The 72,089-nt window shown below is 39.4% G+C and overlaps 1 protein-coding gene across 1 annotated transcript; it reads right to left on the minus strand.

Moving 5' to 3' along the window:
* Positions 1-1,183: 1,183 nt before the first annotated feature.
* CDC40 (cell division cycle 40) lies at positions 1,184-43,317 on the minus strand. The gene is made up of 15 exons (XM_086461303.1): positions 43,126-43,317; positions 32,361-32,447; positions 30,660-30,789; positions 20,473-20,556; positions 18,332-18,471; positions 17,439-17,535; positions 15,626-15,765; positions 13,980-14,054; positions 13,266-13,311; positions 11,761-11,862; positions 10,341-10,456; positions 10,132-10,265; positions 5,426-5,502; positions 3,157-3,301; positions 1,184-2,244 (listed from the first exon to the last, which is right to left on the minus strand). The coding sequence occupies exons 1-15, from the start codon at positions 43,315-43,317 to the stop codon at positions 2,067-2,069; spliced, it is 1,743 nt and encodes a 580-aa protein (XP_086317429.1). The 3' UTR covers positions 1,184-2,066.
* Between the last annotated feature and the right edge of the window lie 28,772 nt (positions 43,318-72,089).

Below are 72,089 nucleotides of genomic sequence, written 5' to 3' on the forward strand. Positions count from 1 at the left end.
TATATATATTTCTGCCTGGTAGGTGACACAGAAAAATGCAGTACCAACTACAGAGCCAAACATTTTGTGTATTAGGATTGAAAGGCTTTTAAGCATGTTTCTGACATGGAAGATAATACACTTTCCTGTGAGAAGTTTTTATATCTGCTCTATTCCTCTTCTCCTCCCCAATTCCCTGTACTTATAAGCTGCTAATGGTCAGGGCACACTGCCACATGGCCATTTAGGAAGTTTATTTGGAGGAAGAAAACTGTTCTAAATGCTTTCAACCCCCCCCTTCTCCTGAAGCAGCCCCCGGGGCACAGCACACACAACAGAGCTCAACTGTCAGCTCAGGAGCCGAGTCTTTGCTGTGGAAAGAACCACGTCAGAAACTCGCCCTCCGCAGCAGCCCGCTCCCACCCGCGGCCTGAAGAGCTGAGAAACAGGAACAGCCTCTTCTCTCCCTGTGGAGGGGACGGTCCTCAGGACATGCCAGCCCAGCGCCTTCGTCTCTCTGCGGGCTCAGGACTCACCTCCGTGCTTGCAGGGCTGCGAGGCAACACCCGGTTACCACCAGTACCCTGCCTGGGAAAACAGCGCCTGGTTTTCAGGTACGCAAGAGGGGACAGTGAACAGAAACGTGTGAGCTTGGCACAGGGATGCAATGGCACGAATCAGCAGCTCCATGTTCACTCACGAGGCAAGTACTCTTTGAAAGAGCAGAATGGCCTCATTAATCAGTCAAAAAAACCCCAAACCAACAAAAAACCCCCACAAAACAACTAACTCATTTCCTTCCCCCTGAACAATTTGAAGTTCTTCGCATCTCATCTATGGAAGTGCCTTATCTTCTACCCTGCTGCCACTTAAGGCAATTACTCCTGTGCTACTGTTTATAATTGAAGAGCAGCGATTGGATATATAGTAAACAACACATTGTCATTAAAAAAATCTAATTAAAGACTGATCAATGGGATAAATTCGTTACACATTTTTATTTCCACTATGTGCTCAAAAACAGAGGGGATAGGGAGTTAAAAGGGTTTTTTTTTTCTTGCTTCCAACTTGCATTAGGACTGTATGAACAGTGCAAGAGGACTAGTTTATCTGAATGCTGGTACAACTGCAAATTAAAATACCCAATGGTAAGAAATATTTTGTATGGACACTGCTAGACAGAAGAATTAGAAGAAGATAAGCAGACTTTTTATAAAAAGATTTATTAAAAATAAGTTCTTTAAAGAGGAAAAAGTGTGACATGTATATACATTAAATCATCAAAAACTTTATGGGGCTTATAATACAGTGTATTCCAAACTGAACCAGAGCCATTCACTTCTTTTTAGCATGTCATGCTTATTGGAACATAAAAGCATACGGGAAGAGGAAAAAATAACACTTCACACACAACCATTGCAAGCAAAATCTTGAAACTGAGGAGTACTTGTACAGATGAAACTCAGTGATCAGCATGATGCTATTGTTAAACACAGACAGAAACCCAGAGTTTATGAATAGTCTTCAGCTGATACAGTTTGTCTGACGACTTCCAGCTTCCGATTAGCTCTTCATTTCTACTGTGAATTAACAGATCTTAGCAAGGGAGGTTGTGGGCTATAGACAAAAGTATTTTGGGGATTAAAAAAATACCACCCCACACCAGGTAAACAAACGTGCCTTTTCCAGCTCTGTCACAGTAGATTATCAAAGACTTCTGAGGGAAAGTTACACAGTTGCTAGTTTTCTCCTTTAACTACCCACATCGCTGACAGCCAGAACCACAAAAATAGTTTTTCTTAAAATTTTATTTTACAAGAGTGTTCTGCACAGACAGTGGTATGACAAACTAACACTTGATTCTGCATGCTTCAGATGACCTCAGCTTCTCACACTCAGAGGTCATATTTAGAACTACACCTACTCAACTACAGTTGAGTCTTCCGAAGATTTCCCATTTTTTAGTGCATATGTACAGCTAGCTGAGAAGTGCAGTATTACCAATGTCTACCCACCCTTACAGAAGACTTCTCTCTAACCTCATATGTATGCAGGACTTGCACCTTCAGATCTTCGTAGCATCCTCTTTAGTCCCACAGTTTAATAAGACCATCCCAGCCACACGTAATGACTTTAGATGTTTCATGTGGATGCCACACGGCACCGATACAGACTTTATCATGTGCTTTTAGTCTGCTGTAGAGTTTTGTTGTCTTCCAGTCCCAGATGTTAAGTTTTCCATCTGCATCTCCAGATATCACATAGCTGTATTAACAGGATTAAATAAAAGCTGTATCATGTGTGAAGACTGCTTGTATTATAATACTTTTACACTGAGCAGTGGAAATGAGCTTCAGCCAGCGAGTTCCCTGTCTGACAGTCTGCAAACATCCCTACCAAAGAATTAGCATTCATGCTGTGCTCTAGAGCGCCCAAGTCCTGCAGAAGGTGATTCATCAACTGCGAGGTAAATGTGCTAAGCAACGCGATTATACCATACACTGTGTTACTGGAACTAAAGAGAATACATCAGCAAAAGAAAAAGTGCCAGAAGTTCTTTAAAATTTATAGACACTTCTCTCCACTTTTTCTTCCAGTTTTGCTGAGGTTGTTCTCCAGTTTTTGTAGTAATGAATATCTTACGTACACACTGTGGAAAATGCATGGGCATATTACTAAGCAAATAGGATGAAAAAGATGGTTGTCTGAACAATAAATAAGGATACCCACAGCAGACCTGCAAACTGGGAAAACTGGGCAGGTCTGAGTCCCAGGTATGCTAGACAAGGGCAGATGGCGGGCAGGGACCCTGTGCTGCAGACCACGTGCAAAAAGAGCCAGGTGCAGGTCAGAAGTGGAACCCTCCCGTGCTGCACCAGGGCTCGTCAAAGCAAGGGGAGTCTCTGGACAGTTTAACAGCAGCATAAACCATCTTTGCAGAACAGCAAATCTGGACTACGTGGGCTCTTTTCTAATCGTTGCTCAGACCAAGCACTGAGTATAACAGTCCTATCAAATGACAAGAGTAAACCTTCCGTTCTGCTGCTTGGCTAGAGAACTCTGGCGCTGAGTTAATAGGACGGTTGTGCATCAACGGAAGTTGCAGAGGACTCAAAAAGAAATTTAGTGTCTGTGCCAGCAACTTCTAAGGTGAAGCTGATTCCCACAAAAACTTACCTCATGTCAGGTGAAAAATCCACTTGACAAGCATAGCCAGCTACCATGTGACCTTTGAAAATTTTCTTTTTGTTTAATCTGAATCTGTTCTGAGCTCCAAAAATCAGGATTTGGTTATCCATCGACTGGCAAGCCAACCATTTCCCTAGAAATGCAATAAACAAAGGTGGTATGAGAGTGCTGCGTCTGAAGAGACAGACTTAACTGGAACATTTTAAGAGATTTTTATAACTTCTCTTGCACTTTCTTAATCCAGATTTTCATTATGTATCAGAGTTCTAGGTAGCAGCTGATACTGCTCCTGCCTGGTATAACTGCCAAGAGGCAAAACCTTGTGTTTGACAGGATTTGGGATGCCTGTTCCTACAAAACCCACTCTGGACTCTAGTAAAGCTCTGGCTGTTACAACAGCATGCTGCATCAACCTCACTGACTTACCGGTAAGTTTTTGAACCGAGTAAGCTTACTGGGGCACATAATCAAGTAGTTCAGATGAGGGGAAAAATACCATCCAGCTGCAATCTACTTGATTACCTGTTCTGTGGGTACTGTGGGAAAAACAGGTCTAAGGTAGACTCAGGAGTTTGAAAATCTTTACATTTTTGCAACTATTTAGTATTCTCTGCCCTAATGGAATGCAATTTAATGAAGATACTTTAGTGAAACAAAAAACCCCAGGCTTTTCTAACCCTAACTCTATCTCATTTTGCGTCTTGGCAGTACATTAACTCCTGCCTGAGAATCCAGTGAAGATGATGTGCTACAGAACACCAGTCCTGAACACCGCCTTTACCGTGTTTTACACAGTGATAACATAAAATGCACTGATTTGACTGTCAATCTGATCATGCTTCCAGCTTCTAGCTTGGAATTGGAGGATCATCTTCAGCCTCCCAAAGAAAGAAATCAAGCGTGTACCCCAAGCATGTTGTTCTCCTCTTCTACTTTTTAAAAGGTCTGTTTCCTGTATCGCTCAGGAGGAAAAATCTAATTGAAAAGATTCATTTGCCCCCAAGCAAAAAAGTTCCATGTCTGTAAAATTTTCAATTTACTTTTCTTTAAAGTAGTCATTTAACTCCAAAATGATGCATGATGTGTCTGGCATGACCTGTAGCATAACTATTCCGAAAGAACTTGTTTTATGTGATATTGGACTATCGTAGGTCAAGATAATGTTAGTTAAGGTGACAGGTAACATCTTGAGCTGAAAAGATGACCACTTCATTCCTAACACCATTCACTGTCCCATCTCAGAAACCAAGTGCTCAAATGCTGGCCAGCCAGAACTGGAAAAAGAATGAGAAATCCAGTCTTTATATGTGGAAGAATGAGATGAACTGAAAAACCGGGTCAGAATACAGCAAGCTGCGCAACTTCAGAAACAGGGGTTGAAAAAGGCCAGCTTGGGAAGCTAACATTTTTAATTGCAGCTATGGCATTCTCCAGAATCTTCCATTTTATATTAGAAACCCACTTCTGTTGTTAAGAACAAAATATTTACACTGCAAAGCAAATACAATTTGATGCTGATAGCTGGCTGAAAACATTAGCTGTGCAACCAGTTGATAGCTACTACTCAGCATAATGGGACTGTTAACTGTAAATCTGGCAACACTTCAATAATGTTGACACCAAAGCTATTTAATTTTGGCCAAAATGATACCAGAGATTTTGTCCTGTTAGAAGGATTTTCAGTGATTACTGGAGGCACTAAACCTTTATCCTCCTTCAGTTTGATTCTAATTGAAGAACATAAACACCAGTGAAACATTAACATACAGAAACACTGAGATAATCTGGGATTTCTCTTATGCAAGAGTTATTTGAGCCTTATTCAGAACAGAAAGGAACAGCACTGACAGGATCACGTACCACATCAGTTTGTGCTTTAACAGTGGCACCACAAGGACTGCTGAACTTGCTTAGTACTTTGCAGCCATTGTCAGTTCCCACCATTGTTTCTCTTCATGTTTTAAATACAGCAAAGAGCACATTGTCAGTCTATGAAAAGAGAGAGTCCTTTTGCCCTGTCTGGATGAAGGTCTAAATTTAAATTGATACAGTTACCCTGACATAACCCCCTCATTTTGACATACTTATTCTGAAGACTTTTAAATCAAAACCAGATCCAGTCCAATCCTGACACACTGATTTGGGGCAGGTAGTGCAGGGCGACAGCAGGATGCAACACAGCAACGTTACAGAGATATAATCAGTAAGACACGCCTACGTAAACTAGGTCTAAGAAGGCAGCAAAGTGTTAACTTACCATTTGGAGACAAAGTCACGGCTGGCATCGAATGCATACTTGGCTCAGCTATGTACTTGAAGTCTACAGGAATGTCCCTGCAAAAGGAAGAAGTATGTGTTTTATGAAGACGTGGAGATGTTCCAGAGGGCTGCCTCCAGTCAGCTGATTTATTCAGCCCCTGAACCATGGAGAGCGTATGGTGGTGTCCAAAGGAAGAATATGCAAAAGCTCAAAATATTATGAATGCCCATCTAGAGAGCTCTGGCTGTGGAGCCATCCACAGGATAACCTCTGATAGACTGAATTTATGACCAATCAAATGACCCACAGCCTAAAGCAGAACCATAATTCCAATTGTTAAAACTCTAACACAAACATACTCTATTGCTTCCAGTTTAACTGCAGCTCTTACAAAATTCTTATATAGGTAGCAAGAATAGACTGATATATGCATGTATCTTATTGGTATGTCTTACTGACTTGAGTTTTGTTTTAACTAGAATATTTCTGCCTTTTTTTTTTTTTTTCCCTTTTTAAGGGAAAAGAAGACAGAAGTCTCTCTGACAATGCCCTTTTCCTCCTGATCTCCCCAAACACGATGCCAACCAATTCCAAACGTTCACAGCTGAACTGAACTGTGAACTCCCCAGTCTCAACTGCATACAGGGCTGTGCCAGTGTACGTTAAGAACATTCACTGTCCTCTACAAAGGCCTAGGGAAAACCCAAGTACAATCTCATACTTAGTCCGCAGGACTGTCACTTGGTTTTGACTATATAAATTGAATTACTAACGGTCTGTGCATATTCACAGTATTCCTCATACCCTACACTAGAAGACTGGTAAAAAGGGAAGGCATGCACATCTTTTTCTCATTAAGCAAAAGAAATCTCCGGCAGAAAATGGATTTGATTAACGTATTCAGCAGAAAATACATGCAAAATGTTCTGTAGCAACATTAATTAATTCAAGGGGGATGGTTATGACTTCATTGTCTAATTCACACAGCAGAAGGGCTGCTGGGGCACTATCGGAGCAGAGAGCGTGGGTGGCTGCCTTGTACTAGCTGACCGAGCCTTGCTGGATGGCAAGACGGCCAACATTAGCCAGGTAATTACCGTTCTGTTTTATCATGGAGTGAGTTATTTCCCATCATCTTGTGTTAAGCAACGTGCACACGGGCAGCAGGGTGAAAAGCTGCTCAAATGTCAGGAAGGAACACAAATGCTCCTGTGAGTTAAATGTTAAAATCATTCACTCCTCAGTATAAGAAGGGCAACCCCCTTAATACACTCTGTGGATAAGAGCATGCGCGAGAATAACTGGCTTCGAAACAGGCAGAGCTAAGACGACTGTTGGACAAAATCTCGAAGGGAACAACAAAAAGTCCATGTAATTTCTGAGGGTGACCAACAGGACAGCAAAGGAAGTGCAGCCCCCTGTACCCCATCCTACCCTCAGGCATCAATACCCAAACAACTTCAAACCCCACCTGCAACAGGACATGAAGTCATTGCTGCAGTAAGGCCAGATCCTGATCAGCTTCCACCATCCAACGGTCCCTCAGCCCACCAGTAACCTGGAGTCCTCAACGCCAGGTACGAGCAATCCCGCCGGAAGCCCCATTAAAAAAAGTCTCATCACAGAAGATGCGTCTCCAGTGCTGAATTGTACTGCAGTGAGAAATACAAATGCAGCACAGGTTGTCCTGCCTTCTCTCCCTTCACAAATGAAGACAGGCTCATCTACTGGAATTTATTCAAGACAGCTCTGCTTTATGTTGAAACCTACTAGATGCACTTAAGACAGCTGCATTAAACTATTAGGCAGAATAAAGAGATACGGTTATGTCTCACATTTGCTTCCAGTCAAATTGCTAAATAAGTACTATCAGCCTGCTCCCTTAAAAAAAAACTTCAAAAAAAAAATTACAAAGAAAGATGCTGTCATGGTTGCCTGACCTCAAAACTCATGTGATAGATTGTTTGTTCAAATTTTTAAATTTAAAGATCTTCAAGTTCTTTCCCCACTTCACAGCATTTCAAAGGCCAAAAAAGATTTAAATATCAGAAGTAGTATCTGCTAGCCAAGACTTAGAAACGTGGTACTCTGGGGTTCTCATACAACTTCTTCCCCAAGCAGGAGAGAAAAAAATCCTTTTAAAGAACGAAGGGGAAAAAAAAAACCCAACCCCAACCCAATCCAATTTTGGGATCTACACATTATGAAGAGTGCTCTCAGGAGACTACAATGTCTTTACCAGGAAAAGGCCTGCTGAGAAGTATGGCTTTACAGAGATGACAAGCCTCCTAAACATGTCAGGATAATAACTAAGCTACCACTGTACAGTTCTTGCTTTGCTAGCTGACTTGAAGGTAAAAGGAAATAAAAGCCTCCAAAGTCAATTGCCCAAATAATTTCACTGTTTATCCAAGCAGAATCAGATACATATGAAACAGAAAAAGACAAAATAACATTTTGCATTTCTAGAAGAACGAACACAGAACAGGATACCCAAGCCATCTTTACTATCCCAGCTGTAACAATGAAATGCTAAAGCAGACAAGTTTTAAAGTACTCCCATTAAGATTCCTAAAGACACCATTTAATCTGCAAAAGTCTGTGCTATACTTGCAGTCTGAACTTTCAGCAACCAACCAACTGCAATTCAGTGTACAGCACAGAGAAATCTATGCAAGGGATGAACTCTTGGGGAAAGGAGATTTAAATTCTCAGTGGAGAAGTTCCTCACTGTGATGAAGTCCGACATGGCATCCCATTACCAGCTCCGGCCAAGTCACAGTGTTTACAAAACATACTACAAAATTCCTCTAGACAATTGAAACTGAGCAATTAGACCAGCTTTAATTACTGGCATTTAAGGCCATACTCAGGTCACAATTAATTCTCCTTTGTTTCTGTAGGATACTGAAAAAATACTGTGCTGAAGAGCTTATGAAGCAACATGCCAAAAGGTGCGGTAACCAAATCACCCTAAGTTGCAAATAATTTCCCTTGTGAACTTCAGAAAAAAAGGATTTGAGATGCAGCATGAAATAATTTGCTGTGGAAGCTTTCAAGCTCCAAAAGCTTCTGCAGTGAATATATTAACTTAGTTTTAACGCATTGTAAAAATCTGGATCTTGAAATTATAGAAATATGCCTACAGACCAATCAACCTATATCATGGCAGGTTGTGGAGAAAGGTTTTCACATCATGCCTTGGAAGACAGCATTACATTTGCTTTTTATAAAACCAAAAAAATCCCCAACAACTGTTATTACAGAATATTGCCTACAGTTGAGTTCCCTACTAATCTGAATAAGGGAGCTCATTCTTCAGCTTACAGCAAGCTCAGTACCTATTTTTTTTTTTTCTTCAGAAGGAAAAAACTTCTGCTACTGGAACAATCAGGTTGCAATGTTCCCGTGCCAGAACCTTTTTGCCTTTCCTTTCCTCTTCCCTGCAGAGTGACTAAATCCACCCACTTCTCTATTTATTTCAGCCATCAACACAAAGCTCACATAACGAGGGCAATCCAATCTCAAGGAAATAACAGATTTGTGCAAGTGAGATCATCCTCCCACTTGCCAGAGAGGAGACACTCCTTAGCAGATATGATATTGTAGATTTTTCTTTAAGGAGCTCAGTAAATGCATGGGTCTAATTATGAAGTACTGAACAGAGGCTCTCTTGGAGTGACATATGGTGGCAGCATTACATGTCTAGCCTAAGCCGGGGTTCCCAGACTTTGGTCATTACCACTGCTGCTACTGGCAATGACAGCAGCCCATCACAGACATGCTGAGGGTTCTGCTGGCTGCCTCAGTCACATTCAAATACCACAGACTAGAGTCTCCTGTCTAGGTTTCCTAAAAAAAAAAACAAACAAAAAAACCAAACCCAAACAAAAAAACCCCACCAAAAATGGCGCAAAAGCTAGGAATAAACTGATTAGTCACAGAGCTGCCGAACTAGCATCCGTATTGTGCAACAAATTTGCAGGTGTGAACAGCAAAAGGACAAGGCTACCTAAAGATATGGGAGTGATTATTTCGGAAAGAAATCTGAAATCCTAGAGTAATCTTAAAAGTCCTAAGCTGAAAATCTTAGTACCTAGAACCTTGTGGAGATAGGAGAGATTTGTTTTCTCCCCAGACACATTAAAAATTGGAAGCCAATTAAAATGACGTTTCTTATGAGTTTTTCTTGGATAGACTTTCACTTTTCTGCCATCTATTGTGCTCATACTGTAGGTATCAGTGATCGCCAAAAAAACCCAAGACTACCAGAAAACTAGAAATGGAGCTACACTAAACTAGTTATATCATACATGGGCCAAATATTATATAATACTGTGCATATCCAATTTTAAAGCATTCAAAATTGACACACAGTAATGTAACAGAGCAGACCTTTCTTTAAAAGGTTAATTTAAGGGCTAATACACCCTTGGGGAAAGGAGAGAGAACAGAGATCACTAATAGAGTGCAGCATGCTTCAGGCTGACAGGGCTGCCTTGTGCTTCGTTTGGCAGAAGAGGAAATCTATCATGTGTCTCAAGTGTTAAGCCAGAATAGGGTTTTAAAGCTAGCTCTTCCTCAGCTAGCTAGAACTCCGTACACTCCAGTGTCCTGTGTGCTATGTATACTTTTAAAAATAAACTCTCGTCTCTGTTTGCTCATAATATACTTTAAGTTAAAATTCAGGTTTTTAAACTTACCATTCCCAGACTCTTAAACTCTTGTCATCAGATGTACTCACAAACCTTCTATTTTCATCTACAAACACGATGGTGTTGACAGCTCCCAAATGCCTATCGTATTCCTGCACAATCTCACCACTTCGAATGTCCCACTACAAATAAAAAAGTCAGAATAAGACCTTGACTTTTTACTAATTTTTAGAGGAAGAGATATTAAGTAGACATACCTGCACAATTTTCTTATCTGACATTCCTGCAACAAAGAGATTTTGTTTATCTTCATCAGGATTGAACTTGACACAATAAGGAACCTTCCTGTTTGTGAATCTTGAAATACATTGCCCTGCAACAGAAAAGCCATTCACAGCACATCAGGTTTGAAGCTCTATGGGCTGATTAGTTCTTTGCAGATACTGATAATAACCATTAATTTTACTTTTACTTTACCAACAGCAGATAATACTTGTTTTAAAGCCCTTGAGAGATTAGAGGGTAGAATTTACCCTGCTCTTTGATTAGACCTTCTTTCACATGTTTCTATGTACACACCTGTATAAACACATACACACACAAACTGTTCTGTACCTTTACTACAGCTTTCCAAACAATACAACTGCTCAGCGTCCTGTATGTCATCAGGACACATCAAAGACATCAGGACTGGTCAGGATGTCACAAGCTGACCACTGTCCTTGCAAAGCATCACCTCCTTAGGGACAGAGGTCTTCTTGACAAGAAATCTAAACTCAGGCAAGAATTCCTCAATCCTAAGCCTAGAAAAGGATAACAGGAATCCAACTGCAAAACGAACCAGACCTCCTCTTACAGCCTCAGCCATAAATACCCTGATTACATATTATCCATAACTTACAGGAGCCTGTTTTAATCCAAAAGCTCAATACATTTTTCAGGTGTCTAAATAACCAAGTTCAGACTCAAGACTCGAGAATCTGACTTAAACCTTCCGGGCCGTCACCTGTAGAAGACTAGTGGCACTGCTAATCAGGAAAGCCAACGTCTTTTTCAAACATGGAAACTTCCTGTCTTGGGAACAGACTTAAGTTTAAAAGAATAGTGACAAAATCTATCCTGTGTCTTTTTAGCTTAAGAAACTACTTGTAGCAGAACGTTACATAGCATCTCCCAGGCAGTTCTGTGACAGCACCAGACCTACCCTCCAGCTCCCTATACCAGCAGTTCAGTTTCCACCACCTTTTCTTATTTAGAGTGCTCTTCATGTTAACCAAAAGATCAAGTGAAAGAATTCTTCTAAATTAAGCATATTTAGTCCTAAAGTGTGATTTCATTACTTAATTTTATGCCTGTAAATGCAAACATGCAATTAACTGATTTGGTGAAATTTTGTCTTTCTGCTGAAAATTGTTCTAGTGTTACAAACAACTATCGAACTTCTCAAATAAAAAGGTATATGAAATGCAGGTATATAGATAGTTTCAACTGCACCATTACAGGTAACAACAAAACATTTCGTCAAAAAAGACTATTCATCCTGTAATGAAAGCCTAAATACTGAACTACAAGACGATATTAAGGATAACTGGAAACAACCTGACTGATAATGTATCTTTAAATTTACTATTAATTAAACACAGTGCCAAATAACAGCATCTACAAATACAAGCCTACCTGTTTCAGTGTCCCAGAGTTTAAGATAGCGGTCATATGCAGCACTAAGAAACCGAGTGCCAGCATTATTAAAACAGATATCTCGAACAGCTTTACTATGTCCTACAGGATAGAAAAAATGTGATCAAAAACTTTTATCCATTCATGCTTAGAATTAATGTTGTGGAGTTTTTTAAAACATTATTCAAGTTAAACGCTGCAGTCTTTAACAATGCAAAGACAAGAAGGAAATCACTTATTGAAGTTCTTCATGAGCACTAGCAAAGAATGATTCAAGTCAGAAAGAAAAAGTAACTCCTAAAGAATGATGAGAATAAAACCCAAAAACCCCCACACCTCTAAAGCACTGGAGAGAAAAACAACAGCATTGCACAGAAACAACCACTGTGCATCATTCACAAACTGATATACAAACAGAACTTTAAGTACTGTTGGCTTCAAAGATTGTGCTGGTCACAGTTAAGAGCTTCAAGAGAAGTTTAAAATAGTGTAATAAATGCCAGCATCTAATGAAAAAGGAGGAGAGATAAACACTACAGGAGACAATTTAAAGCAGAAACATTTATAATTAGAAAAAAAGGTATAAAATATGGGAAATATTGGATCAGAAAATTAAGAATGTTTTCATCTGGTGTTAACCTTACTACCCCTCAACGCCAATGCTTTCATCTGACCACTGCACCACACTTGTAGGAGATCTCTGTAGTTCAAATATTGTCACAGTAACTTAAATATAGCAAAATAGCAGATGAATCCAGTTGATAATAAGGACCTTTTGAGAAAAACAGTTAAATTGTTCAGAAAGAGCAGTCTATTGAGAGAGAACCTTTTCTGAGCCATCATCTTCACCACACTGCTGTCATCAGAAATATTAGGTGAAAAAAGACTTGTTGTTACTCAACATATATTCACTCAGTGTTCTAAAAATGTTCCCATTTCAAAAGGGGAATCAGCTGCTTTTGTTCTGCATTCAAGGCTTCTAAGAGGTATGTATTTCTCTCTCAGCTATCTGCTTTAAAAAGCACCTGTTACAGAACAAAGACAGCACCTGAACCTAAAAAAAAAGTTTCCCATGCTTCTGCATTGGGAGCTCAGCATAGAAGAGACCACCTGTTTAAGGTGGGATCATCAGACTATGAGATGCCCTCTCTGCATAAATACAAAGGGCTGCTGTTCTCAATATGAAGATGGGGCAATTTCATTTCACAATTTTGCCTTTGGAAAGGAGTCTTGCATAAAGTAGTGATGACTGCAGTACACATATGGTTTGTTTTAAGGGTCATAAGGTGTTATATATCAACATTAAATTGCTTGGAAAAATGACAAAGGTTCACCAAAAACCTGCACACTTTTCAATTCTTATTGCCAAGATCATATTGAATACCATTTGCCGTGGATGCCTACAAGTCCTCCGTATGATAAATAAACACGCTAACCTAAACCATATCCTTCCATTAAGCTGTTCTAAATATACATCATTTAAAAAAAAAAAGAAAGACTATTACCAATAAATGTTCGTAGACATCTTCGATCACCATATACTTCCCATAACTTGGAAAAAACAAAGAGATGAGGAGAAAAGCTGTCAATTGTTACACAATAATATGTTTGCTCTTAATTTCATCATATGGCAACATTTTTTAAGACATCAATTACATAATTAATAATATCACATCTACTGATTAATCACAACTATCTACCCAGAAATTCACAAGAATGCTCTGTCACCTTCTTGTTAGCAAAACCCCCTTAAAATAACTAAAAACCCCACACCATATTCAAACTTTGAAGCCCAAAGATTTTGCTTGTAAAAAAATTTAAGAAAATCATTGGCTTTCTAATATGATGTATGCTGGATTAAAATGAGATTAGTTCAAGACCACAAATGCTTCAGTAAAACTCTTCAGCAGAAACCTATTGCTAGCTGTAAAACTAGGCTTCACAGAAAATGAATTATTATAACAACAAAAGCAATAACCTGAGGAACTTGTGACCTTCTAAATGCTATTACTAAATGATTAACACTATTCTAACACCCACAGTCTTGTGTATTATTTCTATCTTTGTTCCAATGAATTTGTAATTTAAAAATCAAGCAACAAAAATAAAAGTAACACGGACAAAAGGTATTTGTACCAAATGTTTAAGTAGTCTAAAATCCATTGTCTGTATTCAATGATGGTATAAAATATATACATGAACACAGAACAATAACTCACCTTAATTTTGCAATCCATAGAGCAAGACAACAGTATGTGCCCGGAGAGAGGAAACAATCTAACTGCACTGACACCCTGTAAATAAGGACATAGTTAAACAGTAAGTGGAGCATCTAGGTATTTCCTCAGTTCACTTGCCCTCTTTTCTAGGCAAAATCTAAAGCTTATCTTCATAAAATATACAGATACTGTATGTTGAAACGAAATAACCTACCCACATTTCATTTTAGAAACAGCAATGTGTTTTGAACAATTGTTACTGGCAACAAATTGATTTACTTCAACAGCTGTATATATACCCTCCTTCAACATTCACACCATTACTGCAGTAAATACAGCAAAGAAATACAAACTGTGGATCTGGGCGACTGTTTCTGTATAACAAGCCTTTTCAGGTGGGGTAGGTGAGGAATTTTTCCATCAAATGTTTCTGGCCAGCTCCATTTCTTACATATACTTCCAGTGGCTTCTACTCACTGCACTCAGATTCCCTGAGCACAGCATCTTCCCACCTATCTATTTCTCCTTCAGGTACTCCTTCAGGAGGAAGCCCAAAGAACCACCACCAAGTACTCATGGCTTGCTGTCCCTTCCTTCCATTTCATGCCTATTACTCTACTCATATTCCACCCAGTTCCTCCCACCCCTGGTTGGAGTTGGGTGCTTTATCCTCCCTATTAGTGTCTACTTACATCCCCCAGCTTTGCTAGATTTGTCAGCCCATCTTTCTTTTGCTTCTCTCACCGATATTGTTATTCATCTCATTTGAAGGAAAAAGCTATTTTGCACATGAGTGTGTTCTAATAGGATAATAGGCAGAGGAGTGACTAGAACTTTGGGGAGATGTTATTCTGGAAAGCACTGATAGTTACAGATACAAACTCTTTGATGCAGCAATCATTAAAGAAGAGTTCAGAGCTATGACAACTAAAAAAGGGTAAAAGCTAAAAGTGTTCCCTGCATCCTCCTTTCTTTGTCTTTCAGACATCTTTAAGGTGCTGTCCATTGCAGCACAACAAATTCCCTCAAACAATACTGAAAATTAGACGAAGGAAGTAGCAAACTATATGTAAGCTTTACAAACCTGATCAGTGAAACACTTTAATACCAAAAGTATGTCTATAGTTAAGGGCTCTGGCACAAGAAGAATCTGTAGATGTTGAGTAGCATAATCAAAGAAAACTCTCAGAGATAATAGCTGTATTTGGGAAACCTGTAATGCCGATGCATCATAATCACAAAACCTATGCAACTTTTCGTAAGTTTGAGATTAAATGGCCCTTAAGTACTTTTACTGTTAAAACCCCTCGCATTTTCAGGGATCTCTAGAATTAGCCTTACTCTTATTCACATGGCAGTTTAGGAAATAACTCCAAATGCCACAGAAGTCACTGAATAATACTTGTCTCTTTAAGGAAGGTCAGGAAGTCACTATGTTAATGAATAAGTATATACAGGTAAACAACTGCCTTTGGGCAGGCAAACACCTTGTGTGAGCACGTAATGCAACCAATTACATGCATGATGTGGTAAAGACAAAAACACTCCTTCCTTTTACTGATACTTCAGTTCTATAGCAGTTACTAGCTTCAGACACAAAGTGAAGTGGGTTTTTATGATGCATGCTCACAAACATGACCTCCTACCTTTGTATGTCCAGACCACACATGGATTTGTTTCTTTGGAAGATAGCACTTCTCAGGTGGCACTGTAGAACGGAGATTAACTCCAACATCTTGAGGAACATGAAGATAAGATCTCCCCTGATAGTCATACATTTCCTTAACTGAAAAGGTAAACACAGAATTCTGAGAATCCAAGAGCCTGTGTTTTAAGAGGTTATAATCTTCGAAAGGCTCAACAGACACACACACTTAAAGTTTTTCTCAACACAGCTGCTCTACTGTGAAGTGGAGGGAAAAAACCCCACCAACCCACTTCACAGAAAACAGCTATGGAATCTTATTTGCCATTAGTTAAGCTCAAATTAAGTCATTTCAGCAAAGTCTGCTTGGAATCTGATAATCTGAACATTAAGACAATCTCCCCTCTACACATCTTATTCCTCATCAAACAGCAAGAGAGCTCCTCTGACCAACAAGGATTTGCTTACACTGACTCTACACGAATTATAACGTGCAACTCTAACCCTGGCATTTGCTTGCAATTCACATTCTAGCCAGCTCTGTGTCGTGTCAGTCATGTCAACAGAATTATAAATCAGAGGGAAAAAGATCCATTTGGCCAATGTGAACAAATACTGGTCAGCGGTAGCCAAGAGCTACTCTTTAACTAGATTTAAGAACTGATTGGACCAGTTGCATCAGCCATGCAGGGGTACATTATGCATGGAAATGGCTATTTCAGAACAGACTTGTCTTGGATAGCCATGACATTAAGCTGTGCACCACTTAAACTACTTTCTTCATTTCTAGGATACTGTTAACGGTAGTTTTGGTTGTTCAAGTGATCTCTTGCATAGTATTAATGTTTACACATGTCTACAAAATGGCATACTTCTGGAATGTTTGTGTTTGAGAAGGTTAAACTTTCTCTTGTAAGGTCTTTCACTGTGAAACTTCAGGTAGAAACCATGAAAAGTTGGATACAAAAAACCTATTCTATAGGAGGCTCAATGGCTAAAATTTCAGGTTTGTTATGCTCATCACTATTCAATAAATATTGTCATGATCTACTACACATAAACAGAATGAAGTACTAATGTCAGCAACACATATGTCACAGCCACTTCTTTAACGCATGTTAGAAAGCCTGCCCCAGCTTGTGCACGTAAGCCTGGCTATGGACAGTGCTAAACAATGAGAGACTCAGTTTACCTGTGCCAAGCAACATAAAGCAGGACTGTTTTGGATGCAGAGAGTTAAAGTAACAGTTTCCAAAAAATCACTTAATTCTACTTACTTACCAAACCATTTTCTTTGAAGGTACCACGTGCTATAGGCTTCCATAGAGTAATTATTTGATACACAATTATTCATAGTATGACAGCAAGAACTTTTACATTAAGAATTGAGGAAGTATAAAGTCCAAGTGATTTTCTAAATTGTACGTAAGCCATAACTCAAAGCACTACCTGCTGATGAAAGTTCTGACACGTAAAGCTGCAGTAATTTTGAAGCTGAAACTAAGCCAAACTCATAACTTTAAAATGTTTGCTCTGTAAAATAGGAAAGGGATACGTGCATCCAGTAACACTAAAAATAAATAAATAAAGCCAGTTTCCACACTGCTCTTCACAGTATGAAGTGGAATTAGTCCAAGTTTATCTCTTTGCCTGTCCTTTATGCTTATGCCTGTGAGCGCTATTATCTCCAATACAAAAACACCAAGGTGCCTCAGCAAAACTGCTCAGGCTGTCTGCCATCCTTACTAATTAACACAGCAGGCAAGAAAACACAGTGAGCAAGAAAATGAGAACAGGCAGGAAGATGCCATTACCATGTAATATAGTCTTCTCCTCTCCAGGTTTATCATCTTCTAGTTTTCCTCTCTTCTGCCTCTTAGCTGTTATTTCGTCCAACTCTTTCTGTTCTTCCTGGAAATACAAAACATGATCTTTTAAAAATGCAGCATTCAGAATCACGTAACAAAATCCAGAACCACACTACCGTTTACTTACTATTAAGAATACATTTGCTTACTAAATGAGATTAGAAATTGTTCTAATCATCAATAAAAAGAATACTTTTATCAAAACCAGAATACTTTGAAAAGCTATGTACACTGAAAGGAATTAAATATTATCTTTTTATTCCTATACTACAGAATCATAGAATCGTTAAGGTGGGAAAAGACCTCTAAGATCATCAAGTCCAACCGTCAACCCAACACCACCAGGCCCACTAAACCATGTCCCTAAGCACCACATCTACGTGTCTTCTGAACACCTCCAGAGATGGTGACTCCACCACTTCCCTGGGCAGCCTGTGCCAATATTTGACCATTCTTTCAGTAAAGAAATTTTTCCTAATGTCCAATCTAAACCTCCTCTGGTGCAACTTGAGGACGTTTCCTCTCGTCCTATCACTTCTTACTTGGGAGAAGCGACCAACCCCCACCTCGCTACAACCTCCTTTCAGGTAGCTGTAGAGAGTGATAAGGTCTCCCCTCAGCCTCCTCCAGACTAAACAACCCTGTTTCCTCAGCCGTTCCTCATAAGACTTGTGCTCTAGGTCCTTCATCAGCTTCGTTGCCCTTCTCTGGACACGCTCCAGAGCCTAAAGCATAGCATGGGTCTTCTGCTTGGACAAACTACTGGTGCAGCTGGATCTCTGTTAAAACCACCGCAATGTACTAATAATTTGTATCTATTGTGTTAAAGTAGTACTTACTTCTGATGGTTTGGCTACTTCTTTTTCATCAACATACTTTGCCCATGGTCCCAGAAAACCATCAATATTAGATGCATCATTCTCCTTGAATTTCTTCCTTTTTTCAATTTTCCTTTGTCCTGTTTCAAACACTGTTAAACCTGAAGAAAGAAACAATACACTGCCTAGCTGCTAACACAGAATACATCATAGGTCACACCACAGTCAGTTTAAAAGAAAAAAAACCACCGCCACCACTCCTTCCAATACACACAACAAAATGGAAAAAGTATTTGAGCAAAACTGGCCAAAGCAGTGCTAACTTTTCTATGAACACTGGTAACTACGTACAGTAACAGAGGAACCACCGAAACTGTGTGTCATGGTTTGTTAGAGTATTTAACCATGCATGTACCCATGCATTTTTAACACCAAGTCTGCAGACTGTACAAATAAAATTTTCATATTTTAAATAGTACAGTGTTTGAAAGTAGAGTCCTAACAGTTGGCTTCTGATCCCACTCACCTCTCTGAGTTTCCAAACAAAACCCCAAAACCCAAAGTAAGACAAGTGTCCCAAAACCTCAACCACAACTGTGTATTTTAATTTAGTAAAAAATCATAGAATCATAGAATGGTTTGGGCTGGAAGGGACCTTTAAAGGTCATCTAGTCTAACCCCCTGCAGTGAGCAGGGACATCTTTAGCTGGATCAGGTTGCTCAGAGCCCCGTCCAACCTGACCTCAAACATTTCCAGGGATGGGGCTTCTACCGCCTCTCTGGGCAACCCGTTTCAGTGTCTCACCACTCTCATTGTAAAAATGTCTGTCTGACATCTAGTCTGAATTTACACTCCTTTAGCTTAAAACCATTACCCCTTGTCCTATTGCTACAGGCCCTATTAAAAAGTCTGTTCTCATTGACAGGGTCATCCACCTCCAACCACTATCTTGTTCTTTCATATAAATGCTAGCTTTTCACAAATATTGTGCCCTCAAAACTTCACTTGTCAAAACCATTAAACAATATAGATATTGGAAGAAAAAAAAAAAAAAAAGGTAAAAGATGGTAAAGTAATGACTGAAGTTGTATATACAATTACGTGCAATTTTCAAACCATGTTTTTCTACAGCATCAGTAATGCTCACCCAGTGCCAAAAGAGCCCAAAAGAACTTTGTATAAACAAGGGGAAACAGGCAATGTAAAAACTGAAGTAATGACCACATGAAAGAATTGCACATTAATCACGAGTTTTCTTAAAATAAATTACTGAAATTCCACTATGAAAATGTTATTGCTTTATTTTTGAAATTATTTACTCTTAGCCATTTCTGTCTAATAACTGCTATACCAAAATACGTCTATTTTCTTTATCTTACTCTGGAAGGAAAGAGTGAAATAACCTTGGATATATCCCATGGAAAACGACACAGAAATAAATAACCTTTGTATACACATGTGAACAAGATGTTAGGAAAAGACATGCAAGCAGAAGCACAGCCATAAAGTTTACACAGGTACAATTTTCCAATGCAAACAAGTCACTTTGAGTGTTAAATATCTTGTATCAGAGTATTAATTACAAACCCAATGACTCTGGTAGCCAGCCCCCCCAATGACAGGCTATGCCTTTACCATTTGACATCCCTCCAATTGTTTTTCTTTTCCAAATAACCCAAACAGCTTAACTCTGCTAAGCAGAGATAACAGGCAACACCCAACAGGATTGTTCAAGGTTGCATACAGAGTGATCAGTTTGCTACTGAGTAGCAGTTACAGTGATTAGCCCAACATACAGTTAATCCCAATGCAGACATATGACAATTTTAGCTAACACAGAATTCAAGGGGACCAAAAAGCTGTTTCAAATATACAGATCAATTCTGTTCATGCAACGGCCCATGATAGGCTCCAACTGCAAATCTTAATTTGAAATTTGACATGATGCCTGAAATATTTGCTACTTCAAGAAAACAAAGTACCCCAATATTTCACTTCCCTCTTCACGTCACAACTGCAACACATCCATCTTTATTGTGTCTTTGGACATGGGGAAGTCTCTCATAATTCCTTTCCCAATACCTATGACATTTCTTAGTAAAGAAGAAATGGAAACAGTCATCACTTGCAAGTCATTTATACGATATTCTGAATTAATTACCTTGATTTTTTTCAGCTTCTTCTACGGAACCAATATATTTGGTAGCAACTTCAGGGTTATCTATAGAGGGATCTAATGCATAACCTAGAACAAGAGGAGAAATAAAATACTGTTATTTCAAGCTTTTTAGTTTTGTACAGCTTTTATTACTCTGCCCTGCCCCTCCCCGAGTTTTTTTTTCCCATTGGCTCTCAAGGAGCTAGGGATGAGGAAGGGTTGATACTTTGAAATCCCATCCACTTTTCACTTGGCCTGAGTACTAAGATTACTACAAAGCATTACCACGATGCCCTTGAGTATGCCTTGCTGCCACAATGCTTAAATTTTCACAAGATAGAGAAGCAAATAAATGTAATAGGCAACAGTTAACATAAGACACAAAGGGAGGGTAGTCACAGGAAGCGAAGTCACAGAATCTTTCTGGTGGGAAGGGACCTCAGGAGGCCTCTGTCCCAACACCCTGCGCTCCAAGTGAGGTCAACACTGAATTCAGACCAGTTTGCTGTAATACAAACATTAGATTTTTAAATGTCACAGCAACCTCTTCTTGTTGTAACATGGCACGAGGAAAAGGCTAGCTCAAAATCTTATGTTAGTGACACATGATTTTAAACCGATGCTGCTTTAGCTCAGGGCACTGTTCCTTGGTTTCCAGTAAGTCACACTGAAACCAACCCGTCGCTGCTGCACACAGAGAGCCCCCAGCTTCAGCAGCAGCCTCTGGCCCCACAGCCCCCTGCCCACTACACTCGCTGGGTCAAGGAGAGTGCGACCGATGTCTGGCAGCCCTGGGGATGGCGGCCGCTGGAAGCAAGAAGACAGAGATGGGGAAAAAAATGAAAGCAAATGAAGATTTCTAGGGTTTTGTGCATATTCTGTCTCCCCCAGCAGAAATGATTCCATCCTCCTCCTGCCAGTGTTTGAAAGCTTGTTCCTTCAACTTGAAAGTAGTTGCTTTAACTAACATGGATGGTATCAGAAGCAGCAGCAATGGCCTTTGATTTTTAAAATAATTAAGTACTCACATCTTCATTTCCTGATTACAGCTATTGAGTTTCATTAAAAAAACACCACCAAAACCTGCTGCATTTACTCTTATAAATAATTTATAAAATGTAACAGCATTTCTTAGATATTCAGGGTATTTACAGTTTTTGCTACTGAGGTTCTCATTTTAATACACACATCTTACAGTTTTTCTCAATTTCTCCTGAAGTGGATAGAATGATCTTATGAGAATAAGACAGACAAATAAATTAATCTAGTTTCCAAGGAACAGGTGCACTGAACAGTTACTGACCACCATGGCTTTTTTTTGGGAAAGACTGCACCCTGGTGGACATACCACCATTTATTAAATATTATTCAAGTGACAAAATGTCCCTTGAGGCCCCAGTGAGAATTCTCCATATCAGGAAGGAAAAAAAAAAAAAAAAAGGCAATGAAGATGTTAAACCACCAGTAAAAGTAATCACACACACAAAATCAAAGAAATCCTACAGCATACAAAGTAATCCTTATATTTTTGTTGATTCAGAGAATATAATGAGCAGTGGGAGATTACCCAATCCACTCCAGAGATCAATGGCCCATAAAAGCACTTGAGTGCAAACAAGCTGAGAACCTATCACCACCATCCCAACAGCCAAAGCAGATCATCTCCCCAAACATTTCTCACAAAGACTACTGGCCCAGTTCGTTTCTTTTTAGATGCCGGAAAAAAAACATTATTGAAATTAGTAGAAAAGCCTTTCCAAGAACACAGCAAGTGTGCCATACAAATGGAGCAATCCACCTGCTGACCAGCTCTGGAGCGTCAAGCCTGGTAAGACCCAGTCATGGAACAACATATGCCCAGATGCTCCATGAATATGATATAGGGAGAGAAATATATACCAATGTGCTCTTACGAAACAAATTCCCACTATACCTAAACCACCACCGCCAAAGTTATTCTAGACTACTGTTAGGATTTACTTCCACGTATAACCAAACTGAGCAGACACTGCAATTAGACTTTCACTAATTTAACGGCCTGCTTTTACTAAGCCACTATTTCAATGAGTTCTCTTCCAAGCTATAAGGTTTCTGTTAACAGCAGAAAGATATTACTTTGGATTTATGTCAAAATCAATACAGTGGTTTACTTGTCCTCCAACTGTATTGACAGTCTCTGGGACTCTGTTTGCTTGATACTTGTTAAAGAGGGACAGTATTCTAATGAATAGAGCCCCTGGGCCAAGCACAGCTTCCCGTGGAAGCGGAGACTTCTTATAGCTGGGTTGAATTTGGTCCAGCATCAGAGAAAAGCTCTGAACAATTTCTACTTTCTAGTGGATAAGTGAATCTCTTTTTTTCTGGCTGGGACTCCTAAACGCAGCTGCAAAAGACAGCTTGCTTTTATCCTGGTCAGCTGGTATGCCACACAATGTGCCCTGACTTCTCTGTCTCCTTCAGTTTTATTTAGGAGGTAGATATTTCATGCCACGTTTTAGCAAGGAAAGGTACAATTCCACCTACACCCATAATTTCAGAACACCTGAAAATGGTTGGGTAAATAATCAGACTTTGATGTACATTCCAGAAAGACAGTTAATTAAAGTATGTTTATACTGTACTGTGCAATGCAGCATACAAAGACCCAAGACAGCTCAGGTATGTGGAAAAATACATCTGGACTAACCCATTCTGACTGCACTGGCCTCTCTGCAGAATCAAAGTAATCAGAGAATAAAGTGCCTACAATTGTAAGAGGTAATAGTGACTGTAGGTGTTGGATGTCACATGAGTAGATGAAAAAAGTGTTATTTCCAAGTCAGAGTAATTTTAAGCTCTTAAAATATCAGTCTTACCACTAAAGTAATCCTATTATAGCAAAGTCACTGAATACTCATAGAGAGCTTTGAGATTCATGGACAGAAGACTGTCTCTTATTAAAAAGGATGTGAATATCTTGTGAAGGAGAGATTTTAAAATACTCAACGTGGCAGGAACGAAGCAGTCCACTTCTAGGATGAGTACTCATGCTGAAACAGCTATGAAATTATTTTTCCACCATATTGATAAACAGTTTGTGTGCAGCACGTAAAAAACAATCTGTAATTCTGCTTCACACTGAAAATTTATATATGCCCACACAATTATGGAGAGTATACTGTCTTTTAAAAAAAACCAAACAAACCAACACCTCAAAAGGGAATTTTCAAGAAAAGAGACTGCTTCTGCTGAGGGTACAGATACAAGAATAAACAAGGGCTTCCTAGTCTTTTTAGCCATGCTTCAAGGACTACAACGTTGGAAAAATAATGCTAGTTAAGCTTTTGGACATTTACATCATAATGGCCTTTGAAGAGAAATTTGTTTTTCTACAGAGAAAGCCTTCTCTAATAGCTGAAATTATGTAAGAAGATTGCTTTACATCAATGGATTCAAAATAGGGTAGATTACCTATGACCATAGATGCAAAACTTGTTACCAATTAAAAAAAGGTCAGACCCTCACAGTAATTATTAATGGCTTTCCAAACTGGGAGAGGATCTTATACAAGTTTATACAATGTCCTGTCTGGACTATTTTATTCAGTATTTTTATGGATTATGCCATCAGCAAAGGATCACATACCTGTAAAACCTGCAGCTGAGACCAAAACCAAGTGTGAAATATTTCACTTCAGCAAAAACATGCTGAATGACAAATGTCAAATAAAGAAATAAATTTATTAAAGGGGAAAATAAATACAGGCTGCAAAGGTAGTGGTGTTGATATACTTAACAAGTCTGTTTGACACCAATGAGGGAAAAAAAGAAAAAAGAAATCTGAGCTTTATTGCAAAGAAAAAATGTAAAACATGGAACAGCACTGGCAAGGCCTAATCTAGATTGGCTTGCTCAGTCTTAAGCAATGTATTTTAAGGAAAAATTTAGATAAAAATTGAGAGTAACAAGAATGATAACATTTTTTTGGGGCGTCAGGAAGGCCTAGAAAAGATTGAAGAAGTATCCTTGTCAGTCTAAAGAGAGATGAAGGACAGAAGGTGAAAAACTGATGGACCCAAAGGTAGCTTCAATATGCGAAACATTAGAGACAACAATGACCCACAGCTTGATAGGGCTGCTGAGGGGAATATGAGAAATAGTTTAAATTTGCAGCACAGAAAGTTCAGGGTGGTATCAATAAATTCTCAACCATTATACTAATGAAAAAACTGCATCTACAATATTTATGTAGATTTTAAAACCATGCAAAATAGTATAAAAATAAGAAGGACCTTGAAGTAATTCTAACTCAAGAGATCTGACTAGATCACTGGTTTCAAGCTGTTGTCTGTGGACACAGGACCTGAATATCCCCTGACTCCTTCTGGGGAGTCTGATAGGCAAGAGAATCAGGTTTCCATTCACAGAAACAAGAGTTCACAGCCTCCTGGGGGTCAGGGATGAAATGACAGCTTAAGAATCCAGTGTCGGGGGTGGGTGGGGTGGGAAGGAGAACGACTATAGCAGTCTAAGATTTGGTTTTTCTCTTTATGTGTTGTATGCCTGAACTACCTTTTTGTATCTTAAAGAATAAAGACAGCAGCAGATACCTGACTGCTTCCACATGCTGGTATCACAAGAGACATTCCTGATAAAGAAGCTGAGGTCTCGTTGATCTGCCACAGATCTGAGGTTTGCATTTGTCATGCTCTTCCTCAGTTTTCCAATGACTAAGGGACAGTACAAAAGTGACTCAAGTTACGGTATTTTTGAATTTGTATAACATCCATTCCGGAAGGGCAGCTCAGAGAAGCTGCAGATCTTAACCCTAATATGGAAAACACCTCCAGTGCCTGCGCCAACTTTACCTTTCCAAACTCCTGGAATGAAGGGAACCTTACTAAGATGGGTAGGTCTCATCTAGATTTAAAAGGCTGTTAATACTGAGAAGGTTCAAAGAGTGCTTTTTGATGAAATAGTTGGGGATAGGCAATAGCGAAAGAAAAATAAGCCACTGGAATGACACACAATCTTAAAAAAGCCACATCCTTAAGCAAAATGTAGCATAGAAATCTGAAACCTCAGATAACAGGGAGGGCAATAAGCACAGAATCCTATTTAAACTGAGGGCAGGGAAATGGAAAACCCAAGCATGCATACAAAATGGCAGAAGCTAAAAATAATACATAGTGAAACTGAGTATCTCGTTTTAAACTCATAAACTAAAGTAATTGGTATGACAATACTGACATAATTGGATAGAATACACTCTTTACCAGGTAGCAAGAATACAAAAATAAGACGGTCATACCGGTGGGGAAAAACATGCTATATGCTACAGAAAGCTTAAAGACAAATCAGATTAACAAGTTAATAGCGTAACAAGCATTAAAGGATCCTTCGGACTGAAACGCCAGGTTTAAGAAGTGGTGAGTTCAGTTGCCAGGACTCCCTTACTGACCATTCAGTCAGAAGATGCAATAATCATGAAATGGTAATGGAGATTAAATGGGAGCTAGGGAAAGCAGCACAGTAATAATGACATTTTTTAGCCACCTCCTTACAGCAGACTGTGCAAATCTCACACCAAGACGTGATGAAAACAGCATTTCTACACAATGTACTTGTACCATGAAGCAGTCATGTTAGAGATTCACATGGAAAACAGCCAACTGAGCAGTGCAGGAAATTTCATTTTAAGACTTCTTCTAAGGATACACATTTTAACAATGACCATAATGCAGTATAAATCAATATCGTTGAGGAAGCAAAGAAAGCTGTAAAAACATTTACCACAATTACCTCAATCTCAAAATAGAACTATCTTAAGTAAAGATTTTAAAAAGGAACAGAGTGAGCACCAAAGGATAAAGCCCTCTCCAAATCCAGAGACACTTCAAAGACATCGTGTACGAGAAAAAGAACTAATGCCTGCCAGCTATTAAAAGACGACTTTAAAGAGACCAGAAGGAAGTGAACACAGCTGAACAGTGTGTAAAGAGAAACTATTAGAAATAAGGAACTATTCTTCAAAGAGCTGAAGTTGCATCCAAATGTGAAAAATACAAAGAACCAACCTCCAGCAGACAAAGTAAACACTACAGTAAGGCAGCCTCCCCCCCAAAAGCGAGGAGCAAACCACGTTAAGGTATAAAAACTAACACTTGCCCTTTGTCAAAAACAGCAGGGGCAGAAAGTGCACCAGACAGTATGTAGGCCAACAGACAACCAAGGTATGAAAAGAGAGTATCAATGAGGTTTTTTTAAAACACACGTTAATTACGGAGGGGCTTGGGTAAGCTCCTGTGCCAGAACCTTTCTTTCTGGGTAACGTGACAAAATATCTACCTCAAAGCGAAATGTCAGGAGACTAAGAGTCAATAAATGTAACAAAACACTGGGCCCAGATGGTAGTCATCCAAGAGATCTAAAGCTGAACCACAGTGCAAAAGCTCTTGCCTAGTATCGCCTCAATATGACAAAAATGGAATGTATCAAATGCGATGCCAACTTCCAAAAGATGCTTCAGAGGAGATCTGGGGAACTCCAGGTCAACCAGCCAGCCAGAAGTTTCAAGCAGTAGAAACTATCATAAAGTAAACAACAACTAGGCACTTGGATGAGTATTACATATTGCAGCAGAGCAGACAACAGAGGTAATTTACAATAACAAAACTTCCAGAATATTTCTGAGGTGACAATCATGTGAATGAGTAAAGCTTGATTAATGTTGGGTACCTTCATGAAACTGAGTTAGTCTGATTACAGGCTGCCTCAAACACACTTTAAAAACCCCACAGGTCTTTACACAGTCAATTGATTAGAAGTTATTAAAACACTGGCAAGAATAAATGGTCAGTTTCCACAGCACACGAAAGTTGCTGGCAGATCCATGCTCAGGCCCATGCTGTTCAACATACTGAGAAACAATCTGGAAAAAGGGACCAAGCAGCCTTTACAAAGTTACTCAAAGTCATAGAGACAAGTGCAATGTTAAGAATCCTTAGAAACTGAAGGGAAAAAGCCTCTCACTTTATTAAGCCACAGAATAAACTCATGGTGAGATTATGTGTTAAAAGCTGTTACAGCTTTGCTGTTCATCTCAGGAATGATACAGTTGAATTAGCAGAGATAGAGAAGAGAAAAAAGCACAGCCATAGACATTGAAAGGCTACAACAGAGGAACAAGATTGACCAAATTTTTTCAAATGGAAAAAAAGCAGACTGAAACGAATTTATGGCCAAGATTATAAAATAACGAACACCACAGAAATGACTGCTTATTGTGTCTTCCAACACAAGAGCTGAGGGGATATCAAGTCAAACTAGAAGGCTATCATGTTCCACAAGTTCAAAACAGAGTTACTTCCTCATACAAGGTGCTGGTAAGCTGCAGAGCGGCCTGCAATAGGTTATTATGTACACAGAAAAAAAGGGTTCAAGAAGCAGCTGGACAAGTTTGTCAAAACCAAAGCCAACAAGTTCACTGAAAATTAATAAATACAGAGACGTTGCCCTTGGCTGAGACTGCTTATTGAAAAAAAGTATTCAGACATATTGCTTGCTTCTTTCTTCAGTTCCTTATTAGGCACCCATTGCTGCCCACCTGTCTAATAGGATAAAGGGCTGGAAGGACCCTCAGACAATGACAGCATGGATGTTCTGAGCTATCCAAGCATCACAAGGAAGAAGTACTTTCAACAGTCAATATTTACTGCAAGAGAAGTAGGTGAGAAATACTGTTTGCAAAAAAAATACTTGGGTTTTGTTTGTGATTAATATATAGGTTTCTCGCTGACTATGTACTAACTTTCAAGATTATATATAAAGCTGCCTTTTTTTTTTTTTTTTAGAGACTCTGCAGCAGTTGAGCTGTTTTGGATACATGATCTTATTTACTGCCCTCTCTGTCTTCTACCACACTTATCCTTCATTTACAGTCACTGCTTATCTACATGCGCTAGCCATTGCAGATCTGTTTGAGACATCCAGCCTTAGCACAATGGTGCTAAACTGCCTAACAGAGGCCAGAGGTCTCAAGATCTGCAGCTTTTAATTAAGAGGTTTACTCTCTGTTCTTCCAATATGTTATGACTTAGTCATTAAAAACACGTATGACTTAGATCTATGCCTAGCAATTATACTTGCAATTTATACTTGGTCTTTTCCAAGAAGATATTTATTACCTCCTTCCAAACGGAAAAGAGAATATTGAATTTTTTAATAGACAACTCTGACAACTTAAAAGAGTGCTGTTTCTAACAGACCTTCTAGTGAGCCAGGGTGCCATGCTCATTTACTGCATCTTCTAGCTTGAACTTCAGCTTCTCGATGCTTGTTCTTGCAGCTTAAATTGCCTGTCTCAGCCTTTTCACAGCTTCATTTTCACTGTACCCAGATCATCATCTATTGAAAATTTCTAGAAAGCTGAATATGATAGTTGCACAGTTGCCAATGTTATCAGTCTTTAAAATATATTTTTACACTCTCTTGTAATACAGCTTTCAAGGCAGTTGCTGTACACTGATGATACAAACCAATAGCAGGAGCTTTGAGTAGACATACTAGTTCAATCTTCTCCCAAACTAAACTTCATGAACAAAAAAAACCCAAACCAAACACCCTATGCCTACAGACCCTTTTTTTCCAATATCCATTTTACACACACAGAGAAATTCACAACCCACACAACGCAACATTTAATTTCACAGAACAAAATGTAATTTGTCTATTCAGATCCTGAACAGGCTCCTACCTGTATTGTCTGTCAAGTTCTAGTATCAAAATTGCAGTCAAGTAAGTTAAAGCTATGCTATGGAACTAGACATCCATTTCTTAATATTGGCATTTTGCTTATATTCCACATTCTAGTGGAATAAGTGAAACGTACCTATTAGCTAAAACTATGTGAAAGAAAAAACCCTGTCTTAAATACATTTCCATTTCTAACATTTACAAGAAAACCTCTAATAAAACTCAAATACAAAGAGAAACTGAGGAGTCTCTGATGTTAGGTAATTATTTCTTCAAGGTTTCATGTAATACATGTATCCCACAGATGTTAGCAATGAAGTTCCAATCTTGTCTACCACAGAATGCGGTGAATTAATGCACGCCTAAAGCTTTAATAAATTTAAGGGGACTTGTGTGTAGGGGAGTGATTTTTGAGGCATGACAGTTTGCAGGAAGTAGTATCTTGAATATAAATACAAATAAAAATACAAGTCTGTTGTGCAATGAGTGTTTTGACGCTAAATTTACACAGGAAGTATCAGAACTTGCCTTATTAGGCTTATTAGTCTGAATATTAGAATATTAGACTGAATTATTGCCTTATTAGACTGAATTTGAAGAATATAAAGTGATACTTCATCTGAAAACAATGATTCGTATTTGCAAGACAAGCACTTGCAGTCAAGTTCAAAACAGAAATGAAAGCTTACAATGAATCACAGAAGAAAAATTAACCACTGTTACATGCAAATACATGGAAGTTTTGTTCTTTAAAATGTGTCCAAAAGAACACTTAGAATCCATAGACTTTCCACGTTTTCCCTATTTAGAAAAAATAATTTTTCTTACAATCCATACAAAGTCTATTTGAAATTCAAGCCTCTGCAAAATTCAAATGTTTCATTTTTCAAATGCAACTATTTACAAGTGAAAAGGTTCTTCAAGACAAGAAAGCAACAACCATAATGACCACCAATACAGAGTTCTTTGGGTCTGTCTTTGCCAAGAATCTGTTAGTAATGTATTCCCACTTACTTCGATTCCTCTTCATTCAGCTTGTATCTAGAGGTAACCACTCTGAACCTGACAACTCAGTAGGGCTCCCTTTCGGTTTTGAGAGAGCTGCCTTCACTTGAAAAAAATCTATTTGCATAACAGATCGACAGTTACTTGTCATACTAAAAGTGTGAAATTTTGATTTGCGATTTATACACATCTACACACCATCTACACTGATGCAACTAATGGAAAGATTAATTAAGAGGGGTTTGGTAGGAGGTCATACACTTGATTACAGTTCCAAACAGAATTACAAAATGAGATTTCCCAAATAAATACTATGATCTCCAGCCGTATGGATTCTTATTCAAAAACCTTTCCCCATTTTAGTAAGTTCGTTAAAAAACAATTTACAGAACTGTATTTTGTCCAACCTGGGCTTAATAAAGGTGGAGGTGAATTCCACTGTTAAGGACTTACCATATGTTGCAAATGTTCTTCTTTGTTGTTCAAACATGAAATCATTGATGTGAGCTGGTTCTGCATATCCAGAAAGCATATTTCTAGGTGCAGCCATTTGTTGAGTCCTAAATGGGTTTTCTGGTCCAAACTACATTAGCAATGTTCAAAGAAAGCATATCAGAATTACTAATTTATTATTTATGTGTGTGTACTTTTTCAAGAAAAACCACCAGGGGAAAAAAAAAAAGACTTTCAAAAACGGTAATGCAAAATCACTTCAACTTTGTATTTCTTTATGACTACCGAATAAGCTTCTTAGTCTGTTATTTTACACAGTAATTTCTTACGCAGTTGCTTTGAACAGCTCATTTCACGACTGAACTTTCTAGGCTATATTTCTGATGGAGAGGACAAATCAGTATCGACTACTTGATACAAAATACTGCCATTCAGTATGTGATCGGTACAAGCATTCAGAAGACAAAACCACAGCATACTGTCCCTTGTAAGGGGGAGATATCAAGAAAGAAAAATAAGGTCCTACTAAACTCATGTACTTAATATGGAAATTACACTGCCAACAATACTTGTGTGTATTTAAAAAGCAACTGGGGACTTGTTGTAATATTCCAGGAAATACATTTATGAAACTGTGCCTTGCTTTTCTTGCGAGATGCCAAATGCCAGTCTTCCTGACCATACCATGGTTAGGGAAAAGAACAATGAATACAAACAAATGCAATACACTGAGACTAATATCAAACTAAATTTAATTGTAACAGCTATGTTTGTCAGCCATATTTGCAGACACCTGAGACTGTCCCACATCAGGCTTCCCTAACTAAAACACTCACACAAGGTAACACTGTAGTAAGTTTAAATCAGTATTTTTGCTGACACACTTCATGGCTTTGGTATGTTACAAAATGCAAGCTTGCTATGAAAAGGCCAATTTATATGGTTCCACAAAAGGTTTTCTAAATATAAAGCACAACTAATGTAGAACTTTCAGATTGACGCAGCTTTTGTCTCCCTAGAATGCTAACCCTTGGTCTAACAGAAGACGAACTGTACAAAAAGTTAAATAAAGAAAAAAGTTAAACGCTTGAACAGCTATTTTTATCTTTCAAATAGCCTGTCAGTTATAATAAAATAGAAAGTGGTTCACATGGCACCAGGTAGTCCAAATTCAGCCTAAAATGGTTTTTCACTATAAACATTTAGCACAGCTTAAGTTACTAAAATACTTAACACTGATGTGAATAGTTATACTGAAAGTACTTGGATTTTAATTTTAAATCCTCCTCTTAAAAGCCATATATCCACAAGACTTTCAACCATTCCTTTTGCTCTGAGTAGCATGATGAGTAAATACGATAAATGTGAAAATACTAAGAGACTACTTCAATGCAGTTCATGTTTTACTCAACATCTTTATAATGCTATTTTCCTAGCTTGATTTTTAATTTCCGTAGCTATACTTCCAATAAATAAGATTCTTCTTAGAATTGCTTTATGCAGAATATTAGAATTCAAGCATTAAAACCACCAACACATCTGTGTAGGGTTTTTTTTTTCCCAATTTGCCAAAACTAGATTCCAAAATACAGCAAGCATCCAAAGAAGATACGTCCTGCATTAATTTCACATGAGATTTATAGAACCTCTGCTCTTTAAGCCAAAGGCATTTCTGCTACAAAGATCAATACTGTTTCTTACCTCAGGTGCAAACATAGTATCATAAGTGGGATTGTATTGAACTTCCTTGATAGCGGGATCAAGGTGGACTCCTGTTTCCACATCTTCCTGAAATAAAACAGCCATATTAATAAACCATTTTTCACATACACACTTTTAAGTACACGACACTACGCCATCTCAGAACAAATTAGGGCTGTAGTTCAAGTTGACAGTTTCAGCACTATGAAAGGTAAAAGAGTAGCTCGGCCAAAGTTTCTATTTTTAAAAAATATTGATTGCAAAACCAATGTCCAGCCCTCACTGAGAAATTAATCTAACATACATGTAGAATTTTGCATGTGTATTATTACTTTTCTTAAAGACTTCATGCACATTTTAAAAACAGTAGCAAGATTGGTGCCAAGTTTGTGGGTTTTTTTTTTTTTAGGATGTTTGAAAACAAGACCTTGTAAAGAGGAACCAATTGAAATGGTCACCAATTTAATATAAAAGTGTGAAAACTAGAGTTCTACAAAAGGTAGAAGGCAGAAGCCACAAGTAACTGTTGTGAAGGATAGCTGTGGACATCAGCACAAACATATGTATGACAACAAGTTCCAGAGAATCCAATGATCTCTTATCTCCAAGTTTTTACCAAAAGGTATAAATGTAATTCAGCTTCAGTATTCAAACACATTTCCAAGCCTGTTGTGACAAAATTTTAACTCGATAGATGAAGGGACAAGAAAGAAGGGCTAACCAAAAGCGCAACTTCTCAAGCAACTCAAAGGAAAAAAAAACTCAGAAGGGCACATGCAGCTGAAGTAGAAGACAGAGAAGATGGGAAAGAAAACGGCTGATTAGATGGCAGTGCTGAGAGACATGGTTTCAGAGAGGTCTAAAAAGGCTCATTTGCATAGATCCTACATTGACACTACCTCCCATCCTGCCCCCCTCAAGGGCTCAGTGAATAACAATGTGATTTTGTAGTATTATTACTGGTATTGCTTCCTGCATCTTTATTCTAGAATAAATGAATTTGAAAGGGATTTACAATGTGCTAGGATATTGACAATATCACCAGTAATTATACTGAAAAAGCTATCTTAGCATCAGTGTTTAATCAGTGCTCACCTACAACAGGATCCAAAAGCATTTGCAACTCAGAAGGAACTGGCACTATAGAGGATCGAATTCTAGCAGTCATTTCACTAACAGAAAATTACCTCAAACAAACTCAATCTTGCTTTGTGTTATAGTATCTTGAAAGAGCAAAATGGCATGTTCTCTATTTATTTAATATTGTTAGCTATGCCCTGACACACCGTGCCTAGAAGCCTTTTTTCTCCCCAATTCAACAGCAGGTCAATTACAAACAAATTTGCTTAGGCGTGCAAGACTTAAAAGGCTTTAAAACCTGGTTTTCTAGGCCAGAGAAAAGAAAAACAGTACCTAAAGATCTTTGGCTTGTTACCAGATTATATTTGGTTAAAACGGCTCAAAAAAAAAAAGAAAAAAAAAAGTACATTTAAAAAAAAAGGAGAATGACATCAACAATCCCATTGATTGTTTTTCTACTAATACTACTGTCTTTGTAGAATTGTTAAGTCCAACTAGAAAGCTTTACTCTCACTGCGTACCAGTTATTTTAACAGGCAGGTCCAGCCATTGCACTGCTCTTGCTTGAGCCCTTAGCACTGCCAATTCTTGGCCTGACCTCATTCCTCTCATCACACGACCTTTCCAATTCACCAGGCTTGGATGACAACAGCTACCGGTACATTCACAGCCCTGACTTTCATACACTGTGAACTTGCCTGGGAACATCACAGCGGGCCTAATCCAGTCATTCAGCAACAAAAACACGCCCCCCACCCCACACATATCCCCAGCTAGAATAGGAGCATATCAAAACTGTTTCCTAACCTGCCTTACCTACACACATATCTCTCTTCACAGCTCCCTGACCTGAGAGCATTTTCCATAGACAACTGTTTCAAGTCACATCATACAGCTTGCTCTGCCAGCTAGACTCCACATCTTATCAACCAACCTTATAATCTGACAAAATAAAAATTAATATAATTGATAATATGGCAAAATTTATCTGATCAACTGTCAGTGACATTTAAACAGTTATCAGCTTACTTGAAATTTAGACACAGGCTTTTTTCCTGCTCTTTAAATTGAAAAAGTGAGAAAAATCCCATTTTGCAAAAATGCCAAAAATTTTTCAGTTCTGCTATTTTTCTTCCTCTTTTCTCCCTGTTGAGTCCTATTATATGCTGCTTGGTAATTGAGAAAAGAAACAGATTGTGCCATGAAAGCTGATCCTCTGCTGGACGATTATAGCAATTCTGGTTCTACTTCGCTGCTGGTGGAACTGTGCTGAGTCACTTGGAAGCCACACAATATGTTCATTCCTAGACCACCACAGGCATAGTCTTTCTGTGTGAAAACCACCGAGCCTTGAAATTGAAGCACATGTTATATTTATCAGAGCTACACTCCCCAAGACCTCCAGCCTTATCCAAGCTTTCATATATTTGGGCATCAAATGATGATCTGTTAATATGCTGCTGAAGCACGTAATGGTTATCTTTTCACTACACCATTTTGCTTCAAACTATATAATATTTGAATGTGTCTCAACTCCCCACTTTACCTTCTCAGTATTTTAAAGAATCAAAATGTTGATAGGAAAATAAAACATTGACACAACATATTCTGAAATGTTACTTTGGCAAGAGTTTGAATTGCAGCAGAGAAACTATCCTTCGGTCAAGATCTGATAAACGCCATTTTGTACAGCATTATAAGAGTCTGGTAGGTAGGAGAAACATTAAAAATACTAATCTAGTCCATCAGTCATTTTACAAATTGGCAACCTATCTGCATTCGGGCGCTTCGGTATTTTGTTTTGGTTTTTTTTTTTTTTTTTTAATGAGAGGAAAGAACTCATTAGCAACCTCTGCACATGGTGAAGATCACTGGGTACAACTGCATGCATCGCCAGAAACCATTTCAGCAGAACTTATCTTTCTAAGACACAGAAAGCAAAAAAGAAAAGCAAACACATAGGTCTTATGACTCTGTCCCTTTATGCTGGCAACAGTCAACAGAACTTGCCCGCATTCTAAATGTATTTGTCAGATACAGCGAAAGGATCACAGGAGCAGCCGTCTGGCAGAGCTGTGACTGAGATAAAGTAATCTCAGGGATCACATCCCTCTGCTGTGCTGTAGTTTTTCCTTTGGTCACACAAGACATGTCTTGATTTCTCTCAAAGCCTAAGGTGAGCAATCTGTCATGTAGCTTATGTCCCAAGTGTGACACAAGTGGCTCAGTGGGACGGAAGGCGATCAGTAGCGAGGCTGAAAGAGGAGGGCATCGGTGAATTCATATCATTGAATTCATATCAATGATGGGCTAAATATTACCCTAGGTCACTTCTCAAACACAAAGGCACAGTAATCAAAAAAGGGGGGGGTCAAGAAGCTGTCAATTTAAACAGATACATTGTTCCTCCAGAGAAAGCTAAAAGTTCAGCTGTAGGATTGACAAGAGAAGCAGCTTGTGTTTGCCGTGGAAATTGTGTAAATACGGGCTTTATGGCATGCCGTAAATCATGAAAGATGGTGCACCCACATCACCGGGAAAAGAAGAATTAAGATTTTTGGAAGTTATGTTTTACCGAATATGGCTTTCTTGAAAGACTTAATACAACGGAGCTGCAAACTTGAGCTCTACATGTCACCTCTCTGCTTTTCTCAGCCCTGGTAACATGTGTCCAACTGAAATCCAGTCGCCACATTGGACACCACATATCGTGTAAGACACATGCTATGGAAAAGGGTCCAAAAGAGAAAATCAAGAATGATCAGAGGTCTAAGGAAATATGACCTACGTAGAAAAAGTGAACAGCCTAATTCAGCACAAAGAAGATTCAGATCATACAACTTAGCAGAAATAAGCACAGCCAAACATTGAAATTGCTCTGTCTATAGATCCCTTGAAGCTTGGCAGACAGGTTAAATGAGTGCCTGTCCAGACAGACATGGGTATCTCTCCTGATGCAAGGTGAAAAAGAAGCAGATGATGTCAATCACCAAACTACTTGGCGTGTTGGTTGTTTTGGGTTTTTTTTGTTTTGTTGGTTTTTTTTTTTAAACAAACGTCTGTCTACTTACTTGCAGTATCAGCTGGATTTACAGTTCAGATATGATTTGATTAGGTAAAAAAATTCTTTGATACTTAAATGCTCTTCTTTTGCCTCTTTAATCCTACAACACAGCAAGACACTATCATAGGGGAATGGCACTCAGGGCTGTACTCTGGAGTATTAGCATTTCCTAAGGAATCTACCTTGAGGCAGAAAGAAGCTTTTGATGCTAAGTATAGACAAGCAGGTGCTTCATTATAACTCCCTAGAGATCACAGAATGTCTAGCTCCTACCAAGGCGTGCTCCTTTAGTCCTACTATAAAGGCCCTTTGGCCAGTTAAAAGTCAGCATAGGAAAGATCACAGGAAGTAGAAGGGATTTTAGACACTAAATACAGTAAATCAGATTAGCTTTCCTTCTTATGGATTCCTTAAACATGCCACAGTCCTGTTTTTATTTGGAAAAACCCTACCTGAATGCCATAGCCAAAACTGTTACCATCTATGAGAGGTACTTGATTTATAGAACGCAAAATAGTTCAATAATTAAAAAAAATATCCCCCAAACCCTTGCTAGATGTTTTCTTTTATATGTACCCAAGACAAAAACATTTTTGAATTAAATAGAGGCCAAATCCCTGTAATAGGTATCAAAGCAAAACCTTAAGTAAAAGAAACAAGCTACAGCATGGACTGCAACACTAGATGCTAATTCTGTTCCTTAGAAAGAATATAATGTTGTTTATGTTAAGGGAACTCACAATTCTTTCAATTATTTAAACAATAAAAAATTCTGTAATTCCCACTGTGCTAATACGTGGCTACCTCTAAGTTTAATGGGAGCTGTTTATGCACTTAGAAGCAGAATTTCACACTTAAATCTCAAGTGTTTGTCTAAACTCGAAGTTTGTTGGACAAAGCAAAAGTCAGAGTTTTCCAGTTTCATATCATGCAAGCAAAGAGTAGTGATGTCTATATTTTTTTTTTACTGGACATTTCAGATAATAAACCTACAACATTCTATTCTCCCCAGGTAAATTCATTATCAGTCAAACAGCTAAAAAGGGCAGGCTGGTTTGCATAAGATTTAATTATTTTTAATTATCCATTAAATTAAAATGTGGTAAATTAAGACCCATCCCACAAGCCACAGGCTTAAGCAATTTGTCACTTACTAATTCTTGCATAAAGAATTTGACCCCACTTGGGCTGTTAAATATGCAGTACTATCTCATTCTAAAGATTTTCAGATTCATTACCAAGAGATGAATAGCATTTACAGTGAAGTCCCACTATTAAGATTCAGTTGTTATCAGCTTTTAGTCATTCTACCCATTCATACACTCTTAACAGTAAATGTCCATCCCACTAACTTCAATAGAATAAAAATAAGCGAGCAAGATCACATGTTAAGTGGTTTTGTCCAACTAGGCTAGACTCCCAGCATCTTGCAGGATGAGAAGTTCTAAACAGCTATTCTCTGCAAGGTATTTTGTGTCAAAGAAAGCAGGAAAACCTACCATATTAAAAGAAGCCAAAACATTCCTAACAAATAATACCCCCAAGTCACTAATGTTCCATCACTACTACAGAATGTTCACACACTGACTTTGTATTTTTCCTCTCTCCATAGCTGGGCAGGTATTACGTTTTAAAGAACATTAAGAAATGTGACTGAAGTCTATTCTTTCCCCTAAAGTAGTATTTTTCTGGACACCTGCATAGTGCCAAAGGTAAACTTGATTCAACAGAGAAATAAACCTGAGACTTCCAACCCTTTCCCACTTTAAAGATAACACAAACCCTCCAGCTCCTGTACTGGGCCAGGCCAGCCTAATTGATTTCAACCCAGCTGAGTATCCTCTTCTCAAAACCAGCAAACAAGACACTGTAGATAAATATTGTAAAATCTGCTCCCATCCAAGTCTCACCCTGAACTGATGGAGATCAGACAGTCTCTCCAAAAGCAAAGCTTATAGCTGCAATGTTTCCTGTGAAAGTGATTTCTTCAGAGGAAGTGCAATTTCCTGAATTTCCTTCATCATTTTTAATTCAATAGTGAAAGTAAATACTTTGTGAGCAATCTTAAGGTGATTTTTTTTTCTTATCAGTAGAAGCTGTAGGAAAATGAATTATAATTGATTTTGGCAATGTCTAGCAAAATACAACTGAGAAAGAATCCTAAAATAAGAGGTTTAGAGTGAAAAAAGGAAGCTGCTATGTTACAGGACTTGACACACACGCTGGCCTCTACTTTCAAATCAAAGCCAGCATTATTAAAACACTGAACAAACATTCATAATGCACTGGTGTTAAGGACCAAGTAAATGAGCGTTTGTATTTGACTTTTTCAGTTTATGTTCTTAATTACTAATTCATTTCACACACAAAAGCCATCACCAACAAACACACCTTAGCCAATTTCTGGATAGCTAACAGCAAAGGAGCTCTAGATCATCAGAATTCCATCACTTAAATATATTCTGGGTTTCTTCTCACTGCATTAACTGTAATTAATCAGTTCACAAAACCGACTGCTTCAAGAGCAAAGAGACAAAGAGCCTGCCTAGTGCAGTATCGTGGGCACTGCCATGCTGGGGAGGAGATCTCTACGGCCAATTCATACCTAGTGCCTCAAGTTCTCAATAGGTTCATACTCCATAATAACCAGTCAACTGTCCTGGAGCTACCCATCCTGCAGCAAGATGCTCTTACAGAGCACAAAGGCCTAAGGTCTTACTTCACGTGGGCTCTGTTTCTCTTCAAAGTAGGCTGGAGCAACAAACAGCAAGAGCTACTGCCTGTGCGAGGCCTGACCAGTAGCAGAAAGCACTGCTGTTCCTGTATGGGAGGGAAGGAGGGAAGGAAATAAGCTTCCCTTCCTCTGGAAGCTACATGTGTGGCTCATTGGAGACATCACAGAGGCAAAAAGGTCACATCTACTATTGATTTCAACTGCCTTAAATCTCCCATGAAGCTAATTAAGGCAAAAAACATCCATAGAAAAACAGTACCAAAGCACCAGGACGGTGTGTGCTTAGCCAGTGCAGTTACTACGGTCAGACAGGATGGATAAGCTATGCTTCACGAAGATCTGCTTCTGACATGAGTGGGGGAATCTACTGTATATTAGAGACAAAAAAGTGAACAGGACTTTATTATTTTCCATATAGAAAACACAACTACCAGCAAGAAGCTGAGAAGAGCTGCATTTAAGTCAATGAATTGACACAAATCAATGCAGAAGTCACAGGACCTGACTCTTCTCTGAATGGCAGTCCACTCATGAGGGAATGAACAAGTAGAAGTACCAACCCTCCACTCTCACGCTGCAAGTGCTGAGGACACCACAATACCATTCCATATGTCCTGCCCCTCACTATGACCACAGCTGGCAGGAAGACACTTCCTAGTCCTGGCTGTTGGCAAGTGGGCTCCCTGCCTCTTCTTGAACAGCCTCTATCAACAACACTGATCTGCTACCCGATGATGTATTTGGAGTAAGAAAATATCTTGATTAACCTATCTACTCCCCCCACAAATTAAAACATCAGCCTTACATTAACTTGACACCTAGGGGAGAGTAAGAACAGGGCGAGCATACATGATACTACTTCTGCACTCTACCACAAGCCAGATACTTTCATGTCAGAAGACTTTGTCAGCTTGAAGAAATCTGCGTATTTACTGACCCTCTTCCTTCAACAGATGCCTTCCAAGTACTTGTCCAGACTCTCCTTATAACAGTGTTAACTTCTCTATACATATAAAATATTTCTTGGCATGGGAATAGCCCTACTGCATGTTGCATGAAGAACTGCAACCTTTTGTTTGTTCTGAACCCATCTCCTACTAGTTAGCTTATAGTTGTTGTACCGGAAGAGGCAGGGAGTATTCAATCCCCTCTCCATGCCATTTAATGCTTTTGTAGGTATCTCGCACTTTTCACCTCAGTCATCGCTTCTTGAGTTTTGGCCTCCTCAATAACTCTTCATACAGCAGCAGGACTCTTCTTTAGTCCTGTTGCCCTTCTCTGAATGTTTTGCAGTTATAACATATCCTTTTCTGGATGAAGGGACCAGAAGTGCACACTTTCTTCCTCTGAAGTCTTCCCTTGGGTAGTGTAATGTTTTCAACACCTTAGTGGTGCTAAAAATAGTAGTAGAAACATGTCCTTTCATCTACTCGGCTTTCCAGTAGAAGTATTACTGAAGTAACCAATAATTATAACTCAATGTTATTTATTATGAGTACTTCAACATCAAGATGAGCAATAGGCCTATTTTAACAAGCAGACTGTAAGAAGAGGGTGTGACAAAAGCCATCCCCTCAAACTTTTAAAACAGTTACAAATCATTAGTACAGCTTTCAATTATACAAAAAATTATTTTCACAGAAGTATGATTTCATATATCTATGATGTACTTTGAGGCAAGGAGTCAGCAGATTTCTGTAGAACAAAGAAATACACCTTGGAGTAATATCTTAGGGCTATATTTGACATGAACATTCAAGTAACAACAAAAAAACCCAAATGGTGTAGCTAAGTGGGCTAACAAAAAAAGCAAGGAGCGTATTCTGCTTTAAAGTACATATAAGTCTGACATCTGTGCAAGTTAAGAGGCCAAAATTCTGAACCAGAAACAGGTACAATGATTAGAACAAGGGTGCAGAACACCAACCACTTAAGATTCACATTCTCAACTGCCAAAAACACACTGGTGTGCAGCTGTTGATCATATTTGTTGTACGACTAACCCTTCTAGCCTCCCTTTTTACCACCATCTTTTCTTATCCATCCCTGGTCCCTTGTGTAATACATACCCATGCACTTAGGAGTACTTGATCCTTATTCATGTCAAAACGACATTTGCACAAGTGAAGTGACACTAATGAACTGTAACTCTGCTCTCCTCCTCACTCAGTTTGCTGTTTTTCCAACCCTGAACTTAAAGAATTCTTGTGACATACACTCAAACGTCATGTCTTTTACATTTGTTCAGTAAGGGCTTTCTAACCCTAAAGAATTAGGGTATATTCTGGAGGGGGTGACTGGTAGGCTTTCACTGCTGATTGGTGGGACTCTCTCATTTTTAGACATGGAAGGTGTTGAGAACATGTCGTCTGAGACCAGCACTTCTTTCTTGAACTGTAAAAGTCTGAAAAGAAAGCCTGGTATCACTCTCAAGGAAAGGATCTGTTACTCCTGAAAGAAGCTCCAGTACACTGTGTATTCAGAAAGCCTCACCTTGAAGTCATTGATCTTTTTCAGTTATATGAATCCCATCTATGATCTCAAATAAAAATGATAGACAATGTTTTAATGAAACATCTTGATACTCTGCCACTTTTATCCTTCCCTTTTATCCTGGCTAGCAGAATGCCTGCAGCAGACACAGCCCTAGTTGTACTGGTGGATACCCCTTTCATTGCATAGTCTGGCGAACAGTTTTGAATGGAACGTGCTACTGACACCTAACTCTTTCCTCTGGCTTGTTCCTAATCTGGCACTCGGCATTTATCTGTGCAGGCACAGCATTTGTACACTACAAACCAGATTAAGGAACAGATCTAAAGACAAATAACTCCACCAGAATGATTTTTTTTTTTTAATTTCAGATCAGTTCCTTGATGTTAGCCACCAAGCAACTGCACAAAACTTTGTGATGGCATGGCAAAGGGAAAAAACCTGTTGCTACAGACTGAAGAGTGGCAAAGAGCACAGCCAACGCTACTTGCCACTCACCATCATTCACACTCAAAAGGTATTACAGATGTTAATTAGTGTACTTTTCAAAGCCTGTACAAGATACCTTGCCAGAGGCTGCAACTCAAGACATTAAGTATTTCTAAGACTCTAAGGAATAAGCCAATGCACATCTAGTCAGTACATACAATGTAACGTGCACACGCAAATACGATGAGTTGCAATAGCATATGAATTAACTAACGACAAAGCAAAAGATTCCATCCACCTCTTTATCACAAGGCAGGAAACTTCAGAACAATTAGAAGCAACACAATACTACAGTGACAGTCATCATGGTGAGATGCCTGGCTTTGATTAGAAATTAGTTGCCTATACTAAAATCCCAAAACAACACCCTTCCCCTTTCTGGTTCACAAAAGTGAACCAATATGATACTGAACTCAGAAAATTAAGGCTTCCTAAGCAGCACTGGAATGAAAACAAAAATGACGATCAGCTTTCCGTCTGCTCTTCAGAACAGGATCCAGGTGCACTCAGCCTATCAAGTACCGATTTCACCCTACCACCCGGGCAAACCACACAGAAAAACATCTTAAACTCGGGGGAACAGAAAACAAGAGTATCTGAGGAACTCCAAGCAAGGCACGGCTTTAAGACAGCGATAACACGCTTTAAGAAGCTTAACCGTCACAGCGGGATCCACCGGCCGAGCTCCTCGATCCACGCCCCCCCCCCCCCCCCCCCCCAGCTCCGGCCCCCACAGGGAAAGGCCAGGCGGCGGCGACGGCCCCCCGCCGGCCCCGCACCCGCCCGCCCCGGCACCCGGCCCTTTCCACCCCGCTTCCCCGGCCCGGGGTTGCCCCAAGGCTGCGGCTACAGTGGCGGGCGGGCGCCGCGGGCCCCGGTCCCCCAGGCGGCGGAGGGACGCCTACCTTCACGGCTACTTCCGGGGCCGCGTCGACGGCCAGGGCCGGGGGGGCGGCGGGCGGCGCCCGGAGGTGCAGTACGGCGTCGCGGCTAGCGAGCACGGCGGCGCGCTGGGAGCCGCCCTCAGCTTCGGGTTCCGAGTCGGGCTCCGAATCGGAGCCGCCGTAGGAGGCGAGCGCGGCGATAGCCGCCGACATCTTGGCGCGGGGGGTGACGGGACGAGCAGGTCCTAGCAGCTCCGCAGAGCTCGCCACGTCCCTTCCCCCGCAGAACGAGTGGGGTCAGGCTGCGCCGCGAAATGTAGCTCATTAAACCTAAAATACACTCTAAAGTATAAATTATGGTCTTCTGTGGGATACACAGGCGTTTGAGGGGGGAATCATCTCCCCTTTTTGTTGTTGGTGCTTAACCTTTCAGGACTCCCCCGCGGGACTACAAGCTCCAGCATGCAACGCGGCTCTGTCCAGCCCGGGCTCTGCGGGGGGGGGGGGGAGGGGGGGGCAGCCCGGCGGCGTGGGTGCTGTGGTGCGGCTGCTGCCGTCCTGCTGGAGGAATCTTATGGCCCCGCTCTCGCCGGGGAGGCGAGGACGAGGGGGAACTTCCCGCTGCCCGTTCCCAGCGAACGCGCGGCGGCCGATGCCAGAGGCGCGAGCCCGACCGCTCGTCCGCGCCCGGCGCCGCGCTCCCACCCGTTACGGCCTGTCACGGGCGCACTTGGGGCTTCCCCCGGCTCTCGCCTGCACCTTGCGTAACAGCGGGTGGGCGCGACAGCTCCCGGGCGCCCGCCTCCCCCCGCACACAAAGGATTTTCGCCGTCTCGGCGGCAGCGGAGCGGGCCGCTGCGCAGCCGAAGAGGCTGGCACCGTAGGGCTGCTGCCCGCGCCGAACCGAGCCGAGCCCGCCGCACCCCCAACTCTCAGCCCCGAGCTCACACCGCCCCGGCCCGGCCAGGGCAGCCCGAGGGCGGGCAATGCCCCGGGAAGCCCCGCCCCCTCCCGCTGATTGGCGGCCAGCAGCCGGCTTTGGGTACGCCACAATGGCAGGCCCGCCCCCCCCCGTGCTGAGGAGAGGGAGCCGGCGGGCCGGACTGTACCACCTGCCGCCCGCGGGGTGGGGTGGGCTCACCTCCCTCACGTCGCGGGGTTGGGGGGCGGCGGCGGTGGCGCATGGACCAGCCCGAGCATCGGGCGTGGAGGGGGGGTGGGGGGGGCAGGTCTGGCCGCCGGGTAAACAGCCCTGCCTGCCTCCCTCCCTCCCGCCCGCCCGCCTCGGCGCGCCGGGAGAGGCCCCTCCTCCCGCGCAGACACACACACACACGCGCGCGCTGTCCTGTGTCTATTGTGAAGCCTTCGGGGGAAGCTCCGCGCCGCCGCCGGGGCCGCACGCGCCGCCGCCGCCGCTTCCCCCAGCCCCGGAGCCGCCGTCCGCGGCGCGCGCGGAATGGCAGGCGCCGTTTGAAGTTCCAGCGCCCCAACGGCCGCGGGGGCAGCGCGAGGCGAAGGCGGAGGGAGGGGCTGAGGCTGAGCGGCGTGAAGGTGCGAGGCGAGGGGAGGCAGCGCCCGGGCGCCGGGCCGGCGAGTAAGTGCCCCGCGCCCTTCCCCCGCGGGCAGGACCGGACCCCGCTCCCCGCTTCCCTTCCCCGGCGCTGTGGGACGTGCCCGCCCCACAAAGGGACCGGCCCCCGCCAGGTGTTGGTCCCCTCCGCTTTGTCCATGCCCGTGCGGGGGGCGGCGGCGGGAGGGAGGGGGAAGCACGTCGCGCCGCGGAGCCCCGTCTCCCCGCCGCCCCCGCTAAGCAGGGACAGGAGGGGGCGTGTTGTGAGGCGGAGGAGGGGAGGGGGCCGCACTTGTGCCGGAGCGCGGCGCTTGCCTCTCCTCTCCCCTCTCTTCGCCGTCCAGACCGCCGGCCCCCGTGTGCCCGTACCCGGCGAGGCGGCGGCGGGATTGTCCGGCGGGGAAGGTGGGGGCCGTGCGGTGCCGGGGTCAGCGGGCAGGCGGCCCGGGCGGGGGGCGGCGGGGGTGACGTCAGCCGCCGCCAGGTCCGGGCTGAGGTGAGGTGCTGTCGCCTCCTCCTCAGCCGGCCGCCGCCGCGCCCCTTGGGGTGACCGGGGGGTCGGGAGGGCAGGGGTGGGGACGGGCGGCGGGTTTGCCGTTCGGAGGCGAGGGGTTTCGGTCCAAATCGCGGCGGATCAGCCCGCTGGAACACTGCTACCATTGTTAGGCTGGCGGGGAGACCGCGGCTGGCGGGGAGCGGGAGGAGCACGTAGGTTCCAACTTCTCCAGCCAGCAAAACGCCTTTCTCCGCGCCCGCTTCGCTGGCGGACAGAATGAATAGAGTGCCGAGCGCTGGAGGGCTGGCTTTAATGCCGGGTGTATCCATCGCATGCGCTTGCACCTGGAGCAGTGCGTTGCCGTGACTTCCTTTCATGCAGCATGTGCTTTCGGAATTAAAGTGAACATACAGTGACATCTAATTGTGACATGGTGGCATTTAATCAGATTAAATGCTCTGGTTTGATTTTTTTTTTTTCCCACCCTTTTCAGCAGTCACGGTTTTAAACAAACACCTTAGCTTGAGAAGATACAACTTGGATTCTTTTTTGGAAAAATGATAGAATAAACGTCAGGGCACATAGAAAGTGTTCGTAGCGTGGAGCGGCGCAAGGTGCTGCGTTTAGATCTGTCTTATTAAACACAGACATGCCTCGTTCTTTGCATGCTGGAATCAGGATTTTAGGTAAAAGTCCCACCTTTTCAACACTGAGACCTTTCTTTTGTTTGCATCTCCAGCAGCTGAAATACACTACGTTTAACTAGCATTTCATATGATAACGACTTGACTTTTTTCTCTTAAATATACGGATGATGAATCTGTAAGTAAGGGAAGCTGTATGACGCTTCACGTGAATCACTGCTTATTAGTATCAAAAGTGGATCTTCCACTGCAGTCGATTTGTTTATTGGCTGTAATTGTTAACTGATTCCATATGACTGCGTTCCTTTTTCTCTTGGCATGCAGATGCTGGGTGTTGTCTGAAGTTGAAAGGTGCGCTCCCTGAAAAGTGAAATATTTCAAGATCTGTTTGTGCGACCAGATATCACTCTCCTGATGTTTTATCAGGAGAATTGCGTTGAAAATTATTAAACTAATTCTGCTTTGTTATCCTTGAATCTGTAAATGTTTAATTGACAAAGCTTTCGTAGTTTGCTTGAGTATGTTCAGCTATGTTGTGTCCAAGTGTCCTAGGTTGCTTACCAGTAAAATATAATTGGAAATCTAGATGCTTTCATTGTAGAACCTATGAAAATCACTTACTGGTTTAAATTAGTTGCTGTTCTGGTACCATCAGGCTAGTATATAAGCAAGCAGACAAGAAGGCATTCAGTAGGACACTGTTTGAAGTTTCTGTTTGCTTAAATTGTAGCAAGGATTAATTTTTAGCAAAGGTGCAGATGCCATTTTTGAATATGAAATACTGAATTGACTACACTTTAAAGTGTAGATGGATAATATATGTGGTTATCTAAAATCTGGTTTTATTGAAAAAGCTGAGGAATTGCTGCTTGTCATTTGTGTCGAGATAATATGTTAACACATGGTGACTATTAACTGCTTATTTGTGAATTCAAGAAGGGGTTCATTGGTACAAAACAAACAAAGAGAGTGATAACAGCTTTTAAAAAAGTCTTCTCGTTGATAATTGTATGCTGTAAGTATGTTCTGTTTTAATTTGGTTCCAGAAAACGTGTTGTGTGTTGGATTCTGCTGGTTCTGAAGGCGGACTGGAGTAGTGGGTGGAAGGCGATTTGGGTTACTTGGCTTTTCTTTCCGTGCAGCTTTGCCCCTGCTGTTTTTCCTTGCAGTCACTTTGCCTCTCTTCCTTTGATTTCGCCAAAGGAACATAAAAATGTCCCCCTTTGTACAGCACTTTTGCATAGAAAAAGGGCCTTTTGGCACCTGTTAGTTGCTGCTCCCGATGGTGAATACAATAGCAAGTATTACCATGTCTTCCTTTTTTTCTTTTTGCCCAGGTGATAGAGGAAGAAGTATTTTAAGAGAGTAGTTCCTTGAGCAGTAGAAACCTGGGTTCTTACCTTTTTTTTTTCCTTTTTTTAAAAAAAATAAAACCAACTCACAGATGATTGTGAGCTCTAATGGATTTTTTTTTTTTTTTCCCTGTTTGAAACATTTATAGTCTCATCCTTTTGTGGATCATCTAATGTCTAATAAGGTCTTAATGCATACTGCTGCCTTTCCCTTGGTCAGGACACTCATAGCATCTTGATTTCATGAACTTAGCATTTTCTTAGGCAATTGTCTTTGAGACCTCTACCCTTCCGTCAAATTTGATTGAATTCAGCCAGGCAGTTCCCAAGTGGGAGACCCCCCCTGCCCTGCAGCACTTCCTGCATGAGACTAATTTCCGTAAAAAGCTGAGGTAAAATATGTTCAGTTTTAACTCAACATTTCACAATTTTTCCTTCACATCAGTCTTTTATTCCCTATAGTAGATAATGAAATCTGTTTCCCTGTACTTTTGGTGTATTTTATCCTACTTTCTTTTCCCTTTACTTGCTCTTTCATGGCTCTTTTTTGTCACTTTCCTTGATGGATGAGCTTTACCCTGTGTTTTCTGTTGGTTTTACTTCCCCACAGAAGATGATGCTTATAATCTCGCTTGTTCTATTTTTTCTATGTATGGTTTTTTTAACACTCTCAAACTGCTACCAACCCACTTGCACATACACTCACTTCTCATCCGCCAGGATCTGTAAGTCTGCAGTTTGGAGGGAAGGAGAAAAAAAAAAAGTGCCAGATACTTACCAGACAGAGGATTGGAATAAAATATGAGGCTCTATTGGCTGTGGGAAATACAGAGTTTGAAAGAAAACAAGTTTTTTTTCCTTTGTTCCTATGCCTTTGGCTGCTGAGAAAGAGGTATCATGATGGAAGCCTTATCAGGTTACTGTTACTGCATTTGCACTGGGCCTTTTTATAGCGTTCTGCTTGTGTGTCTGGTGCATCTTGATGTACTCTAATTTAACTGCTTAGAGAGTGAAGCACCTTTTATAACTCATACTGTGCTTTTTCTGCCACCTTGGAGCCTCTGACTGCTGCAAGGGTGATAATACTTCTTTTCCAGTTTTTGGTTTTTTTGGACTATGTCCCGGATTCTCAAAGATGTCAAGGCGCCAGATTGCAATAGGAGTTCTATGTTCCAGTACATCTGTGAATCAGTCTCTTAAGTTTTTTGGAAGGGATCTTGAGGTCGTCTGACACAGATTACAGGCTATGTATTTCATGTTTACAAAACGTGGTTTCAAAGAAGAAAAGATAGAGGATAAGACTGGAACACCTTAGACTCTCATACTTATTTCAAATGTCTTTGCAAACAAAATAATATTTTTTGCAGAGCCACCTCATCCCTAGAGGTCAGAAGCTGCGTAGCCTCTTTAAACTACTCAAGTGCTTATGCAGTGCTGTGACCTGCATCTTATAACACAAGTTAAACAAAGAATGTCTCAGAGAGGCAGCAAAACATTGAATTATGGACTTCCAGGAAAATAAACTAAGTGGCATTATTAGAAATTCGTTAATATTGGATTTCTTAATTCTCTGAAAATTTTTTTTAACCAGTTGAAGGACAGAAAATGTCATCAAAAGTATATACATTTCTAAAAACATATTTATTAATTTAACTGTCTATATTTTGGTGGGGTGGGAAGCTAAATTGAATGCCTTTGTGTTGGTGTAATAAATTACCTTATACACACAAATAACGACAGAATAACAAAGGCAGTTACATTTTAACAAAAACTTAATGAAGAGCAGAAATAGTGGATAGTTTTGTATGTTACCTTGCTGTTGATTGACTTTTTAGTTAGATGCTATGGTTGTGAGATGAATTTAGTCTTCTGGCAGCAGACTCCATACACGAGTAGATTATTAGGAATGCCGTAACTGTCTGACACTTCAGACTTATTAGAAAACAGGAATCTATCCTAAAGCCAGGTGGGTTTTTCTGGCATCTAATAAAAGGCATTAAATTCTGCTGAAGCATTTCTTATAGCTAGGGCATTTGTACTGTTTTTTTCCTTTTTTTTCTTGCTCTGTGGTAAGCTGCATTCATTTACTGGGATATTAATAGAGTCTCTGTTCTCTGTCTAGCTTTTCTTTTTACAAATTTGGAGAACCTTGATGTACTTGAGTCCAATTTGGTAGAAATTGGTCAATAGATTTTAAGTTACTGAAGGAGACCTTCCAGTAAATACTCTGCAAGTGATCTCATAAAGTTTGTTTGCGTAGGAAACGGGTCTGAAGATTGTTGGGTGCTCTTAAAGAAAAAACATGCACATGTAATTCTCGTCCCTTACAGTCGCAGCTGCCTGTAGTGAGAAGTATATGGTGACAACAAAGACTGATGGTAGACTCAGGAGTACTAACTAGTATTAGTAATGTAGTTAGTACTGCTTTTGCAAAGACAGTTGTGCCTCACTAATCTACTAGGGGTTTTGATTGCAGTAATAGCAGATTAAATTTTAATATAATCCTGATTTACATATACTTTTTGAAGGTGTAAGTGAAGGTTCCTCACACCAGGCTATTAAATAAAGGAGCCACGATGTGAGAGGTAAAATATTTTGATGGGTCACAAAAATCTCTGAGAGGAAAGAACAGAAATAAATGTTGAGTTGTAGGAGGCTTAACATTTTGTCTTAAATCAGGAGCTGTTCAATATTTTCTATTAATCACCCGTAGAATTTGATTTATAAGGTATCAGTATTTACTGAGGATTCAAAACTGTTTAATCAAATTCAGAAACACTGGAAAGGTCACCTGAGAAGTCTAAGCAAGCTGAGTGAAAGGACAGCAGGAGGACAGGTAAAACTGATTGTTGGTATATGCAAACCAGTGTATTTTGGAGGCAGAAAACAAGACACCATTTATTTGTCTTACAAGTTCCTAAATTATCAGTATTAATATAACAAGAAAATTTGGGCATCATTGCAGTTTGCTGAGGTATTGTTGTCCAATTTATAGCTGTGGTCAGAGATGGGGAAAAAAGCATAGGGAAGGAAGTGCCATTCTATCCAAATTCTGTAATTCTTACCTGCTATTCAAAGTGTGATTTTAACTGTCAATTAGTTTAAAAAAAGATGAATCACAGTATTGTAGAGAGTTTGATGTAAAGGATATGGCAGAGTTTTTCAAGGAATTGGAAAGATTGGAATTATTTACCCAAGGAAATGAAATGCAGATCAAACAAGCAAGGAGTGGGAAGTTACAAGATAAATGTGAATTTACGCTCCCCAGTAGCAGATGTAAAAGAAGAAAAGCTGCATTCAGTAAATGACAATTTATTGGAGCTGTAATTTTTTGCAAGGAGAGCGGAATTGAGAATTTTTCCCTGCTTCCATTCAACTTCCATTCAATGTACCTGTATTTTTTTCCATATATGTATGTATGTATCGATCTGTTACTCAGTGTTAGACTATTTCTCTTGAATACACAGAACTAGCTTAAACTCCTTGCTTTATTTGCTTCAAGTGAATAATTTGAACTTTGCTCTTTCTCATCAGACATGACTGCTCAAATAAACTAATATTCATTGGAGTGAGGTATTCTCAGTCTTCTGTAGCTGAAATGAATTTTGTGATTTCTGGGCTTTGGAGTAATTTTACTGGCTATTTGATGTAATGAACTGTTTTACACGAAATGAAACAGTCCAAATCAGGGGCATAATGAGAGAAACTCTTACATTGGTGTGTTGAATATGGAAGTGGCTTGTAGCATGGAGATGGACTGTTTGAACACAAACCATGGGTGAAAACTGATGTTTGAAGAGAAGCCATCTAAGGCCAATCCAGCAAGTTTATAGTGAAGGTGTATGGCAAGGTGCGTGAGGGTCCTTTTCGCGGGTGGAGACTTCTTTCAATTTAACCCTTTTATTTACTAGGCTTGCATAATAGATGCATAGTTTATGGAAAACTGAAAGAGTGATTGACACTGAGGTACTTTACTGGGTAGTACTTATGCTAAATACTGTATTACAGCGGCTTGTCCAGAAGCACCCAGTTGCCACCGCCAAAGTGATGGCTGTGGAGTGGCCAAAATCAAAGTTGACAGCTCTGTTTCTACAACATGATGCTGTTCGTAGTTTGAGGGTCCAGAATCTTTTACCTTCAGGCACATTCAGGATGGTGATGTGTGTTTGGATAGATTGCTGCCAGATCAGCTATACCAAATAAGCAAGGTTAGTATTGAAGAGTCATTGTTCATAGCTGAGAGCAGTTTTCCACTAAAAATTCTCATTATCATAAGACAAAACAGCACCCTCAGTAGTGATTTTGGCACAGACCTTCAAGTAATTAAAAAAAAAATTGGGAAAATAACAAGTCATTTTTAACTTGATAATATGTCTGAACTTAAGTAGTTTAACCAGCTCTTGTAAAAATGGTTCGCAGAGTCAGCTTTTCAGTAAAAAAAGGAAATGCTTAACTTGTTAAATCTTGTTCAGCCGCTAGCCACTGAACATGTGTGCAGAAATGCTTGGAGAGGTCTTTTACTCGTTCTGCCTTTTTGTTGATGTTAAAGGAGAAGGCTGTGACTGGCAAACTTTTTCCAATTGTGATTCCGTGTGCAGTTCTGAAACGTACTAGCCTTGAGAACACAACTGAAAATACAAGTTGAGTTTGTCATAGGTGCTCTTGCTTTGGAAGCCTCTCCTCAGGAACAAGGGCTTTACAAAAATTGTGTAATTTGTGGGGAGGGAAATCTCGTTCTGTGCCTCCCAGCTACCCAGTATGGCAAATGTCAGTCTTTGCTGGTAATACAAGACAAGGGTATTTATTAAATCTTAATACTCTGAGCAGCCTGCTCTAGTTGATTCTGCTTTAGGCAACCTCAAATGTTCTATGATTATATGATCTTCACAGCAGGAGGAAAAAATATCTTAGAAATAAATTGGGACAAGTGATGGGTGGCCTGGAGTGCTGCAGAGGTTGTAATGAAAAGTTCTGGCATTGCAGTCTGATCTGAATTTGTTCTTGTGAAAATACATCAAAAATGATAGAACAAGTATTTGGTGTTGCAGGGATCTACAGTGCAGCTGAAGAATGACATTATATGGCAGAACACATATGCATATCATTTGTATACAGAATGAACTGATGTTATTCCATAGTCTTGAAGGTTCAGCACTATTGTGCTCTGGAAGCTTCAGATGTGGCTACCCACTTAGAACAATACTGTCTGCATCCCCAGGCAAGACAACGGAATGTATTCTGTGGCCCCAGCTAGCATGAGTGGTCTATTAAAAAACCCCCAAACATCTGAGTTACAAAGGAGTTAACGGTTTTCATTTCCCATGGGAATGAACTTCAAGCAAATCTACCTTCAGCAAGTTCCATGATACAGGGAGAGGTTATGTAACAGTTCAGTCCAAAAAAGAATATACTTTTTACCAGGTATAATGTTTCTAGTAATCGAAGTCAGATATTGGGGATTATCTGTGGTTGGCTTACCTAGCTAGACTTTTATCCATTCTACTTCTAACTATAAAAAAGATTTTATTTCTTTGTCTAGGAAAGGAGAAAAGTTTTGTTAATAAGGGGAAAGATTTTTGTTCATACTGTTTGTTTTTTTTTTCTCGTTGGAGGAGAATTGGACCTCTGTTCCATACCTGCGGCTACTCTACTGATAAACACATTATTTTAATCCAGGATGACAAATGTACATGTCTTTAAGCTCTGGACAGATTGTATTCCTCCTATACAGTCATCTGTCCAATCTGCAGGAAAGTTCAGAGTGGGGCTTCATTACTCAAATCTTTAAAGTACTGGCAGTATTAATGAAAAAAATTGATAGTAGTGATATTATGTCAAAGGGGAAAAGGAGCTCTAATGACTCCATGGTCCTTACCTGGTATCTTATATACCAAACTCTGTTGAAATTGAGGTAGATGGGATCTGTTCTTAAGATCTGCCGTATTGAATAGGTTCTGGAAGCACTGATACATTTATAGACTGTCTTCTAATAAACTCTAGGTTCTCACAAGTTTACTAGCTGCTTATTCATTAGAGATCTGATCAGTGTTGCCAAAGACCTGTGGGCCATCCTTTTGAGAGTCTGTTGATTTGTTTAATACAGCATAGCTTGTTATACTTGGACTGACCTTGTGATGGATCAGTGTGGCCCAATGATGGGAAGTCTTGATGAATGTATATACTTTTGTGGCCAAAATTTTTTCTTAACTCTGAACTTCTGACGGCAACTGAATGCACTCTCTGCCTAGATGTTAGAGAGTTCCCCAGGGAAATAGCCACTTAATGATTAGTGTCCTAAAGCGATACTTGTTAAGAGATTTCATGTAGAATAACCTATTGGTAGAGAAAAATCCTTGTTACTTTGAATACTTCCAGACTCTTGCCTTGTCGTGTAAAATAGTCCCTTAATTCTATCTTTCATTGTTCCTAGGATTACATTGAAAAGCAAAGCCATATGTGTATAGGAACAATCTAAGTGGGTCATCTTCTGTGTCTTGAGTATTTTCAGAAATGTAAGCACTTTCCCCTAGCTCACTGCTTGCGTATGGGGCACTGGCTACCAAAGCTGATTTTTGAGCATGAATGTAGCATCCCGTCCTTTTTATGTGGTAAGAAGCAAATGTTTCAGTTTTTCAGAATCCCAAACCATATGCTTGTTGTAGATATTCTAGTCCATCCTTGATTATAATGAGCTGCTTTACTCATAGTTAGTCATTTTTCCCTTGAAACCTTCTGTATCATTAGAGAAAGAATCTTTTTAGAAAAAAAGACGGGCTTTATTAAGGAAAGAGGTAGGGCTATGATTTAAAAATGGAGACAGCTAGAAAAGAAAACCATAAGAACTGTATGATGCAGTCATAAAATGTGTTGGATGTTGATTTACTGTTCTGGTTGTTGGTCAGTTTTTGTTCTGAAGCATATTAGCTAGAGAGAGCTGAGGACTCTGCTTGATCATAACCTTCTAGAAGGCCAAGAAAGACTTTGAAGGACAGATTCTTCTTTACCTGCTTTATGCCTCCTTTTTCAGGAATTCATAAGGTCATGTTGCAACACTTTCAGACATGCACTGTAAGAGTTTTTAATCTTGAGTTTCCACCTTCCTCAGAAGTCTTGATTTGCAAGATCAGGCTTTTCATGGTTTTTTTTTTCTGACTTGCAACTTTCCTAGATACTATTTTTGCAGGTTAGCAGTTTGTGTTAATTTTCAAGACATTAATGTCCATTTAGATCCCAAGACACATCTGTTAGCCTCATTTTTAGAGTACTCAGCTATCTCCAAGCTTGTGTTGCAGACAAAATGATAGATGGTTTTGATTTCATGTTGGAACACGAGCAGCCCTTTGGATGTTGTTGTTGAAAGGATTCTGGAGAAGCCTGCTTCACCTGTACTTGGGAGCAGTACTTTGATTCAAAAGAAACACTTCAGAAAAATATATATAGTGTCAGGAATACAAATATATATTGTGCAGGAATGTTGAAATATCTGGAGTCTTACAGAAAGAAAATGCATGTTCAGTGCACTTTAAAAGTGAAGACACTTTAGGCTGCCTAAAACAGGCAATGAAACATTTGAATGTGATTATACTAATCATATTGTTCAGGTTGGTGGTTGTTTGTTTTTTGTTTTTGTTTTTTTTTAACTTAATGAAAATTTGTAACTGGTACATGGTGGTCTTACTGTAGTGCATGTATTAATTTTGGGTAGAATTATGCAAGCTTTGGAGATGAGATTTAATAAGTGACATGCAGATCTATTTAAAAACTATAAAATTGTAATTTAATTTTTGGATTTAATTGGACAAGACGATGCTAATTACTGATACGTAATCATTTTTGTTACAAATGCTGTGGGTTTTGTTATATAGATGTAATTACAATCGAGTGCTTCAAAATCATTTCTTATCCAAAGTTAGTGACAGTTCATAGTGAAAATGAAATATATTGTAATTATTACATATTTAGAAAGTAAAAATATTGCTAATACTGTTTATTATTGTGCAGCAGTTAGGATTTTAAAAATCTATTCTGTAATTTGTGGATACTGTAGGGAGAGAAGTTTGTCTATTAAATATAGTTTGCTAGTGCATGAATTGGGCAGATGAGCAAATGGCATCCAGTTTGACTCTGGTCTGAGGCTAGTATGAGCCAAAACTTAGTATTTTTGATGGAGGTGCTTGCTCATTACTACCACAGATAAACAAGGAATAAATGGATCTAAACGTGTATTACATTGCTTAACTCTCTTGTAAACCAACCACTTTTGTTCCAAACTTCCTTTGTCAAAAGTACAAATTTGAGTCATACTCTTGCACAGTTTTGACTTTCAATTTTTTTTGAAACTGCTTTTATTTTTAGCGTATTAAGCTTATTATGGAACTGCATTTTGAAGAATATCAACATGAAAACCTATTTAGAAAAGCATGGCCTTTAGCAATTCCCTCCTACATACGCTGTTATTTCTTCTTCAATTTTTGTATGTCAGTTATATGACAAGTTGTCTTTTGTTGATGAAATCAGATTTAGATTGTGATACAGGACTCCTGCTTAATAATTTTAGTGTGCTTTTGCTGGGATGCCACTTTCAGTCTTTCCTAAAGATTCAAAAATTAGTAGTCCAAAATCTGAGGTAACTAGTATGCATTCTATGGGAAAATAATTTTTGATAAGTTTGATTAGCATTGGAAAAATTCTTCATACAACCAGCAATATTAAGAAGATACCTTACTTGTTAGTAAACAGTTAGGAAGTTTCCCTTGTTGAGTATGAAAACCAACCTAAAGCTCAATAAGTTTAGAAGTTATACTTTCAGTTAAATAGCTGTAATTTATCAAGTATTAATAGAAAATAATAATATTTCTTGTCCTGTTTAAATCACAGTGTGTTGCATTTCCTTTGCTGAAGCTTGGATTTTTGTCAGAAAGTTGCAGAATTGAATTAATGCCTGTCAATTTGGTTGAGATTTAGGTACGTTCTCATCTCTACTGTGTAAAGTGCATGAAAATTAAAGGAGAGGAAGTGGTTTGGTGTTGTTTTAGTGCTGCTTGAGATATGGTGTGTCCAGTATATGAGACTTCGGGATAGAAAACACAAACTTCGGGGATCCTGTTTTTCAAGAAGAAAGTGGTGGATTGCTAGGCTTTAATTGTTGAACCGCAACTGAATGTTACTGGTGGTGGACCTTACTGTTTAAAAAAGGTACCAACTGCTTGCTGCTCTGGACTGTGGCTAAAAATTGTCAGGCAAATCATCAGTCACTGATGTTTTGTCCTGTTTAGTATCTACCAACTTTTTTTTAGCAAATAAAATGAAAATAGCAATGTCAAAATTCTTGAGCGTGTACATTTCTTCTTTATTCAGTTTTTAAGGATGTTGACTGTGTTCTAAGTTCGTAATTTTTTTTTTTTTTTAGTATTAACAGGTAATTTTAGAAAGTTTTAAAATGAGATACAAAAAGGCTCTCTGAAGGATGTTTTGTGTGTCCTAACCGCTGAGTCATACGGTAATGCGTGGTTTTTTCTGCTGCTGTGAATCTTGAATTGTTTTGGGATTAGTGGAACAACTGCAAAGGGAAGGTGTATAGTTTTCTAATTTGTGCTTGTCTATAGTGTATATTCAATATATGTATTCTCCCCCATGGGAAGTAGGAGGTATGCTTTTGAACTCCAGAAAGCCAAGAAAGATGTTTCTGCTTTGTAGGGGACAGACCTAGTATCAAAGATGGGCACCCTCTCTCCTGGCCACATTTTGCAAGAGAAAACGACATCTGCTTCATTCGTTGAAGGAATGAATGTAAACAGCTGTGTTCATTTTTAGTGGCTAAAGAAGCTTGCCAGTAGGTTTAAATCTGACCGATGAAATCTAGAATATAAAATTCACCTGTCTTTACTGTCATCCATAGATTTTTAGATTAGACCTCTCCACATCATACTGTATGTAGGTAGTCTAGAAGCTTAAATGAGGATTCTTCACTGAAAGGCAGTTCATACTACCGTGGGAATAAGGGCTGAGGCACTGCGGGCTCATTTCCAGACACCTTAATGGATAGCTGGCTTCAGCTGTCCAGGTAGAAGTACTGTAAATGTTTTATTAGAGCTAGGCTTTAATGATATGGTCAGATTTGACCAAATGGTATATAGTGCAAAGTTGCTTGACACGACATGTAAATAAAAGCAAATTGTTTTGTTTTGTTTTTTTGTGTGTGTGAGAGTAAAGCTGTCTATGCAGTACTGAAAAAATATATCTTTTAAATGAAAGCTGACACGCTTATATCTGTGGAAATGGATTCATAGTGTCCTTTAGTGCATTTCTTAGAAAAATGAATTATGCCTGAAAATAAACACTGGTGAGTTGATTATTTTTTGTTGTTGTTTGGTTGGGGTTTTTTATACCTCCCCTACTCCCAGTATATCAGTATTGAGTGAAGCAAAGTTGTTAGATGCATTTTGGGTAATTTAAGTTTGTTTGCATATTAGTAATCTTGAATGCTGTTTGAGGAGAGACAATAAAAATGAAGCTGGCCAGTAACTGTCATATCATGGTTTTGTAGGGAAATAAGAGTTGTTAGAATGTGGAATCATGTTTCATGTGTCATTATAAACTTCTCTCCCTTACCCAAACTCTAGTCTCAGAAAGATGATGTTCTTTCCTGGACCTGTGAAGTTTAAAGTCACATCATTTTCCTCTCAATCTTCTAAATATGACACCTCTATAGTTGCTGATTTACTGTCAGCTTTCTTATTGCAATGGAGCATGAATTTATGAAGGTGATCTATTTCTATAGGCAACAAAGAAACTTTGAGCAGAAAAATCAACACCAGTCAGTGTTGTTCCACTATTTTCATTGCCTGATATCCTTAATTTTTTCTGCCTGAATCTGGTGGTGTGCCGCAAACCTTCACTGCTGTGAGGCAGCTAATAAGAATGTAAATAGAACTTTTTCCTGAACTATCAGTTTTCAGACCTTTTTTCCTTGAAGCTGCTGAGCTTCTGTTTACTGCAGTTTGAGAAACTGGCTTGGTTTGTCTCTCCCTGCTCTGTTGTGCCTCTGTGCCTACCCATAGAACACAGCTGAGAATGAGGAATGCAGAGAGGCAGTAAGTTCACTGCTCTCAGTGGAGAAACGAAGGTACCTAAAACTGTGTCTTTTCTAAAGGGCAGTGATGAGCATCCCTTAGAGAATGCCAGCTAATGGCTTTCTTCTCACCTCAGAGCTTTGCCATCCACGGTCTGTCGCAGCAACCCAAAATGGCCCCAGAGAGCCTTATCTATAAGGGCTTACCCCTTACAGTATGCTTCAGTCCAACATTGAAAGCCCCTTAGATTGACAGCTGCTGTCATGGAGGAAGATATCTCTGCAGATGTTGTGTGACTGCTGCTTTTTTAGAGCAGAAGAACCTTCAGTCACTTCAACGTTCTGTTGTGACATGTATATAATGGATATTTCATGGAATTCGTAAGTGAGTCTTTGTCAGAACATTTTTAACTTCAGGTATTGCAAACGAAGTGAACATTTCACTTCAGCCCTTGCCGACCTCTGCAATCCACATTACTGCGTGGGATAGTAGTTGCATTCACTCAGCCATTAAACAACTGTTAAAGCTCTACTCTATGATCTCAAGAGTGTAGTTTTCTTAATAGGGTTTTTTTTGAAGGTGGCCGTAAAAGAAAGACAACAGCTACGGTCACAAGTATTAAGTAGTGTGCAATGTGAACAGGCTAGTTTAACTCACTCCTAAATATAATTTTATAGATTCTTCTAAAAATAACTGTCCTCCAAACAATAAAAATTGATGTAAATTGACAGCATGTTTTAGCAGACATTGACAAAATGTTTATTTCTACTTTTTGAGCTTTTAGGTAGAAAATATAAGCAAACAATAATTTAAACTCCTTTTAGTAGATGTTGGTACTATAATACACTGTCCTTGTCTGGTTTTTTGTGTCAGATGAACACTACAAATAAACATTAATTTGTCTTCTGATTTTTTTCTGTCATGGCACTATTCTCTTCTCTCTTCTACAAAATTGCAATGTTTTACTTGCTGAGGTAGTACCTACTTTGAGCAAGAGACAAAAGCCTCAGCTATGGGATAAGTTACTGTTCACAGTTCTTGCCTTTTGGTTCCTTGCTAAGTGAACCAGTAACTAAAATGCTTTGTTCTCTTTTCGTGATGGAGGTAGGTTCTTCATGATAAAAGCAGAATGATGACATGCAGTACTTGTTTTAATGCGTAGCTATCACGCACAAGCCTGGGCAAGTAAATATTACAGGCTCTTACAGCAGGTGTCAAGCTATGCTTATTTACATTGGCAGGTCACTTTAATGCGAGTATGTGTAAGGCTTAATCATTTTAACAGCCTGAATAATGAGTTGTAAATTAAAGATATTGCTTGGAAATTTTTTTTCTAATTGCTATAAATTGTGATACATAACTTTCTTTCCATCGTTATTTTAGTTGTACGGCTTATCACTTTTTCAGATATTTGAAAGGTGGGAGTGCTAATGAGATGCATTATACTGTGCTTATTTTTGTAAGCATGAGTTCATCATTATGTACCAAAGCAAAAAACCGTTCGATAGCAATTGCATTTTAAACTGGAAGCTAGACATTTGTAGCAAGATCGAGAGGATAACAAAGGAATAATGTTTTGACCAGTGAATTTTAGAATGTAAAGACAATAAACATTTTGTTTGATTTGTAATAACTAGTATAATTTAAAGAGCTAGGGGTATGAGGAGAAGGAAAAATTTACTGTTTGAATCTTGAGTTCCTAATGTCACATATTAAAAAATTAAATAAAAAAAATTAACTACAGCTCTCGATACATATGGGTTTTTTACATTGTGCTGTGTAAAGCTTGCTCAGGGGAGAAATTTTTCACTAACTCAATGCATTTGTGTATACCTAGGGCTTGAGAAAATACCTTTCTAAACAAAACTTTGCAGTTATGTTTAAAATTTTGCTTATACTTTCATTGTAATTCTAGACAGACGTGTATTTAGTGAGATCAAAATAAAGCCATAATCCTGAGTGGATTTTAAAAATTGTAACTGTTTATGCAAATGAAGAAACATACACAAGTTCAGTGAAACAATCATCTTTGGTGATAGGGGATGTGTGTGCAAAATCCTAAAGGACTTCTGTGTGACCATTCGCAACTATGATAAATATAAATATCATGTAACAGCTCATAGCATTTATAGTTCTTATAAGGAAAGCCAAACAGAATTTTTAAGAGATTCTCTAGTCTTTTCGAAGCCTGGGTAGCAGTGTTACTAAGGAACAAAACTGTTTGTTTTCATCCTGTTATTGTCTCAAAACTGGAAAAAAACAATAGCTAGAAATGAGGTTTAACAGGTGGAAAAGAGGATGTGGAAAAGTAGGGGAAATTACTAGCATGAACAGTGAACAGTTCCAGGTCATTTGTGGCAGTTATGTTCTGAAAGAAATTTGCTCAGGCTCCCAACTGAGTCTTAAAAATTTTGCCACCAAATTAAAGTGTTGTTGTCTGCAATAATAATCTTATTTCTGGATATTGCTAAATCGCCATTCTAACACATAATTTATGTGGGCATCTCAGGAAACAATTTTTAAAGTATTACAGCTTTTTGGAATGAGCCAGATTAAGCAAAATAAAATATGCTCTTGAAATCTACTAAGATGGTGTACAAAATAAGCTCTTTACTCACAATTTGCTCTACCCTTATATGTCAGTTGGCATGTTCAAATGAAATCCTGTCTGTCCTTCAATAAACTTGTGCTTTTTACAAAGCACACATAATTCTTCCAGTAAAATGCAGCTTAATATTTACTTCCTTACCAGTTGTTTTTTTCCTTTGTAGTTATTAGAAAATTTCAAAGTGAAAAGTTAGACTCTAAATCTTGTCATACTCCTTTTCTTTCCGATTACAGACTAGGGATATAGGAGTTCTGTCACAAGATGAAAAAATCGGGTTTAAGGGCCTCTTGTCTTATCACAGTCACTTAGCTTTCTATCATAGGTGGGCTGTGAGTGGTGATGGGATGGGGGGATTGCAAAGTTCTTTTCCTAAGCCTGCTGCACTGGGTCTTTGGGAAGAAAATGGATGACTACTAAAGAGGAAAAGAAACAAAGTAAGAGGCGAGTGAAAACTTGTAGCTAAAGAACCAACACCACCACCCTCTCTGCCCTTTCACCCAAAGGGCTGAAACAACACTGACTAGTCAGTCATGCTTTGAATCCATTTATTTGACATTTGGTTTTATTTTAAAATTTCTGTCTCTCTTTGGAGAAGAGCTAAACCTGACAAATGATGAGAAGAGGAGTATGACCACTGTCATACTTATCAATTTGTCCTACTTGCATCAAGAAGACAACAGTTTTGGGAACATGAGGAAAATCCTGTTGTGGTCAGTCTACTATGTATGAAGAACAGGAAGATCTTTTGTTCTTTTCAGCGTGGAATGAGAGTGATTATGTTCATAGTTGTGTGTGATCACATCCTAGTGTGATGGAGCGGCAAGACATGTGGATGAGTAGGGTCAATAGATGGCATTATCTGTGAAGGCACAGAAGTTAATAACCAAGATAAGATGGGTGAAGCAATGCAGTAAGGAGGAGTTGGAGGAGAAAAAAAGAAGCATTTGTGATTTTTCAAATGCCTACTGAGTTTGAGGGGCACTAGAGGCTTCTGTGTGATTTTCTTCTTGAGGAGAATTCACTTTAAAAACTGCCCATTTTTCTTTTAAATTATTTAAAGCCCTGACTTTCAAAATTGGTAGTAATATTCTCAAGGTTTTCTTTAATGATGTATTGAGCATTGATAGCAAGCTTTATATACATATATACATACACATAAATTGTATACACTGGGAAGAGTTGAAGTTAATGAGAGAGTGGAGTGGGATTAAAGGATAGAAGATGTACTAGGAAGAGGAAGTGAATCTAGGAGCTAGAAAAGGGAGAAAAGATGAATCTGCTGTGTAGATAATTTAGGAAAAAGTAAAAGGTGAAGGAGCTTTGTAAGAAAGCTCTGACATGCTGGTATGTATGTTTGAGAAGAAATGGACAACAGCATTAAGAGAAAGGAAAATAACCATCTGGGAAACAAAATCCTGTATACAAATGTAATTGGTGGAAAATGTGACTGAAAACAGAAAGTGGAGGGAGAAAAGCAAGCAGAGAAAGATAACAAAAATACTAAGGATGCAGAGGATCAAAGCACATATCCATCCTAAATCAGGGGCTTATTTAAGAAAATAAAAACGTGTGAATTTACAGTCTTACAAAAATATGAGGGAGAAGGAGGGATATGGGATACAAAACTAGGTTAAACTACAACTTGAAGTTAGGAACCCTATGCAGATCTGAAAGGCGTGTAGGTATTAGTAGAGCTGCTTTATGGGCCATTTTTGCTTTATTCAAAGGAACATCTAGACAGTCAGAGCAGTATCTTGTTAGCCATTGTCATTCATCCTATAATCTTAGGGTATCAATTACGTTTTCATCTTGCCTTCTGGCAGATGCTTTTTTCCTTAAAGACAGCAACACAAGATTTTGCAGAGCCATATTTAAGTGTGGGTATGAGGCTTCAGTGCCTTATGTTAACAATCTGCACAAGGCCTCAGCAATGTCTGTTTTTTAAGAACATGATACAATCTAAAACTTCGTGACTAACTTAGGCTAATATCATGTTGTATAAAATTCTTGCACTGTTGACACTGAACTTGAGGCAGGAACCCTGTCTCTGTGTGTATTCTATGTCTGTGTTTTGAAAAAGTATGCATTTTTTATGGATGTAATATTTTAAGTAGACTTAGCAAGTTTCAGAAATGTGCTTGTAAGAATGGAGATTGTTAAGAAATTCTTGCAGTACCAGTTTCATTAGGCAGCTCCTGCTGATGGTTCTTGCATTCATGTCACCCCGCAGTTGTATGGTCATGCAGTAAGTGGGATCGGATACTCATCCAAGGTCTTTTTTTGTTTTGTTTGCTGGGTTATGTTTTGCTTGGATTAATTTTCTGTTTTTCTCAGGCAGTTTTACCTGCATACTGGGAGTAGAAAGGTAGGGGAAGAAATGGCAGGATTTCTGTCTGTGCTGCTTAAAAAGTGATTATCAAATTGTTACCTAAGTATTCATTAGAGATTTATGCAAAAATTTTCCAAGAATTCTCTTCAGATTTCTGCACTTCTGAAATCAAAGGAGCTTTGTGATTGATTTCAATAGAATCGGGCTCCTTATAAAAAGAAGTAGACTGGGGAAGTTGGGTGACTGGAGGGAATTCCTGAGGTGTCTCTTTCAAGAGACAAGTTGTCCCTTCCATTTTCATCACAGTATGCTTAGTTTTAAACTAGCAGAGTAAGAAAATAAGGCATCTATATAGGCTTGGAATTGGACTTTACGTATCGGTTGGGCTTTTGTCAGAAATAATTACAATGCATATTTACGCAGTTAGAACATTCTTTCTACAATCATAGCTGTAAACGGTCCTTATTCTTCTTAAACTCAGACTGGTTTTCAGAAGAAAATGTCTGACAAATATGTTATTCCAACCTGGAGATGCCCTGTTCTGTGAATCCCTTAAATTAATTGTAAGTGCGACACTATGGATGGGGAAGCTTTATTCCTGAACTTGGGAATGAGGGGGTTTGGAATAAAATAGCCAATAATGGTGACAGTTAAAATATAAGGAGATTTTTGCTGTCAGTTCTGTAAGACAGTAGAAAGAGATTGTTCTAAAAATCAAATAAGCAGTTTGTATGTGTAAGTTAATTATCAGTAATCTGATGCCATGTCAAACAGACTTCTGTAATTGTTTCTTTTTCCAGAAGAATGAAATACATAGTTTATATTAAAAAGTTAAACTAATGCAGTGGCGGAGGAGTTTGTTATGCATGACATTCTTCTCACAAAATAATCCTTTAATATAGCATCAGGACTGGTTCAGTTCAGACTGTTTCTTTATATGTTATATGCTTCAGATGAAAGGACGTATTTTATTTTAGTGGTAATTCCAAACTGCCTTCCTGTTTCATTTTGTATTGAATACAACTACTTTCAGGGGAGATAGTCCTACAATTCTTAGGTAATTATCATAACACTAGGAAAATTAAGTTCATTTTTCTGTATCTGCCTCCACCTATTCTTCTAGTTCCTTAGCAGTTTTAAAGTCTTTTCACAAGGTAAAACCAAAACCATAGATGTAATGACTAGGGTATCTCACTTTATCTAGTCCAGAGTCCTGCTCAACTCGGAACTATGACCAGCGCTAAGCCAGGACAAATAGCTTTGTCTGGATGAGTCTTGAACACTCGTGAGGATGGAGCTTCCACAGGCTCCTCTACGACTGGTTCCAGCCCTGCACCATCATCCTATGGAGGAATTTTCTTCAGAAGTCTGGTCTGAACTTTCTGAGTTGCAATTTATGGTCATTCACTTTTAACTCTCTGCTACCACCAAGAACAATTTGACTCCGGTGTCTTTGTAACTTCCATCCAGTGGTTGTAATTTGCGGTAATTAAATTGCCTCTGAGCCCTTTTGACTGAAATGGTCTAGCTCGCCCAGTCTTCTTGGAGGCTGTGAGTTCTCAGCCCCTTACCATCTGGGGACACCCTCTCCGGTTTCCTAATAGTCTTTTTGAAATGAGAACCCCAAAACTAGTATTCTAGGTATTGCCTTACTAGTGCTGAGTTACAGGGGAATGGTAACTTTTCTTGTTCTGTTTGTTCTTGTTTCTGTCATGTTCTTTCTCTTCCTAATATAGCCCAGTGTGCTGTTTGCCTCATTTGTGATGAAAAAGCATTGTTGACTTGTCTTCAGTTTAGGGTCCGTTGTAACCCTCAGGTCCTTCTCAGCAGGGCTGCCACTTGGCCAGTCAGCTGTCAGCCTGTACTGATGTGTGGAGCAACTCTACCTTCTTGTACCTCTTAATGAACTTCACAGTTTCAGATGACTCATTCAGATTTTTCCATATCCCTCTTTTTACTGTTATACAATGAGTTTTGTTGTGGGTTTGGTTTATTGTTTTGTTTTGTTTTTTTATGTTTGGATTTTTACCATGTCAAAGCAGGATCAGAGCTAGATGTTCTGTACAACACTGCTCACAGTCTGTGGTAATCTAAAGACGACTCAGGAATCAAGGACTCATCAAAGTGAAAAAGGGCCCTGAAGATCTTGAAGGCCCAGTCCCCAAAGAGGGCTTTTTTAGCTTTTAATCTTAGAATTAAAAGGCCAAATTTCCAAACATGTAAATTAAAGAGAAAAGGAACATTTCTATTTTAATTGTCATCTTTGTAGTGATGAGAAGTTATTGCTACTGAACAGTTGTATAGTGGTGTGCCTGAAATTTCTTAGTAGTAGCACTAACAGTGGTTACACAATCACTTTGACATGGTATTAGTCTGTGTTGGCCTTCAAGGATGTCATCCTAGTAGGCCATCCATCCATATACTAGATGTATTGAATCTGTTTTATAGATGAATAAATACCTCCTTTTTGGGGATGTAAATACCAGCAGCTTTCAAAGTAGAAGAAATTGACAGATACTTCAGAAATAATGGTACAATCATGTTGTGAGTATCTGCTGTAAAACCTGCTTTATGCACATGAAAATCATGAATTTCGAATACAGTTATTGGCGTATTTTGTTTAAATACAGTTAATATTGAGATTCTTTTAACATAAATAATGAGGACAAACTAAGCCTCTTTTTTTATTTAAGTATTTCTTTTGGAGATATAATTTGAATAGAAATTGGAGGAATGAGGTCTGATATATTTGTGTGAAGGAATTATTTTTTGTTAATCTGTTTATTAAGATTTTAAAAGGAAAAAAACGTGAAACTTTTTCTGACAACCTAATCTAGTAGTTTATTTTTTTTTGATATTGCAGCTGAAATTAAAAGCATCCATCATAGTGATCTGGATAAATAAAATATTCCTCACAGAGTTTTTATTACAGCCAAATATAGTAATAACATAGTTAAATAGCAGATAATTTGCATAGTGGGTGAAAAGAAAGTTGACACAACTGAGGTGAAGAATGTAAGAGTATTTCTGTCTGGAAAATACATACTAAGATGTACACAAATATAATTTTCCTGTGATCCTGATGGTTTTGTTACTGGTTTTACCGATTAAGGCTGCAAGATTGAGACCTAAAGTGCTTATATTCAGTAGGTACACACCAAGCACTGGTAGTAGCAATGCAAGTCTTCTGCCCACACACCAAATGCTGTTAGTTGCTTTCAATTCATATTTATTGTAGTTGCTTTGAGGATGTGAAAGGAAGCTGGGTGTTCCTTTCCTTCTTCAGGCTCAAAGGTTATTTTCCACCTTTGACAGCACTTTATTTTGTGTTTTAAATCGAAGGTGCAAAGATATGGGTGGTCTCTTGCATTCTGAAAAACTATCTTTCTGAATTTGTAGTGCATGTAAATTGGACAAGAGAGGCCTGTTGTGATTTCCCTGCGCTTCTACTTGGAATCCACGTTCAATTTTAGGTTTCTGTGTACTTCAGTACAGTGGTAGCGTATTGCAACCAAAAGACTAGTAAGTGTGGTGCTTCTGATTTCTGGGCAGGGAGCATTTTTGATTGATACTGAAGGTTGGGTTTGTTGTTTTTCTCAGCTGGAAGTGTAGTGTTCCCATGTGTAGTCTTGGAATGGAGTGCTGAATTCCCAATATGCCAGCAGGTTTCAAACAGAGAGCCCCAGGTGGAGTTACTTATCCATCTTATGTTTGTCTTGCCTGTTAATTTGCCACAAGCTGGCTAAGTTAGGCAAAATTGTAATCCCTGTAGGTATCATGACAGTCCAGACAATAGTGACTCTAGAAATAGATTGTAGGACATTGTGTTCTCTGTATTTCCTCACTTTTACTGCAGGGCAAACAAGTGCATTTTCTTTTCCTCAGAATTAGTACACCTGCTGAAGTGCAGGACCTTTGCTCAACACTATTGCTTTGTGACAAGAGCATTATTATAACTGTATTTTTTCAGTCAGAAGAGCAGTAGGAGGAATAATGCATTTAAATATACCAAATCATATTTAATTTGTTGCTTAGCAGCCAAAGCAAATTATGGAAATCTCTGAGACAGATCAAACATTGCTGTAGTAAAGGGATTTCAGATCAGCTTGTCCGTTTGTGTTGTTATTTAGTATTACACTAAAGTTCAGAGTTTGGGGGAGGGAAGTATCTTTTCCCAGTTACCAATGTTCTCATTAGTCAAAATAATTTTGATGGAACCTGAAAGGGCATCAGGAGAAAAGCAAAAGTGAGTATTAAAACAAAAAAGGGAGTGGGGGGAAGAAAAGAGGCCCAAAAGAAAAACTTTGCCTTTTGAAATCTCACCAGATAAGCACTTTAGTTAGGTACATAGATGAGAAAATGTAACATATCCCGTGTCTGGATGTTCAGGGAGTTACCTGCATGCCAACTTAATTTGCAGATTTTTTCACCATGTAAATTCAAGCATATGGAAAATACACTAACTAGTCTCTGCTGTTTTGAAGGTGCAGATGATTCAGTTTCACATTGTGCATAGGGGAAGCTATGTTATATGTGAAATTTTAGTATTTGGTCTTAATTTAGTTTTAGTGTGTGTAGTTGGATACAAAGGATAGTAAGCAGAAAAAAGTTTTAAGCACATACAATTCTTTCGGTGTTTTTCTGTCTCCAATATTTTGCGCAGGAAGGAATTGCTATGAATTGACGTTTGGGGCTTGGGGATGTGGAACATAAAATCTATTTCACAGAGAATAAAAATTAAAAAAAAAAAAAAAAGACTTCAATAACTTCAATATACGGGTAAGCATTAAGGTGTGTACGCAAACAGAGCTGGACTGCCCTGGGTTGACTGAGGAGCAGACTGAGCTGAGCAGGGGATGTTCATATGTGACTAATGTGAGATCATCTGTGCATCTGGTATAGCTATAAAGAAGCCCAAACCAAACACCAAAGCTCATGCAGAAGAGAAGGGAAGAGATTGGGAAATACTTTTCTACTTTTTAGAATGGAGGGATTTTTTGGGTTTTGTTTGTTGGGGTTTTTTTTGTTGCAGTGCAGTCTGATGGCCTCTCCTGTGCTCTGTGATCCCAAGCAGCAGGCAGTGCTGGTAGGACTAATCAGGCCAGCCAGTGGCATCTGAGTTTGGGGTCTTGGAGCATGAAGGAAGGCAGCTGCTGCAGTGTGAGCTGCGTGCTGTAATGGGAGGTGTGTGTGCGTGTATGAATTGAGGAAATTCCTAAGCTTAAAGTGTGAAAATGGAGTAATTTTGAGATAGTGTTTTGTGATCACAAACCTGTTGCTGTGATGAATTATTCTTCATAGAAACTGAAAACCTTATGGAAAGAAAAATCCTTTTGGGTGGAAGCTGGATATACCCCAATCTCTTTGTTACCCAGCACACAGGCCATGATCTGTTTTCTTTGATTGTCAGTAAGGAAGAAGAAGCTGAAGTTCTCACACTATGACCACAAGTGTGATTTTTGACTTTTACCTCCTCTAACTCTTTGGGCTTTTTTCCTTTAAAGCTTCTTTTGGTATAAAGATAGTGTTCACCCTTCTTTTTAAATTTTCTCTTTCTGGTTTTAAATGAGTAGCCATTATGTGTGGGCAGCATCATTTCGAGGGTAGCTTTTGATGCAGAAGCAACTGCTGCAGAGAGATACTGGATATTTATGGAAGATGGTGGTGTGTTATTTGTTTGTTTTTGTTTTTGTTTGTTTGTTTGTTTGTCTTTTTTTTAAATGAGCAGAATATTTCTTATCCTAACATAGAGAAGGAAATACGTACTTTTCAAAATGAGATATAGAAAATGTTAGCAACTTTTATATCACAAATACTTATTTTATAAAGAAAAACCCAAATACAGTACAACCTGAATGTTTAGTTTCTTCTTTACTGTGAAATATTTCTGCAGTTTGTATGGTCTTCCAAGAATTGGCTTAATTTGATTTAGTAAAACATGTGAGAAACAGGGGAACTATCTGTTTTCCTTCATATTGAAAAGCTAAAGGGATGGAGAATCTTCATGGACTGCTTAAAATTAACACAAAGTTGGAAAAAGAGCCAACTCCCCAGACTCCTTATGCCCTAATCTCAAAATTATTCTTTTTCATTTTTTGTCATTCAGAATTTGATTTTAAAATTTAATTTTAGACAGTTGCAAAATTCCAGGTTACAGAACAGTGCTGACATAAACAACATATTTCTCAAAATTGGATGCTAAAGCTGAAATGTGACAACTTAGTTCAGTTGTAATTCAGGAAAGGGGTTCTTACTGTGTTGTTTGTGGGGTGTTTTTTTTTTTTTTTTTTTTTTTTTTTTCCCTGGCAGAAACAGGTTCTATTACTATAGTCTACAGTTTCAGTGGCAAAAAAGGACTGAAAAGCATTCAGGGAGCAGAATCACTTTGGTGTTCCACTGATGAAAGTGAAAAATAATGTTACTAGTCAACAGTGGGCATCTAATGGAGTTTGCTTACTGACAGAAGCCTTAAGGGAGGTAGTCTGCAAATTAGCAGTGAAATCATAAGAAGTGATCCCTTTATGTAAGGTAGTACAGTTTTTAATTTGAATTGTAAGACAAATTCCTTTAGCTGTACAGGACCTCTGTTTTTCTCAAAACTTACCATAGATGTGCTTTTCTCCATATCTTCTGTATGAGCCATATAGCTTCAACTATAGGCAGTGTTTCTCAGAGGCACTTTTGTGTCATAGGTTCACGTGATCTGTATGTTTCTGACAGGACCAGTGCTTATTGCACATGGGCAGTGCAGCAAAAGCACTGCCATAGGTTCCTGCTTCTGTCCGTTGGAAAGGCAGCATCCAGAAATAGCACCGCAACAATTTATGAAGTATGTTCCCAACCATATTCTTTCCTGAGGACCGTCAAAAATATGTTGATGCCAAGTTAGGCAGCTGCAGTCTGTTTCAGTCTTCTGTCTATTCTGGAGTGTCTACTCTGTCGTAGGACTGCCTGTGTATCTCTCACATGGAGAGGGTGAAAGACAGGTGTCAGTACGGAGCAAACTGCAGCTACAGAGCAGTTTGATTCATCTGCAGCCCCTTTCCCCCTACTGTGTTTGAAAGGTCATAAATAAAGAGTGTGGACTTCATGTCAGGTGAATTGGGATGGCAGGTTGCATGTGTATCTTGAATTATGTCATTCAGGAAATGATGGCGTTCCAAAGAGTCTGAAAGTATTCTGGTGCTCATGGTTTTCTCTCAGTGTTTGGATCTAACCAACCACTTACTAGATGTGATGAGTTGAAAATGATTTGGCAAGAACAATGTTGAATCTTTTTTTCTAGTCTGTGATTTTGTGGTCAGGGCAAATGCTTGGGATTTGTGGGGTTTTTGAATGCATGTGCTGATGTTTCGGATATAAACTTGTGATGAATTGTTTTATCTTGATTTGCGTTGAAATGCCTTTGAAGATTACATCACCTTGCAGGATTGGATAGTTAATTTTCATTGCTAAGTTTCTTCATTTATGAGCTTGAACAGCATCTATATTCCTGATGCAGATAGAGTGAATTTGTCTGCCTGCCTGCATTTGTATTCTTACAGTAATAAATTTCAAGCAAGCAGAAGATACCATGGTGGTTGATGTTATTCAGAGCTGCAAAGCTCTCGTTGTAGTAAATATGTGAAATTGTGTAGTTTGTACAGAGAGTTTTTGTGCTTATAGAAAGAAATTGCACACATTTTGTATGTTTTGTGAGCTCAGGTAATTTTCTTTTCCACCCTGCCCACTCCTAATGCATAGCTGAAGTTTACTTGAAATTACCAAAGATAGATTTTTTTCCTGCCACTTCTCTGGGTAACTGCTTTTCAAGAATGTAAAAAATTTACTGAAAGCTTTCTGTGGAATTATAAAGGATGCACCACACTTGCTTTGTGTGTACACTATTAACAGTAGTCATTCAATGAGCATTAGGTTAGCATTATGATGCCATTAGAAGCCTCTGAATATTGTAGTAAATGAAGATGTTCATTTTCATTCTAATGTCAATAAAAGTTCCTGGAAATTTGGACTGTGTGAGGGTGACAAATTGTGACAGATTTGTTTCTTCTTGTGTAATCATTTAGATGCCTTTGTTAATAGTTTTATTTATTTTAATACTTGGATATAAATAAGAATGCTACAGTTACACTCAGGTGTCTTCGAACATGAACGCTTTTCCAGCGTTCTTGGTACTCTGCTGTAAGAAATTCCTGTATACATTTAGATTAGGAAGAGCGCCGTATTGTGATATGGTAGATCATATATCACGGAATAGTTGAGGTTGGAAGGGATCTCTGGAGGTCATCTGGTCCAACCCCCCCAGCTCAAGCAGAGCCACCTAGAGCCAGTTGCCCAGAGCCATGACCAAATGGCTTTTGAATATCTCCCAAGGATGGAGAATCCACAAGCTCTCTGGGCAACCTGTGCCAGTGCTTGGTGAACCTCACAGTTAAAATGTTTCCTGATGTTCAGATGGAGCCTCCTGTGTTTCAGTTTGTGCCCATTGCCTCTGGTCCTGTCACTGAGCACCACTGAGAAGAGCCCAACTCTGTCCTCTTTGCACCCTCCCTTGAGGTATCCATATACATTGCTGAGATTGCCCCCTAGCCTTCTCCAGGCTGAACAGTCCCAGCTCTCCTGGCCTTTTGTCATATGTGAGGTGCTCTGCACTTCTTGTTGAACTTCATGAGGTTTCATAATCTGTTGTTTAATTTTGTATATCTAATGTAATGCTTTGTCTACAAAATCTTGTATAATCTTCATCTGGTTTTCCATCCAGATTTTCAATATGTAAATGCAATTTCTGAATGCGTTTATGTTCTTTAATTGTGCATTCTCGAAATTGGAGGAGGAAAAAATTTTTCTTTCTGCATTGTAACTAAATTTCTGTTACTGTTGTGAAAAAGCTAATGTGAAAAAGCATTACAAGTGA

Source organism: Leptosomus discolor, chromosome 2 (assembly GCF_034619465.1).
Source record: "Leptosomus discolor isolate bLepDis1 chromosome 2, bLepDis1.hap2, whole genome shotgun sequence".
NCBI lineage: Eukaryota > Metazoa > Chordata > Aves > Leptosomiformes > Leptosomidae > Leptosomus > Leptosomus discolor.

What these genes read in the sequence shown, in the direction of transcription:
- CDC40 (XM_086461303.1), bottom strand. Translation starts at nt 43,317, where the DNA reads ATGTCGGCGGCTATCGCCGCGCTCGCCTCCTACGGCGGCTCCGATTCG. An exon ending in ATACTATGTTTGCACCTGAG is followed by an intron (nt 30,790 to 32,360) that starts GTAAGAAACAGT and finishes TTGCTAATGTAG; the next exon opens with TTTGGACCAGAAAACCCATT. An exon ending in AGTTTAAGAGTCTGGGAATG is followed by an intron (nt 5,503 to 10,131) that starts GTAAGTTTAAAA and finishes TTCCTTTTGCAG; the next exon opens with GGACATTCCTGTAGACTTCA.